Consider the following 72,089-nt stretch of genomic DNA (forward strand, 5'->3'; position numbering starts at 1 on the left):
TACAGTAGGTGGGCTACTAGCCAAATCAGGTTGGTTTGGCTAGTAGGCAGCAAGGAATGGGTGACTGGCTCTTTGCGATCAGGCTGGTGTATCTGCTCTTGCGGTAGCTGATGATTTTGATCGCCGCCATTAGCTGTCAGGTTCCCCCTGGATACATCTATCATCAGACTACCGTTTGAACTACATGCTGATTCCTTACTGTCATCTGGTAAGGAGCTTCTATATTGGGGGTGGCTCATCTTAGGGGTGAGTTTCACTCTCTGTATTCCTCACTGGTTGGAGAGTATCTGGTTCCTTGCTGCACACCTTCCTCTCTTAAGCTGGATGATTACAGTGCACATTCTTTCCCCTTTTTTGGTAAGGAGTATTTACACAGGTTGTGACACAAGCACAGTGGTGTTTTTTTTTTTGAATACAAACGTTTTATTGAGCTTTGTAAACAGAGAAAAGCCAACAAACAACAAAACCAAAGTACGACATATCAGAGCTGTGCAAATACATGTCATTACGAACAAGTGTCTTACATATCACATAGTAATAAAAGGGGGGAAGAAAAAAAAAATAATATAACATATAAAGATATGTAAAGTGGCTGTAAATTACGCTTCATAAACAGTGACGTAGACATGTGTTCGCAGAAAACATAGAAGATGGAAGGACAAGTTATAGTCTCTATTAATGGTATGGGCATAGAGAACATTTTTGCACTGAACACTTCATAGTATATCAGATACCAAAGTCCAACCATACCGATTTCCATGTATGCATACTTCGGAGAAAAAAACAATAATAACAGCAACAAAATGTTCCTGACATAAAAAAAAGAGCATTGATAGGGGTATGACCCCCACGTAGACCACTGGGCGCTGATTCAAGGCAATCCTATAAGGTCCATAACATATCAGACTGTGGACCAGTTCTCCCATTTTTTATGGAATATATGCATAGTGTCGTATAAGGTGTGGTGAACCCTCTCCATGCTCCTAATCGCCTCCATTCTTGATAATACCTGAGTCCAAGGGGCCGTCTCCGACCGCCAGTTAAGGGCCACCGCCCACAGCACCGAGCAACATAGTGTATGGGCCAATCTTTGGGTTGGTGCCGGGGCACTAGGAATTTTAGCAAACAAAAGTCCCATCTGAAGGGTAATGGATATTCTAGAGTTCAACATTTGTGAGATTACTTCTGATACCCTATTCCATACAGCCATCAATCTACCGCACTCCCAAAAGGTGTGAAGTATGGTGCCTGGGGCACCACAGCCTCGAAAGCAACGGTCGGAGACCCCCTGGTAAAATCTATGGACTCTGTCTGGAGTAAAATACCACCTAGTGTGGAGCTTTACTACTGTGTCCTTTACTGACATTGACTTAATGCATTTATGCATATTCTGTAACATGGAGGACCATGATTCAACTGATAATTCCACTCCGAGATCAGCCTCCCACGCCAGCATGGCCCGAGATTTAACTGGGAGGTGAAGTCCATTAAGGTGACTGTATAATCTCGAGACCACTCCTCTATCTCTAGATGAGGTACGGCTGATAAGTTCAAATAAAGAGGATTCAAGGTTGTCCGTTAGAAGGCCCTGAGAGCCGTAAAAGTCTCTAATTTGAAGGAATCTATGGGATTCAGAATCTGGTAATTTGATAATTGTTTTTAAGGCCTTCAAATGAATAGAAGGAGTTGTCTCGGAACAGGGCGTGGAAGGTGACCAAGGAGTGTTGCACCCACCAGCTATAGTCATCAGGAGACCCGAATGCTGGTGTAAAACTTTTATTACCCATAAAGGACATTAATGGAGGTCTAGAGGAGCGTAGCTGGTACCTGTCATGACAGGTAGACCAAAGTTTTAGGGTATGCCACACTATGCCATTAAGCTGCTTGACGTCCCGAGGATGCGACATGGAGGACCAAAGCAGACCCTGAAGGTTGAAGGGGCGAACAGATTCATTTTCGAACCTCAGCCAAGGTGGCTGTGGGGCACCTGCATGCCATTGTGCGGTCTGTGCCAGTCTAGCCGCTAGGTAATAGTGCCACAGGCTAGGGACCCCTAGCCCTCCCTGAGAGAGAGGCCTATACACTGTGGGTTTCCCACACCTGGGCCTCTTACCTTTCCATATGAACCTGTTCACTTCCCTTTGTATGTCCTCCACATCCCCTCTCCGGAGCGATATCGGCAGGGCACGGAAGAGATATAACAATTTCGGCAATATAGACATTTTAATTGCTACTATCCTGCCCATAAACGGGATCTTGAAAGAATGCCAGAGGGACAACCACTGTCTCACTTTAGTGAAAGCCTGAGGGTAGTTATTACTATAAATGGCTGATAGGGATGGAGCCAGTCGCACTCCAAGATACTGTAGTGACTGTCTTGAGACTGGGAAACCAAATCTGGCAGTTACAACATCTATAATTTCCTGAGGTAAGTTCACTGATAGGGCTGAACACTTAGAGAGGTTGACGCTTAATCCTGAGATTCCCTCAAATTCACTCAGTACCTGTACCAGTCTAGGGAGGGAGTCCAGAGGATCCGGTAGGAAAACCAGTACATCGTCAGCGTACAAGCTAATTTTATGTTCCTCTAGGCCCTTCTTATATCCCTTTATCGCTGCATCCTCACAGATAGCCCTGGCCAGGGGCTCTATGGCCAGTGCAAAAAATAGTGGTGATAGGGGGCATCCCTGCCTGGTGCCCCTACCCAGTGTGAAGAGGTCCGAGGAGCAGCCTGGCAGCTTTATTCTAGTCTGAGGATCCCTGTATAACGCCTTAAAGCCATGCAAAAAAGCCCCCCGGAAACCAAATTTCGCTAGAATGACATCTAGATAGGGCCAAAGCACACTATCAAATGCTTTATTGATATCAAGTCCCAATATCAAGGCCTTACGTTGGAATAGATCTGCATCCTGAATGATATTAGAGGCTAATCGGATATTATCCGTTATTTGTCTGGAGGGAATAAAACCAGTCTGTTCTGGAGCAACCAGAGATGAAATAATGGGGGCTAAGCGAGCCGCCAACAGTCTTCCAAAGATCGTGAGATCATTATTAAGGACAGAAATCGGCCTATAATTTTGGGGGAAAGAGTGATCCTTATTGGGTTTGGGAATTAAAGTCATATTGGCATGCAGCATATCTGGGGGAAGAGAGTTGCCCTGTAGAATAAAATTAAAGACCTGTGCCAATTTAGGGGATAAAAAGTCTACAAATTTCTTATAATATGTGGACGTAAAGCCATCAGGGCCTGGGGCTTTGGAAGTTTTAAGGGACTTGATCACGGTCGCAACTTCTGCTTCTGTGCATGGGGCATTCAAACTACCAAGCTGCTCCTCAGTTAGAACAGGTAACTTCAGGCTGTTTAACCATGAGTAAGATATATCCGGATTGTTGATCTCTGGGGGAGAGAGCAACTTCTTATAAAATCGTGAGAAGACATCAAGTACCTCCTTAGGATGTGAGACCAAGTTGTCTCCTTCATCTCTCACCTTATATACATGTGCCGGCTGGAGAGACTGGTGGAGCTTCCTGGTGAACATGGCCGAGGCAGTATTACTGTGCAGAAGGAACCTAGCCTTTGCCCACTTAAGAGATTTTTCCGTGGCCGAGGACAATATGGAGTCTAGAGCAACTCTCTTCTGTGAAATTTGGTGTAGTACATCTGGTGAGTGATTCTGGCTATGCGTATGATATAATTTATGCAGGTCAGATGTCAGTGAGCGGATATCTGCCAGTCGTTTGCGTTTGGCTTGAGTAGCTAGTTCTATTAATTTACCTCTCATCACTGCCTTATGAGCAGCCCAGAGCATAGGGGGTGACACTTCACCATTATCATTAAGGGCGAAGTACTCACGCAGATGGTCAGCTACTGTGGTGAATGTCTCTAAATTAGAGAAGATAGAGTCGTTCATTCTCCAGTTCAACGCAGAGTACGGAAGGCCAACATGATCCGTATTAAAGGATACTACATGATGGTCAGACCATGGACATACATGAATATCCGCCGATGAGGAATTTGCCAATAAAACTGGTGTACTAAATATATAGTCTAACCTAGCATAACTATCATGCGGGTGCGAGTAATGGGTATATTCTCTCACACCAACATTCAATGCCCTCCATGTATCTAATAATTGACAGTTGGTTAATGATTTATGTAAAGTTCGTGGAAAAGCGTTGGCCGTGCTCACTGATCGGCTCTTGTCAAGCATGGGGTGTGCCACCAGATTGAAATCGCCTCCAACCAGGACATGTGCAGAGGAATATCGTTCCAGGATCTGGAAAAAATGTTGAAAAAAAGAACCCTGTGAGACATTCGGGGCATATAGATTTGCAATTGTTATAGATTTACCCTGAATAGTACCCTGTACTATAATGAACCTGCTATCTGGGTCTCTATATACCTTTTGCACATCAAAGAACAGATGACCACGTACCAGGATCATGACACCCCTTGTCTTTGAGATATATGTGGTGAAATAGACTTGTTTATAAGCCTTATCGAAGAATTTGGGGTGGTTTTGGGTAGCAAAATGAGTCTCCTGTAGCATAATAATATCTGCGCCTAAGTGCTTATAAAAGCGGAATGCTTTACGTCTCTTTTGAGGGGTATTAAAACCCCTCACATTATGTGAGATTACCCGCAGCCCCATATCTGGGTATACAAGTGGAGTCTATAACCCTCTTGTCCACAAGGCACTAACATATCCAGCGAGTCATAATAAGGCACTTGATAATTCTTATAAGTAAGGCGTGTATCCACCAGGGGTTTCCGTGGCAACTCCCTGTTTGCGCCCAGTGGTCCACGCATAGTCAGGAACATAGCAAACAAAAATGAGAAACTTATTTTCATATAAAAAACAATGAACAACAAAAAATAAAAATTAACAAAACTTAGAGTTCTTGTCATTGGAGAACTTCGGGGGACAGAACCCCGGTTCCAAGAGAAGAATAACCAAGGACTTAATCGTCCTACACTCTTTGGAATAGGTATCAAACCTACAGCATCAAGCAGTGTACCTTAGCCTTCCCTGCTGCAAATATCGTGCAGGGAATCCTCGGCAACTACAGCAAGTGCTGAAGAGTGGGGGGAGTAAGAGAGTGAGCACCTAGAGCTTTCAGTGTGGCCCCAAGAAATTGCAAGGGGAGAAAAAGAAAAATAACCAACATGAAAAAAAGGTCCAGCAGTAGCTAAAATTAAAAACTGTCAGTGGTGGAAAAGACCAACAACCCCTTAAGGGCGCAAAAATATGACCAAAAAAAAAATAGGAAAAGAAGTCGCTGAGCCTCACGGAGACCCACATCCTCTCCCCATGCCCGATGATATAAGACTCAAATACTCATATCCTAGTAGGATAGAGAATATGGCATGGGAGGGGTGGGGGCCAATCAGTCTGGGTAAGATCCACTCCTGGAAATTTCCTCGTTAGGGATGGTCAAGGAACACGATCCCTAGACCGGGATCCTCCATTATTGGTTCTCTGTGGTGATGGTGTCGCCCAAATGGCAGATGGGCGTGGGGTAGACGGAAGTCTCTGATTATTTTGGGGTGCCAAGAGACCCAGTTTAACCAGGAGCTCCTTACCCTCCATGACATTAAATACTGTATAAGTGGAGCCATTGTGGGGTACTGTGAGTTTAAATGGGAATCCCCATCGATATCTGATCCTGGCCGACTGGAGTACTGATGTGACTTCCTTCATCCTTCTTCTTTTATCTAGTGTCGTTGGGGAGATGTCTGGATAGATTTGAATGGTAACCCCCTCTAGTTGAATATGTTGTGTGGTACGTGCAGCTCTGAGGATATCCTCCTTCACAACATAGTCCTTGAAGCACATTATTATATCCCGAGGGGGTTTATCTGGGGTAGGTTTAGGCCTGAGGGCTCTGTGGAGCCTGTCGCAAGCAAAGGCCGAAGCAGGGTGTTCAGGGAGGAGGGAGCCAAAAAGCTTCTTCATTGCAGCCGCAAAGGTCTGTGGTGGTCTCCGGCACCCCCCGCACCCGGAGGTTATTTCTACGATTGCGGTTGTCCAGATCTTCCAGGTGTGATTGAAGCTGGACAACCGTATCAGAGAGAGTCTCATGATCCTTCCTTAGGTCTGTGTGTGCCAGGGCTAGCTCATCATGCCTGGTCTCCAACATGTCCGTCCTGCCTCCCAAAGCCGCTATCTCCGCGGTGAGGGTGTTCGTGGACTTGTGGAGTTCGGCCTGAAATTTTTGAGCAATGCGATCATACATGATGGCAAGACTGTCCTCCAGATCCACTTTCGTAAGTTGTGGAGTGTACTCACTGCGGTCCACGGAGACAGGAACAGGGGCGGCCTGGTTTGTAGTCTCCGCCGGAGCCTGCGGGCGCCATCTTGGGACATGGTCTTCTCCCTGACTCGGAGAAGATAGGTCGTCAGGGACCGCTGGACGGGCTTCTTCTTGCGTTTCTTGGGGGTAGGCATACACTAGAAGTCCCACGGGGGTGATCGGGTAGGAGAGGAATAGAATCTTCCAGCAGGAAAGCCCCGGGGAGTGATAAAAGGCTCAATCTAGCTCAGAGCGTCTCCTACATGCGACCGTCCGGATCCGCGGCTTGGACACGCCCCCCCAGTGGTGTTTTTTTTTACCTTTTAACATTGTCTGCGAAGGTGTTCCTTCTGTATTTTTTGTGAGTGCATCTTTTTATTTTTTGTTTATTTTACATTTTTTGGGTTTTATGCTATGGCGTTTATTTTTGTTGTTTCATGCTAATCACCATACATGGTGATCACACCTTCATTTGAGTGATTTTGACGTCATCATCACATAATATCAAGTGGTTTATACAAGATTCCTTCCCGGTATTTGGATCTTTCATGGGTTCACCACACTTAGCGGAGAGTGACCATTTTTTATGCACATTATACACCTATTTCTGGTAAGCAGAACATCCATCAGTTGTGGATTCCCCTGCCTAACAACTTGATTGATTTACATTTCACTCATCGGAATTTAAGAACTTATATTCACCTATTGGACATTTTTCATATTAAGTTACACTTTATATATTCCATTTATATATTGTTTATCACATAGCGCGCTGCACAACTTGTTTATATTATTTAAATCGGGTGAAAACCTTAGGGGAAAAAAAAAGCCTAAAAAACAGAAAACAAATGTAGCCACACCATCTAATGATTGGTAAGCTGCAATGCATTTTTGTTTTTTGGGTTTAATACCACAAAAAATATATTTAAAAATGGACATTCTATTTCCTTTTTATAAAACGTATATCCTAATAAATTGGTTAACCACATGCTATAACACATAGCAACTAACCAAGCTGCGTTTCATATATTTTTCATCTTTTATTGTGCAGTTAGCTTTGGACCAATTTAATAAATTCTCTGTTTTCATAGTAGTTATTAAATGAGGAAGGATCAGTTAGATACTTCTATGATGAGAGGCGTGGTATACTCAGAGTGCCTAATGCCCATTGAGAACACAGGTGCTCGTTTTTTGTTGTTTGATGCCTTTTCAGGGCTATAAGCTCCAGGACCTGGGGTAGTAAACTGTGGTTTTGGAACTTGATGTCGTCCAAGCATGGAATAGGCTGGACCTTTCTTCATGTAGGTATTGTTATCTATTAGATGATAGCGAGCTGGACCTGGTGTAACAGCCAAATCTTCAGAATGCCCTCCGTGACGTGTCCGGCCAGACACAGTAAAAGCTGGGGCAGAAGCTTTCCCTGGAACTCTTGGACCCAGAACTGGAGGCAGAGAGTATGTGTTGGGCGCTGGAACCTGATCAACTGTTCTGTAGCGGGTTCTTGAGCCCATGGAGTATGATGGGGGTTTGCGTTGGGTTGGAATGATACATTTCTCAGGCCTATAAACTCCAGGACCAGGTACAGCTTCCTTATTATCTGTGAAAAATAAAGCAGTGATTAGATTGAATGAGTCATACAGACATCTCATAATCATATTTCTTAGAAGCCTAATGTATTATATTTCAGATTTGTGCATGTAAAACAGTAACATTCAAATCTATCAATTGGTAAAGTATTGACTGTCTGCAACATGTTTAAAACTGTGCAACCAGTAGATACCAGTGCTATCTAAAGGACAACCCAGCCGGTCGTGGCCTGGCTGCCTCCTACCTTGGTGCTCTCTAAGGCAGCCTGTACATAAGTAAGGTTTTTCTTTATTCTATTAGTAGGTTAAACTAAATGAAATTGACCCAATTCCCCCATCTACACATTCTGGGGCTAGTGTCGGCAAGATTAATGCTGAGGGACGTAAGCCCCACAATCAGTGGCGGCTGGTGCTCAAAATTTTTTTTTGGGGGGGGGGGGCGCAAACAGAAAAATGTAATAGGCATTGCTTTGCGGCAAAAAACGCTGTAGAAAATTGCGTGACTTTGAGGTCACAAAAGTGTGAAAGGGGCCTTCAGTAATCAAGGTATAGTGTGCCCCTTTCAATGCAGAGAGACGAGCGTGCCCCCATTCAGTACAGAATGACCAGCGTGCCCCCATTCAATGCAGAATGACCAGCGTGCCCCCATTCAATGCAGAATGACCAGCATGCCCCCATTCAATGCAGAATGACCAGTGTGCCCCTATTCAATGCAGAGTGTTCAGCATGCCCCCTTTCAATACAGAATGACCAGCGTGCCCCCTTTCAATGCAGAATGACCAGCGTGCCCCCTTTCAATGCAGAGAGACCAGCCTGCCCCCATTCAATGCAGAGAGATCAGTGTGCCCCCTTTCAATGCAGAGAGACCAGCGTGCCCCCATTCAATGCGGAGAGATCAGTGTGCCCCCTTTCAAAGCAGAATGACCAGCATGCCCCCTTTTAATGCAGAGAGATCACCATGCCCCCATTCAATGCAGAGAGATCAGTGTGCCCCCTTCAATGCAGAGAGATCAGTGTGCCCCCATTCAATGCAGAGAGATCAGTGTGCCCCCATTCAATGCAGAGAGATCAGTGTGCCCCGTTTCAATGCAGAGAAATCAGTGTGCCCCCTTTCAATGCAGAGAGATCAGTGTGCCCCCTTTCAATGCAGAGAGATCAGTGTCCCCCTTCTATGCAGAATGATCAGCGTGCCCCCTTTCAATGCAGAATGACCACCATGCCCCCTTTCAATGCAGAGAGACCAGCCTGCCCCCATTCAATGCAGAGAGATCAGTGTACCCCCTTTTAATGCAGAGAGACCAGCGTGCCCCCATTCAATGCAGAGAGATCAGTGTGCCCCCTTTCAAAGCAGAATGACCAGCATGCCCCCTTTTAATGCAGAGAGATCATCATGCCCCCATTCAATGCAGAGAGATCAGTGTGCCCCCTTCAATGCAGAGAGATCAGTGTTCCCCCATTCAATGCAGAGAGATCAGTGTGCCCCCATTCAATGCAGAGAGATCAGTGTGCCCCCTTTCAATGCAGAGAAATCAGTGTGCCCCCTTTCAATGCAGAGAGATCAGTGTGCCCCCTTTCAATGCAGAGAGATCAGTGTGCCCCCTTCTATGCAGAATGACCAGCGTGCCCCCTTTCAATGCAGAGAGATCAGTGATCCCCCTTCAATGCAGAATGACCAGCGTGCCACCTTTCAATGAGACAGACCAGCGTGCCCCCTTTCAATGCAGAGAGATCATCATGCCCCCATCGTGCCCCCATTCAATGCAGAGTGAACCCCCCCCCCGAGACCAGTGCACTTACCTGCAGCGGCTTCACCTCAGTCCCCCGGTGTCTCCTCTAGTCCTCTCATCTCCTCCTCAGCCAATGGCATGGTTTTGCCTTTCGGCCAATCAGGAAGCGGGTCTCGGACCCGCTTCCTGATTGGTCAGGAGGAGGATCCGTGTAACAATAGCGAATTTTCATTCCCTATTGTCACACAATGGGTGGGCTCGGGGCGCACTGCTCTGCGCCTGGGGTCCACCCTTTTCTGAAGCCTATTAGAGCCTCTGGCTCTAATCAGGTGACTCAGAAAAAAAAAACTCCATTGAACTCCATGAGTCCGGCGCCCCGCATGTAGATTAGGGTGCCCGGACGCATGGATAGGGGGAGCGGCGCCCCCAACGCACCGGCCGCCACTGCCCACAATCCTCTTGTTTGTGCTTGTCTTGGGCAAATGCTTAGAACTTCTACTGTTTTGGATAGCCATAGGGGTGGAGTGCGCCCTATCTCACTTTGGAGCTAGGCTTACAATGCAGGTAGGAACATAGGACAAAGTACTATGTCCCCTGGAGGATAGAACACTGAAATAATTTGACTTGTATGAGGGGCTTATGGTAAATCTTTTTGAGCTTTGCTTTGCTATTTTGGGGAACCCCGTAGTCCATAACCCTCTGTCCCTTGGACATTAAAGTGGACCTTAAAATGGAACTTTATGCTATATAGTTAAAATTGGCGGACAGGCAGGATTTTTAATGCAAAAGAGACACGCTTTATCTCTGCTGCATTAAAGCTACTTACCTGCATGTCCACCCATGTACAGTGAGCTGCGCACACGCAGTTCACTGTACAAATTAGGCAATGGCGAATCCGACTGAACTCCTGCACATGCGCAGGGTTGACGTCATCCCCGCCCTGGCCAATGATAGCCGCTGGCGATTGAGACACGCAAACTGGATGCCCAAAGATGTCAGCGCCTGGGCAACAAGTTCGGGGATGCCACATCACTGGAGTTGAGGTGAGTATAGTTCCACTTTAATCAAATAAAATCCTCATGTAAGAATGGGAGGAGTGGTGATGTGTGACGTCATCGTGTACAGGGACAAGGCAGCCATCTTGTTGGTTGGAAACAATCGGTTTCCCTGTTTTGATGCCTGGATATTTTTTTTACCAAGTAAGTGTTACTCTTTTAAATTGAATAAAAGTTTTTTTGGAATATACTACACTATCATATGCCTTTTTTATCCTTCTACATCTGGTGAGATCTGGCAAAGACACTGTGGGCAGTGGAGCAATATTCTGTTAAGGAGAAGACACAATCCAGTGACACCATCCCAGGATTACTCTGAACAGGCTTGATTGACCTTCCTTGGCAGAGGTATACAGTGAGGGGTAAGAAGCAGTGTGAATGGGTGATGATGACACCTCCACTTGGATTCGTGTTTCATTTTCATATAAAGAAATGTGAAAAATATTGTTATTTTTTCAAAATTTACGCTCTTTTTATGTTTATAGCGCAAAAAGTAAAAATTGCACAGGTGATCAAATACCACCAAAAGAAAGCTCTGTTTGTGGGAAAAAAGGACATCAACTTCATTTGGGTACAGCGTACCGCGCAATTGGCCGTTAAATTCACGCAGTGCCGAATCGCAAAATAGGGCCTGGTCAGGAAGGGGGTAAAATCTTCCGGGGCTTAAGTGGTTAAAGGGGCAGCTACACTGTATATTTTTATGCACTATTATTTATTTAAAGTGTTATTGAAGTGAGTAAGGCTAGGCGCCACCTTTCCTTTATTTTCATTTTAGAGTCATTGTGCTAGGTAATCCACCATGTCTCTCAGGACTCTCTACATTTTACTATTATTACAATAAAAAATGTGAATAATCAAGCATGCAAAACTGTGAAATTCATATAAAGGAGATCCTGTCACCATTTTTTTGATAGCCTCTATAATCTATAAAAGAAGAATGATCATACTTGCATATCTGTTATCCCTTTAACCAATTCCCCCACCTGGCCAATAGCAGATTGATGGCTGGGCAGGGCTTTCATTATCTGAAGTATGAATATGACATTCCTCAGGATGCGCCGCTAGTGTGTGTCCCCAGGGGCACAGCATAGCGATCGGCGATGAGCTGTGTGGCCGGGAAATTCCAAAGATAGAGACTGCACTCAAGGTGTTTAAGATGAAAACAATCAAACTCCTTTATTCTTCATAGATGAAGCAGACAGACAGTACAGTGCACAAACAGACGTGTCGGGTTGACGCGTTTCACGATGTAAATCGCTTACTCATAACCACACACGTGTGTGGTTATGAGTAAGCGATTTACATCGTGAAACGCGTCAACCCGACACGTCTGTTTGTGCACTGTACTGTCTGTCTGCTTCATCTATGAAGAATAAAGGAGTTCGATTGTTTTCATCTTAAACACCTTGAGTGTGGTCTCTATCTTTGGAATTTTCTGTGCTTGGACGGCGGATCCGACCTGCACCAGGCCTTTGAACTTGCACCTGAGAGGCTTTTCCTTTTCGTTTGTTCCTCATCTGTGTGGCCGGGACCCAGCCCATCCCTGATCAGGGTAAAGAGCCAGTGAAATTGGCTTTTTACCATGTAATCGTCTGTGTTCAATCACAGCTGGTCACAAGTGTAAAAATTCAACGGTTACTCGCTGTTCCTGGCTTGTTCTCCTCACACACTGATCCTGTGTGAGGAGAAGACCGGAGTAACTGTGACAATACAGTGCAAAACATGTCCCCCCAACAAAGAGAACCTGTCATACAGCCCCATCAGTGGATCTGTTATACAACCCCATCAGTGGATTTGTCAAACAGCCCTTTAGTGGATCTGTCACACAGCCCATCAGTGGATCTGTCACACAGCCCATCAGTGGATCTGTCATAGAGCCTATCAGTGGATCTGTCAGGACAACCCCTTAGTGCCACCATCATTGGATCTGTCACACAGTTCATTAGTGCCACCATCAGTGAACCTGTCAGGACAACCCCTTAGTGCCACCATCAGTGGATCTGTCATACAGTCCATTAGTGCGGCATTCAGTAGTTCTGTCCTACAGCCCATCAGTGAATCTGTCATACGGCCCATATTTGGATCTGTCATACAGCCCATCAGTGGATCTGTCATACAGCCCATCAGTGGATCTGTCAGCACAGCTCATCAGTGGATCTGTCATAGAGCCCATCAGTGGATCTGTCAGGACAACCCCTTAGTGCCGCCATCAGTAGATCTATTATACAGTCTATTAGTTCCACCATCAATGGATCTGTCAGCGCAGCTGTCAGATCACTGGGTGGAGGCCGAAGTGCTGAGAGGGCTTCCCTTGCAGCTCGGGGCGAATCACCCCTGGAAGTGAGACAGGAGGTGATGCAACCCAAGTAGCACTGGATGCTTGTGGTGGTGCAGGTGGATGGCTGAGAGGGATATCCGGGTCCCTTCTGAGAAGCTCCAGTGAAAGCAAACAGTGCAGTGGTAAATGCCAGGCCGGGGGTCATACACATGTGGTCAGTCCAAGTAACAGCAAGCCGGGGTCGGTACACAGGTTATCAGGCAGAAGCAGGTCCGTGGAGCAAGCCGGGGTAGTTACACAGGTTATCAGGCAGAAGCAGGTCCGTGGAGCAAGCCGGGTTCATTACACAGGTTATCAGGCAGAGACAAGTCCGTGGAGCAAGCCGAGGTCACAACAGGAAACAGGAAACTGGCAACAGGAAACAGGAAGCTGACAATAATCCAGCACTGTATGAGAGGGTGAGTGATCCTTAAGAAGAGGCTGGGTTGGTACAATGTGCGTCATGACGCTCGCACATGCGCACTCGCCTAGATGGATTGTAGGCTGCACAGCGGCGTCTGAGTCCCTGACAGCAGCCCATTAATGGATCTGCCATACAGTTCATTAGTGCCGCCATCAGTGGATCTGTCAGGACAATCCCTTACTGCCGCCATCAGTGTATCTGTCATACAGTACATTAGTGCTGCCATCAGTGGTTCTGTCATACAGCCCATCAGTGAATCTGTCATACAGCCCATAAGTGGATCTGTCATAGAGCTCATCGGTGGATCTGTCAGCGCAGCCCATCAGTGGATCTGTCATACAATTCATTAATGCTGCCATCAGTGGTTCTGTGATACAGTCCATCAGTGGTTCTGTCATACAGTCCAGCAGTGGATCTGTCATACAGCCCATCGGTGGATCTGTCAGGACAACCCCTTAGTGCCGCCATCAGTGGATCTGTCAGTGCGACCCATTAGTGCCACCATCAATTAATCTGTCAGTGCAGCCATCAGTGGATCTATCAGTGCAGCCCATCAGTGGATCTGTCAGTGCAGCCTAATCAGTGTCACCTGTCACAGAGTCAACATCACTGCCGCTCATCAGCAGTGTACCCTTTACCGGCACACATCACCTTCCATGTCCAAAAAACATACTATAAAATCCATAGTATGTTGGATGATGAGAGCAGCAGGGAGCTCTTGCCATCTAATTCTGATTCGGAGTACGAGCCAGTAAAAAAGTAGTGAATCGGGGACCGAGTCAGGGGAGGAAACAGTCACTTCCAAAAGAATAGGATGATCAGAAGACCTGCCTACCACCAGCAGCGCCATACATCTCAACGGCACCAACACCAATGGCACTAGACCCAGGGCCGGCCTTTGGGGTGTGCGAGCTGTGCGGCCGCACAGGGCGCCGTGGGCAACAGGGGCGCCGTGCGGCCATCACAGCTCGCAAATGATGAGGCCGCACAGCGGGAGGTAAGCGGCGACCGCGGCCTGGAGAGGGTTAACACAGGCCGCGGCCGCCACTTACCTCCCGCTGTGCGGCTGTGCCTGACCTGTGTCTCAGAGTCCGGACTGTCTGCGCAGGGCTGAGCTGTGTATCTCACACACAGCTCAGCTTCAGAAACGCGATAGGAGAGAGAGAGAGGGAGATCGTCCTCCTCCACCCTCCCCTCTCCTCCTGGGTCTGCCCACACTCTCCGGGGATGTGTGGGCGGGAATTTTAACACAGAAGAAAAGCTGCAGAGTGCAGAAGGCATGAGCCTTCATCCCAGGGTAAGTAAGCTTACCCTCTCTCCTGCCCAAGTATGTAATAAATGTAAGGGGGGCTCTGAAGTAAGGGGAGTCTGGGGGGCTCTGATGTAAGGGGAGTCTGGGGGGCTCTGATGTAAGGGGGGTCTGTGGGGGACTCTGATGTAAGGGGGGTCTCTGATGTAAGGGGGGCTCTGATGTAAGGGGGGTCTGGGGAGGCTCTGATGTAAGGGGGGTCTGTGGGGGTCTCTGATGTAAGGGGGGTCTGTGGGGGTCTCTGATGTAAGGGGAATTTGGGGGGCTCTGATGTAAGGGGAGTCTGGGGGGCTCTGATGTAAGGGGGGTCTGTGGGGGACTCTGATGTAAGGGGGGGCTCTGATGTAAGGGGGGTCTGGGGGGCTCTGATGTAAGGGGGGTCTGTGGGGGACTCTGATGTAAGGGGGGTCTCTGATGTAAGGGGGGTCTGGGGAGGCTCTGATGTAAGGGGGGCCTGTGGGGGTCTCTGATGTAAGGGGGGTCTGGGGGGCTCTGATGTGAGGGGGGGTCTGTGGGGGTCTCTGATGTAAGGGGGGTCTGGGGGTCTCTGATGTAAGGGGGGTCTGGGGGGCTCTGATGTAAGGGGGGTCTGTGGGGGTCTCTGATGTAAGGGGGGTGTGGGGGGGGTTTCTGATGTAAGGGGGGTGTGGGGGGGGCTCTGATGTAAGGGGGGTGTCTGGGGGGCTCTGATTTAAGGGGGGTCTGGGGGGTCTCTGATGTAAGGTAGGTCTGTGGGGCGGGGGGTCTCTATGGAAGGGGGGTCTGGGGGGTTTCTGATGTAAGGGGGGTCTGGGGGGTCTCTGATGTAAGGTAGGTCTGTGGGGCGGGGGGTTTTTGATGTAAGGGGGATCTGTGGGGGGGTCTCTGATGTAAGTGGGGCTCTGAGGGTCTCTGATGTAAGGAGAGTCTGTGGGGGGTCTATGATGTAAAGGGGGCTCTGTGGGGGGTCTCTGATGTAAGGAGTCAATTAGCAGCAATTACACTCTTAAATTGTTTTTCAATAGATACAGCCATGTTTAGGGGGGGCGAGAGGTGAGGATAGGGGGGGGGGCGCCACAGGATTAGCTCGCACAGGGCGCCTGAACACCTAAGGCCGGCCCTGACTAGACCCCAGGAAGAAAGGCACAGTACCATCACTGGAATATGGCACCAGACCCAAAGAATCTGGGCCCAAACCTATCTTTCAGATACCCTGGCAAACCCATTATGGCTGCTTTCCAGCTCAGAGTCAGCTACAATCCCCTCTTTCACCACACATCCAGATGTGCAGCTCAACATTAAGAATTTTTCTGAAATAGATTTTTTAAACGTGTTTTCCCTGAAGATTTACTACTATACATAGTGGATCAAACTAATATTTTTGCAGAGCAATATATTGCCACCAACCCCAATTCGTCCTATGCCCGCATATTTAATTAGCGGTGTCTGACAATGGAGTTACAGTAAAATAATTTTTGGGCCTTACATATTCCATGGGGTTTACAAGGAAGAATGAATTGCATGCCTACTAGTCCACCAACCCCATCCATCACATTATTTTATTATTTTTATTTTCGGCCCATGTCCAGGACATGCTAGAACATGATCATGAGCTTCCTGCATTTCAATGACAACCCACGGTGCCCTCCCCAAGATCATCCTAACTATGATAAATTATATAAAATGCACCCACTAATCATTTTTTTTTTTTTTTTAAGCGATTTGCAGAAATGTTTGTTCCAGACCAAAAGATTAGAGTGGACGAATCCCTTGTCCACTTCACTGGCCAGCTGCAATCAAATAATACATTCCCAGTAAAAGAGCAAGGTACGGATTGAAACTTAATAAACTTTGCGAAAGAGCGAAAGAGCCACAGGGTATGTGTAAGCTCCAGCCCCCTGAGTGGCCAACATATATCGGGACAAGCGGAAAATTGTCTGGAACCTGGCATACCCACTGTTTAAAAAAAGGCTATCATATCTACCTAGACAATTATTATACCAGTCTGCCTCTTTTCTGCCTCCTGTATCGTGACAAAACCTTGGCCTGAGGTACCACCAGAAAAAAACAGGAAGGGCTTCCCACAAAATTTAGTGACAACAAGGCTACAAAGGGGAATCCGGAAGCCTGAGGAACAAGGAAAGAGAGATGTTTACGTCATATCCACCATCCACAATGGCACGTTGGTGGAGATTCACGGAATAGGCAGTCCCTTTGTAAAGCCTGAATGCATCCACCATTATAATCTATCAACTAGAAAGTCCAGTTTCTGTATAAAAAAAGTTACATTTTCTCTTTTACATTAGGCATAATAATGCGTACATCATCTATCAAAAATCAACAGAAACCAACTGACAAAGAACACCCAGCAATTTACTCAACTTACTACAGAAATTGTCACTGCAACATTTTCCTGAAAACATTTCACCCACAGAATCAGGAAGAAGACCCCTAAAAAAATGTTGTGTATGTAGCAGAGGGGTAGTTAGAAGAGACACCAGTTATTATTTTCCCCATTGTCCCTCCCAACCTGGCCTACGCATTGGAGAATGCTTCAGATGTTATCACACATCCCTAAATATTAGTTCCCCTTATTTTTAAGAGCCTACCATTTCCCCCGTTTCTAATACGTGTGCAGATCATTTGCCTGCCGCTTTGACTGACCATGACTCTACCTCCCACATTAACTGATCCTAGCCTGTTGTTTACGATGCCTCTGCCTGCCGTTTTGATTGTTTCTAAACCACGTTTCTACCTTCCACGTTATAACTGACCCTGGCCTGTTTACCGATGATGCCTTTACCTGCCGTCTGGATTGTTTCTAATCCACATTTATGTCTTCCATGTGCACTGACCTCGGGCCGTTAATCGACCATGTTTTTTGCCTGCCGCTTATTATTTGCCCTGCTACTGTAGTAGTGGGATGCAATATAACACAGAAGTCTCACATATGTGAGGGGATTCAGAATAGTGTTTTGAGATGACAGCAACACCAGTTTTTGGTTTTCTCTGGGTTTTGTAATTCTAAGAACATAGTCTGGAGAAAAGACATTTGCATGGGAAGAAGCCTCTACCCCTGTCCCGATTCTTTCCTGACCAAGACCCTAAGCTTCCTGCCTGCTGCCTGGACCAATACTTTAACTGTGCTGACCATATCTCTGCCTGCTGCCTGTAATGACCTGGGACTTTATGGACCATGTTCCTTCATGCTGCCTGTACTGACAATGGACAGTATTCCTGCCTGCTGCCTGGATGATTCCTTTTGCTGCTGCTGAACATGTCCCTGCCTGCTCCCTGGACCAATGCTTTGGCTGTACTGACAGTATCTCTGCATGCAGCCTGTTCTGACTATGTACAGTATTTCTGCTTGCTGCTTGGACGATTCCTTTTGCCTCTGCTGACCACGCCCCTGCCTGCTACCTGGATCAATGCTTTGGCTGAGCTGACAGTATCTCTGCCTGCTGCCTGTACTGACTTTGGACAGTATCTCGCCTAATGCTGCCTGTACTGACTATGGACAGTATTTCTGCCTGCTGCCTGTATGATTTATTTTGCTGCTGCAGACTAGGTCCCTGCCTGCTACCTGGACAAATGCTTTGGCTGTGCTGACAGCCTGACACCATCTCTCTCTGCTGCCTTTACTGACTTTGGACAGTATCTCCTCATGCTGCCTGTACTGACTATGGGCAGTATTTCTGTCTGATGCCTGGATGATTCCTTTCACTGTCCTGACCACATCCCTGCCTGCTGCCTAGACCAATGCTCTCCTCTGTGGTTCACTGCACTACTAAAACCACAGGTAATGTTTTGTTTACCCATTCCTCAGCAGAATGTATTTTGGGGTGTAATTGGTATGGACATGCTATGTGTTAGAAATATTAAGGGCCCTAAAAAATGCAATAGGTAATCAGGAAATTATATGTGTAATATATGTCCCTAGAACACCTGATGGTGCTCCTTGGATGTTGGGCCTCTCTATGTGGCTAGGCTGTGTAAAAGCCTCACACATGGTATCGCCATACTCAGCACACGTAGCAGAATGTATTTTGTCCATGCTGCGTTTTAGAACTTAAAAATTGACAACTCTGTGTAAAAAAAAAAAATGTGTTTTCATTTTCTTTTCACATTTTCTAAAAACTTGTGGAAAAAGATGACATGTTCAAAAGACTCATTATGCTTCATAGAAAATACTAATTTCTAAAAGTGGGTCCTTTTGTGGGCGTTTCCATTGTTCTGGTGCTCCAGGGCCTTCAAAAGAATAAACAATGGTGAGGAGGTGGATGACTTTTTTGAAATGCTGTTAAAAAATGACATTTCAGAAGTAGCCCTCAAGTGGCCTATGCGCTCATTAATGACTGTGAACCAAGCTGTCATTGGATGGCTTGTTTCACAGACACAATGTACAGTGACTATCCAAGCGCTCTGTATTATGTGATTACTGTAATGACCAATCACAGCAGTCACAAATGTAAACACTGCATTTTTTACATTGCAAAGCCCACCCATTCCCCTTACACCAGAGAATAAGAGGAAGGAGATGTACAGTGTAATGTATATTACCCATTCCCCTCCCTTATCCTGCACATCTAAGCATTAACTTCTTAATCTCTATCCTCCAGTGGCGGCTGGTGAAGTTTTAAGATGGGGGGGCGCAAGACCCCGCCCTTCTATTTTGGCCCCTCCCATTTCTCAGAAGCCACACCCCTTATAGACCCCACCCATTTTGTCCCCTGTATTTTGCTTGCGTGAACCAATTCTCCCAATATATCACATATTAAGGGCTCCATCAGTACTAGTATATCCCATAATAGGGAGCAGGGGCCCTATTATGGCATACACTGACAGAGTGGCACAAACCCCACAGTACAGGCCCCTTGTACAAACCCCACAGTACAGACCCCCTAGCACAGACCACACAGTACATGCCCCCTTTCAATGTAGTGACCAGCGTACATGCCCCCTTTCAATGTAGTGACCAGCGTACATGCCCCCTTTCAATGTAGTGACCAGCGTACAGGCCCCCTTTCAATGTAGTGACCAGCGTACATGCCCCCTTTCAATGTAGTGACCAGCGTACATGCCCCCTTTCAATGTAGTGACCAGCGTACATGCCCCCTTTCAATGTAGTGACCAGCATACATGACCCCTTTCAATGTAGTGACCAGTATACAGGCCCCCTTTCAATGTAGTGACCAGCGTACATGCCCCCTTTCAATGTAGTGACCAGCGTACATGCCCCCTTTCAATGTAGTGACCAGCATACAGGCCCCCTTTCAATGTAGTGACCAGCGTACATGCCCCCTTTCAATGTAGTGACCAGCGTACATGCCCCCTTTCAATGTAGTGACCAGCGTACATGCCCCCTTTCAATGTAGTGACCAGCATACAGGCCCCCTTTCAATGTAGTGACCAGCGTACATGCCCCCTTTCAATGTAGTGACCAGCATACATGCCCCCTTTCAATGTAGTGACCAGCGTACATGCCCCCTTTCAATGTAGTGACCAGCGTACATGCCCCCTTTCAATACAGTGACCAGCGTACATGCCCCCTGCAGAGGTATGGCAGTGGGAGAGATGGGATCAGGCAGAGGGATGGTGGTGGGAGAGATGGGATCAGGCAGAGGGATGGAGGTGGGAGAGATTGGATCAGGCGGTGGGCGGGATGAGATCAGGCAGAGGGATGGAGGTTAGAGAGATGGGATCAGGCAAAGGGATGGCGGTGGGAGGGATGAGGGCATGAGGCAGAGAGGGATGGCAGTGGGAGGGATGGTCATGGGATGAGGCAGAGCAGAGGGGGATGGCAGTGGAAAGGCTGGATGGATGGATGGTCATGGGATGAGGCAGAGCAGAGGGGGATGGCGGTGGAAAGGCTGGATGGATGGATGGTCATGGGATGAGGCAGAGCAGAGGGGGATGGCGGTGGAAAGGCTGGATGGATGGATGGTCATGGGATGAGGCAGAGCAGAGGGGGACGGCGGTGGAAAGGATGGATGGATGGATGGATGGATGGTCATGGGATGAGGCAGAGCAGAGGGGGATGGCGGTGGAAAGGCTGGATGGATGGATGGTCATGGGATGAGGCAGAGCAGAGGGGGATGGCGGTGGAAAGGCTGGATGGATAGATGGTCATGGGATGAGGCAGAGCAGAGGGGGATGGCGGTGGAAAGGCTGGATGGATGGATGGATGGTCATGGGATGAGGCAGAGCAGAGGGGGATGGCGGTGGAAAGGCTGGATGGATGGATGGTCATGGGATGAGGCAGAGCAGAGGGGGATGGCGGTGGAAAGGCTGGATGGATGGTCATGGGATGAGGCAGAGCAGAGGGGGACGGCGGTGGAAAGGATGGATGGATGGATGGTCATGGGATGAGGCAGAGCAGAGGGGGACGGCGGTGGAAAGGATGGATGGATGGATGGTCATGGGATGAGGCAGAGCAGAGGGGGATGGCGGTGGAAAGGCTGGATGGATGGATGGTCATGGGATGAGGCAGAGCAGAGGGGGACGGCGGTGGAAAGGATGGATGGATGGATGGTCATGGGATGAGGCAGAGCAGAGGGGGACGGCGGTGGAAAGGATGGATGGATGGATGGTCATGGGATGAGGCAGAGCAGAGGGGGATGGCGGTGGAAAGGCTGGATGGATGGATGGTCATGGGATGAGGCAGAGCAGAGGGGGACGGCGGTGGAAAGGATGGATGGATGGATGGTCATGGGATGAGGCAGAGCAGAGGGGGATGGCGGTGGAAAGGCTGGATGGATGGATGGTCATGGGATGAGGCAGAGCAGAGGGGGATGGCGGTGGAAAGGCTGGATGGATGGATGGTCATGGGATGAGGCAGAGCAGAGGGGGACGGCGGTGGAAAGGCTGGATGGATGGATGGATGGTCATGGGATGAGGCAGAGCAGAGGGGGTGGCGGTGGAAAGGCTGGATGGATGGTCATGGGATGAGGCAGAGCAGAGGGGGACGGCGGTGGAAAGGATGGATGGATGGATGGTCATGGGATGAGGCAGAGCAGAGGGGGACGGCGGTGGAAAGGCTGGATGGATGGATGGTCATGGGATGAGGCAGAGCAGAGGGGGATGGCGGTGGAAAGGCTGGATGGATGGATGGTCATGGGATGAGGCAGAGCAGAGGGGGACGGCGGTGGAAAGGCTGGATGGATGGATGGATGGTCATGGGATGAGGCAGAGCAGAGGGGGATGGCGGTGGAAAGGCTGGATGGATGGATGGATGGTCATGGGATGAGGCAGAGCAGAGGGGGATGGCGGTGGAAAGGATGGATGGATGGATGGTCATGGGATGAGGCAGAGCAGAGGGGGATGGCGGTGGAAAGGCTGGATGGATGGATGGATGGATGGTCATGGGATGAGGCAGAGCAGAGGGGGATGGCGGTGGAAAGGCTGGATGGATGGATGGTCATGGGATGAGGCAGAGCAGAGGGGGACGGCGGTGGAAAGGCTGGATGGATGGATGGATGGTCATGGGATGAGGCAGAGCAGAGGGGGATGGCGGTGGAAAGGCTGGATGGATGGATGGATGGTCATGGGATGAGGCAGAGCAGAGGGGGATGGCGGTGGAAAGGATGGATGGATGGATGGTCATGGGATGAGGCAGAGCAGAGGGGGATGGCGGTGGAAAGGCTGGATGGATGGATGGTCATGGGATGAGGCAGAGCAGAGGGGGATGGCGGTGGAAAGGCTGGATGGATGGATGGTCATGGGATGAGGCAGAGCAGAGGGGGACGGCGGTGGAAAGGCTGGATGGATGGATGGATGGTCATGGGATGAGGCAGAGCAGAGGGGGACGGCGGTGGAAAGGATGGATGGATGGATGGTCATGGGATGAGGCAGAGCAGAGGGGGACGGCGGTGGAAAGGCTGGATGGATGGATGGTCATGGGATGAGGCAGAGCAGAGGGGGATGGCGGTGGAAAGGCTGGATGGATGGATGGTCATGGGATGAGGCAGAGCAGAGGGGGATGGCGGTGGAAAGGCTGGATGGATGGATGGTCATGGGATGAGGCAGAGCAGAGGGGGATGGCGGTGGAAAGGCTGGATGGATGGATGGATGGTCATGGGATGAGGCAGAGCAGAGGGGGATGGCGGTGGAAAGGCTGGATGGATGGATGGATGGTCATGGGATGAGGCAGAGCAGAGGGGGACGGCGGTGGAAAGGATGGATGGATGGATGGTCATGGGATGAGGCAGAGCAGAGGGGGACGGCGGTGGAAAGGCTGGATGGATGGATGGTCATGGGATGAGGCAGAGCAGAGGGGGATGGCGGTGGAAAGGCTGGATGGATGGATGGTCATGGGATGAGGCAGAGCAGAGGGGGATGGCGGTGGAAAGGCTGGATGGATGGATGGTCATGGGATGAGGCAGAGCAGAGGGGGATGGCGGTGGAAAGGCTGGATGGATGGATGGATGGTCATGGGATGAGGCAGAGCAGAGGGGGATGGCGGTGGAAAGGATGGATGGATGGATGGTCATGGGATGAGGCAGAGCAGAGGGGGATGGCGGTGGAAAGGCTGGCTGGATGGATGGATGGTCATGGCCCATGATGACCATCCATCCAGCCTTTCCACCGCCATCCCCCTCTGCTCTGCCTCATCCCATGACTCATGGGATGAGGCAGAGCAGAGGGGGATGGCGGTGGAAAAGCTGGATGGGTGGTCATGGAGGACTGACAGGACAGGAGGACCACGAGGACTCACCGGTGGTGATGTCTTCTTCCAGCAGATGACCTCCGGTGGTCTGGTCTCCTCTCCGGTGCCGCCGTCACTCCCGTCCGGTGTCCACCCGACTCCATCGCCCGCGGTCCGGTCCACTGCTGCGAGTGACGTCAGCGGGGTCAGCGTTGGATGTCCTGGATGCTGTGATTGGTCCAGGCTGGAGGCTGGACCAATCACAGCCAGGAATCCACGAAGTGGGGGTTTCCAAGGAATCTGCCTTGCGCCCAGGTTACGCCCCCCACGCCCCCCAGAAGGCAGCCAATCGGCGCCTCTTCTGGGTGGTAACCCCACCCCCCCACCCCCTCCACATCGGCTGGCGGCGGCGGCGGCGGCGGCGAACGCAATTTTTTTTTTTTTCAAACTTTATTGCTCGTTTTGCAATCTTTTTTTTTTTTTTTTTATCTTTTTTTTTTTTCTTCCTTTTTTCAGGGGGGGCGGCGCCCTGGCGCCCCCTATGCACCGGCCGCCACTGCTATCCTCCCACTGTATTTAACCTGTACATTAACCTCTTACCCTGCTGTATCAAGTCCATCATTACCAAACTCAGTGTTTTAACCCAGTCAACACTAGTATGTTTCTACATTTCCAAAAAATAGCAAAACATCAGATCACCTCGGGGTGTCTACTTTCCAAAAACGAGTCATTTTAGAGGGTGCTTGCATTTTTATTTGCTATGCTTTATAGTAGAAAGTAAGGAAAACATTGTTTTATTTGTAGTCTTTTTCTATATAAAAGAGTAGTTATTAAATGCCACCAAATGAAATCTTAAAAATTATATAAAATCAATTTGGGTACACTATTGCGTACCCAAGTAATTGTTACTCAAAATATCAAGGCACTAAAAACTTGAACAAAAACTAAAATTACCTGGTTACAAAAGGGTTTATACAGGCTGGTACTTAAGTGGTTAAGATAAACCTAGCAAAAACAACTGAAAATAGGTGCTTACAGTTCTTTCTTTTTAAAATACTGTGGTTTTAGCAGTACTGCGGTATCTTGTCACCATCTAGTGGACACAATACAATTCCCCAAAGCTGCCGAATGCATTGGTAAAATATAGGCCTCATCTGCAGTTTAAGCGCAGCAGTGTTTTAAATGTTTAGGAATTTAAATACATTTCTTGTGTTCTTGTCCAATTGTTGACTTAATTTTGTGTGATATAAAAAAATAAAATAAAACATCAGACTTTGTTCACAAAAGTCTTTTGTTTGCTCAGCTCTGCCATCATGAAAAACCACAAAAAAAACAAACAAAACTAAATAAAACTTTGTGAGGTGGTTAAAAAAAAATGTAGATAAATCTTCAAAGCTTTGCTTTTAGGCCTTATTTATTTGGGCTGTAACAATCAAAACCTTGTCCATCGATTCTCAGCGTTAACTACTGTTTGACAAGCATTAATGGTGCTTCAAAGCCTTTGCAAAACTTTAGAAAGCTTTGCAAGCACCTCTTAGCAGCCTGGGAAGAATTGACTTAGCTCATGCAGGGCATGTAAGTGTTGAAATAAAAGAGGTGTAGCACTGCCCCCCGTAGGGACTGCTGAATATCCACTCTGCGAGTCCCCCTGGTTACCAACACACGGCTATAAGCAAATGCAATTCTTACATTCTTCTTGGCTCTTCACTTCAATAAACAGTCCAGGGGTATTTGGTTTTTTTTGTTTTTTTGTTTATTGTTATAATGGGGATAGGAGAAGGGAATAGTGGGATACTCCATTTTAACTAGTCACAGTATTTGAGACTTCTATCTTCTAGTTCACTTAGATATAAAACAACCAGGCTGTTAATTCATCCTGCCACTTTAGATGAATGGAATTAAGTCTCTTGTTTTCTCTCAAGACGACTTGATCGACAATATACTATATTATCTTCAGGATACTCTCCCTAGCACCCTCTTTCTGCTGACTCCTGTCCACTGACTATCCTACGAGCAGGGGTGGCCTCCACCCCTCAGGTCAGGCCCCTTGACACGAGTCCTTGTACTCACAATACTGCAGCCACAAGGTCTCCAGTGTCTCCCCTCTCATTCAGCTTGCCTGGACCTCTGGATTTCAGCTCCTCTCCACCGCTCCTCTGGCCCTCAGAACGACCTCCTGAGACTGCATTGCACCTCTACAGAGGAGGAGGCAGCCACCCCCTCCCTCCGGGACTCCGCTCCCCAACGAAAGACCCCGAGCACATGTGCTCCTGGCTTTTATACAGTATCCCAGCATGCTCAGAGGTGACCTGCCCTCTGCCAATCATCAGGACTGTATCAAAAGCCTATGCACCCATTCATTAGGTTTCCTCTCACTGTCCAACATGCCTCCCTATTGGACCAGCATGAAACACTCTACAGACTGAATGAATCGCATACTGAGCACAATGAGCAGACCTCACTAACAGATCCTGCTCTCTGGTAGGCAGAGAACAATATAGATTTATCTGCAGCCCCTCTGGTAAGATGACTGAGCTTAAACCATTACTCTCTCACTAGCACCTACCTAGCAGGGTGCTAGAGAGGAATTGTTGATTTCTGTGTTGGACTGTCAATTTTGGGCTTGCTTTGTTTGGTGTGTGGTTACATTTTGCTCTGCACCTTTCTGTAAATCCCTAAAGCTGGTAAGGGTAGAATCCTAACCTTCTGGGTGCAACTTAAAGCGGAGCTCCAGTCCCCCAAACACTTTTTTTTTTCAAAGACTCCTCTGTATTTGTCTAAACAAGTACATTGACATTTGCAAAAAGTCATATGTGTGGTAGTTTTTGTTTATGTAAAAATATTTTATTACTAACCAGATCTTGGAAGCAGGCAGGTTCCATGTTAGCTATGGGCATATGAAGGCCTCCTGTCTTCATTTCTGGGATTTCTGTGCAGCTGGCTACCCAGCATGCACCTCCCGATCTTGATGTCACTGCGCGCCTCTCCCTCTTGCTGACAGGTTGCTATAGCAATGTCAGTGTAAGTTCTCGCCCCATTGCTATAGCAACCTGTCAATCAGAGGACAGGAGAGGAAGTGTCACGGAACCATGAACCAGACGTACAACAACAGATAAGTGAAAATAAGAAAGCTTTATTGAAAAACAAGCTGTAAAGCAAAAGTCCAAACGAATGGCGAAACTGATGCAGAGTCTTTTGCGAAGCCAGGGGTCAGGAACCAGCAGGGTAGTCAGACGAAGCCAGGATCAGGAACCAGCAGGGTAGTCAGACGAAGCCAGGATCAGGAACCAGCAGGGTAGTCAGACGAAGCCAGGAACAGGAACCAGAAGCAGCAGCAGTCTTAGAAGCATGTGAACACAGGAGGACCAAGCAGGGAACTGAAGCCACAGACCTCCTATATATATGAGCTAGGCATCCAGCTCCTCCCAGTGGGAAGGAGGAGCCGCAGGGTGGGAGGCTACAAGAAACCCAGAAACCAAGATGGCCGCCAGCACATGTCAAACGAAGGAGAACAGCAAGAAGGTAAGACCATGACAGTACCTCCCCCTCAAGGGCCCCTCCTCCGCGGAGTAAAGAACGGTTTCTGAGGGAAGCGTGCGTGGAAGGCTCGGAGCAAGGCAGGAGCATGGACATCTGCGGAGGGAACCCAGGAACGCTCCTCTGGACCATAACCACGCCAATGAACCAAAAACTGCACCCGACCGCGGACCAGGCGTGAGTCCAGGATATTGCTCACCTCATACTCCTCACGATTGCCCACTCGGACCGGACGAGGCAGAGGAACCGAGGAAGTGAAACGATTACACACCAGTGGCTTCAACAGGGAGACATGAAACACGTTGGAGATCCGCATGCCAGGAGGAAGCGCAAGGGCATAGGCTACCGGGTTTACCCTGCGAAGCACTCGGAAGGGACCAACAAAGCGAGGCGCCAGCTTGGGAGTGGGCACTCGAAGGTTGAGGTTGCGGGTGGACAACCATACACGGTCTCCGGCCTGGTAGGAAGGAGCAGGCGCTCGTCTGCGATCAGCCTGGAGTCTCTGGCGCTGCGCAGAGACCTCAAGGGACCTCTGGATCTGTACCCAAGAAGCACGTAGGACGGAAAGGTGATCCTCCACAGCCGGAATATCCTGGGGAGAGAATACCTCCGGTAACACGGCAGGTTGGAACCCATAGTTGGCCATGAAGGGAGACGTCCCAGAGGAAGAGTTCACCGCCGTGTTCCTGGCAAACTCAGCCCAAGGCAGGAGGTCAACCCAATTGTCTTGGTGATCGGAGACATAGCAACGAAGGAATTGCTCCAAGGCCTGATTGGATCGTTCTGCGGCCCCATTGGACTGAGGGTGGTAGGCCGAGGAGAAGGAGAGATGAATCCCCAACTGGGAGCAAAAGGCGCGCCAGAACCTGGACACAAACTGACTCCCCCGATCCGACACAATCTCCTTGGGCAAACCGTGCAACCGGAAGACCTCCCTGGCAAAAATCGTGGCCAACTCCTTTGCAGAGGGTAACTTCTTGAGAGGAACACAGTGGCACATTTTGGAAAACCGATCCACAATCATGAGAATGACCGTATGGCCTCGGGATGCAGGGAGGTCCACAATGAAATCCATCCCCAGGTGTGACCATGGGCGCTCCCCGGTGGCTAAGGGTTGCAGAAGGCCCAACGGAAGGTGCCGAGGAGACTTACTCTGGGCACAAACGGAGCATGCCGCTACATATGCGGCGATGTCGGAACGTAGGGAAGGCCACCAGAACAGACGTGAAACAGCCCAGGACAGCTGATTCTTTCCAGGATGCCCCGCGGTCTTGGAGTTATGGTAGGTTCGCAACAACCGAGTGCGCAACTCCTCAGGCACAAAACATCTGCCGTTGGGTCTCCCAGAGGGAGCACCAGATTGAGCCGCCAAAATCTGCTCACCCAGGGGAGAGGTCAGGCTGGTGCGAATGGCGGCCAGGATCTGATTCGGAGGTATGACCGAAGTCGGAATCGACTCCTCCCTGGACAGGTCGGAGTACTGCCGTGATAAGGCATCCGCCCTGATGTTCTTGGAACCAGGTAGGTAGGAGACCACGTAATTAAAACGTGACAAGAACAGAGCCCATCTGGCCTGACGTGGTGTCAATCTCTTGGCCTCAGAGAGGTAGGTCAGATTCTTGTGGTCCGTCAGGATGAGGACCGGAACCACCGAACCCTCGAGCAAGTGCCTCCATTCTTTAAGAGCCTGCACGATGGCCAATAACTCCCTGTCACCAATCTGGTAGTTGCACTCCGCGGAAGACAGTTTCCGGGAGTAAAACCCACAAGGAAGCAGAGGACCCTCTGGTGTTCTACGCTGAGACAGAAGGGCGCCTACTCCCGTCTCCGACGCGTCCACCTCGAGGACAAAGGGCAACCCAGGGTTGGGATGCGACAGAATCGGAGCTGACACAAAGGCGGACTTTAGAGCCTCAAAAGCTCGGATGGCCTCGGGCGGCCAGACCTGGGAATTACTGCCCTTCCTGGTCAGATCCGTGAGAGGCTTGGCTAGCATGGAAAAGTCCCTGATGAACTTCCGATAATAATTGGCGAAGCCCAAAAAGCGCTGCAGGGAGCGAAGACCACTGGGCTGGGGCCACTGTAAGACAGCCGAAACCTTCTCAGGATCCATGGAGAACCACTCAGCGGAAATGATGTAACCTAAGAAGGTTACCTGGGATCGGTGAAATTCGCATTTCTCAAGCTTACCGAAAAGCTTGTTCTCTCGTAACCGTTGCAACACTCGTTTGACATCCAGAATGTGGGTCTCCATGGACTCAGAATATACCAAGATGTCATCCAAATAGACCACCACACACTGCTGCAACAGGTCACGGAAAACATCGTTGATGAATTCCTGAAAGACTGCGGGCGCATTGCACAGCCCAAAGGGCATAACCAAGGATTCATAATGACCGGTCCTGGTGTTAAACGCGGTCTTCCACTCATCGCCCGCCTTGATCCTTACGAGGTTATATGCCGCCCTCAGGTCGAGTTTGGTAAAGACTGTGGCCCCTTTAAGGCGATCGAACAGCTCGGAAATCAAGGGTATCGGGTAAGCGTTCTTGATCGTGATGCGATTGAGACCCCTGTAATCGATGCAAGGCCTCAACTCACCGCCCTTCTTTTTCACAAAGAAAAATCCAGCCCCTGCCGGGGACGAGGATTTGCGAATGTGTCCGTGTGAAAGCGCCTCCCTCACGTACTCCTCCATGGCCTCATTCTCCGCTACCGACAGTGGATAGACTTTGCCACGAGGAGGAACGGCACCAGATTGTAACTCGATGGCACAATCGTATGGGCGGTGCGGAGGTAGGGCAACCGCGCGCACCTTATCGAATACATCCCGGTACTCCTCGTATTCAGGGGGCAACAGAGAGTCCGAGGAAGTACACAGCAACTTGACAGGCCCATGGATGCAACTAGCCCCACACTGCGGTGACCACGAGAGGATCTCGGCCGATCTCCAATCGAAAATCGGATTATGCTTCTGGAGCCAGGGGTACCCCAAGACCACAGAGTAGTGTGGAGACGAAATAACCTGGAAGCAGACCGACTCTCTGTGGACAGCACCAATGGCTAACCCCACTGGAAGGGTCTCATGAGTCACGTGTGGCGGCAGAAGGGGTCTGCCGTCTATCGCCTCAAGAGCCAGAGGAGAACCTCGAGCCTGCAGAGGAATGGAATTGGCGGCAGCGAACACACTATCAATGAACAAACCACCAGCACCAGAGTCCACCAACGCCTGGGTCGTCACCGAGCCCCCGACCCAGGAGAGGACAACAGTGATCAGTGGTTTGTCAACACGGGAAATCGGGGACGAGGAGACTCCACCCAAGATCTGCCCCAGACAGGATCTCAGGTGCGAGCGTTTCCCGGACGGTTCGGACATGCCAACCGAAAATGCCCACCGAGACCACAGTACATGCATCGGCCCTCGCGTCTCCGGAGTACCCTCTCCCCCTCGGACAGGCGAGCAAACCCCAGCTGCATGGGTTCACCCCCAGACAAGTCATCCCCAGGAGGCGTGGGAGGAGAGGGAGGCACGGGTGGGACAACAAAGGTAGGCGCCAATCTGTTAGGAGGCCTCCGCAGACTCTCCTTAAAGGAAGGTCTCTCCCTGAGTCTGGTGTCAATCAAAATCAGGAAAGAAATAAGAGACTCGAGCTCCACTGGTAGGTCCTTAGCTGCAACCTCATCCTTTAAGGCATCCGAGAGACCATGAGAGAAAGCAGCGACCAGAGCCTCATTATTCCAGCCCACCTCTGCTGCCAGGGTACGAAACTCAATGGCGTATTCAGCTACGGATCGTGAACCCTGTCTGATGGACATAAGGAGCTTCGCAGCAGAGGCAGCACGAGCCGGCACATCGAATACCTTCCGAAGAGAAGCAACAAAACCGGAAAACTCGGCAACCACCGGATTGTTGTTCTCCCATAAAGGGCTGGCCCAGGCCAAGGCCTTGTCCGAGAGCAGCGAGATTAAGAAGCCCACCTTTGATCTCTCAGTAGGAAAGGCATGTGGCAGCAACTCGAAATAAATGCCCACCTGGTTAAGGAAACCTCGGCACTGAGTTGGCTCTCCCCCAAAGCGCTGTGGAAGGGGGGCAGAACCGGACATACCCCGAAACACCGCAGGCGCAACAACAGGTGTCGGGGTAGACTCTGGCGCAACAACCGGAGCGGCAGTAGGAGCGGGCCCAGGAGCGACAACCGACCCATCGGCAACGGGAGCGAAATGAGCCGTGCGTTCAAGCAGGGTTTGCAACGCCACGGCAAACTGACCCAACAGGTGATCCTGCTGATCAAGTCTGGCAACCAGCGAGGGTAGTGAGGATGGCCCTGTACTGTCAGAATTCATGGCCTGTGGTACCGTGCGTTCAAGCAGGGTTTGCAACGCCACGGCGAACCGACCCAACAGGTGATCCTGCTGATCAAGTCTGGCAACCAGCGTGGGTAGCGAGGATGGCCCTGTACCGTCAGAATTCATGGCTTGGTCCTAATGTCACGGAACCATGAACCAGACGTACAACAACAGATAAGTGAAAATAAGAAAGCTTTATTGAAAAACAAGCTGTAAAGCAAAAGTCCAAACGAATGGCGAAACTGATGCAGAGTCTTTTGCGAAGCCAGGGGTCAGGAACCAGCAGGGTAGTCAGACAAAGCCAGGATCAGGAACCAGCAGGGTAGTCAGACGAAGCCAGGATCAGGAACCAGCAGGGTAGTCAGACGAAGCCAGGAACAGGAACCAGAAGCAGCAGCAGTCTTAGAAGCATGTGAACACAGGAGGACCAAGCAGGGAACTGAAGCCACAGACCTCCTATATATATGAGCTAGGCATCCAGCTCCTCCCAGTGGGAAGGAGGAGCCGCAGGGTGGGAGGCTACAAGAAACCCAGAAACCAAGATGGCCGCCAGCACATGTCAAACGAAGGAGAACAGCAAGAAGGTAAGACCATGACAGGAAGGTAATGGAAGTCTGTTAACGCAAGATTTCGCCAGTAGGCGATTCGCAAGGGACTCCTGGGATATATGACGCCGCTATCCCAGGAGCCCTTATGAATCGCCTAGAGACGTAATCGCCCAGGTGGCCGCTGTCTGAACTCCAGCTGAAATAAGAAGAAAAAAGGTATTTGCATACCAAAAAAAAAAAAAATGACATTAGGAAAAGCATGCTCAAAGGGGAGAAGACAGATAGTGACTACATAAAATGGGTGGAAATCTGCTTTAAATGCATGTATGAGCTCATTCACATTGAATATATAGCTCACCATTCTGGAAAATGGCAGCTCTTTTACTTCTATTTCCCAACTCAGCCAGGAGAGGGAGCCATTCACTGCTGGATGTAAAACAAACAGAGCCTGCAACCATCTTGAGAGGGAGAGGGTGGAATCGTTAAGATCAGGCCAAAGGGACAAAAACAATAAGTGCAATTTGTCTCAAAGTAAATTTATTCAGTAAATCCTTTCTAAGAAAGTACAGCAGGAGGGACCCGGTGAATGACATTTTCAGAGTTGTCATTCCCAACTTCTCTTTCTTAACACCTTTTATCAGCCTCTGTAACTTCATATTCTCTCCATGAAAAGGACTCAGCTTCACCTATGACTATAGCCCCGTACACACGTACCGATTGTCGGCCGCAAATATTCGGCCGCCGACCGATCGGCCGATTGTAGGCTTGTTAGTATGATGCTTCCGACAGCCAACAGCGCATTTTCGGCCGAACAGAATCTGTCCTGCAGGCATTAAAATGTTTGTATGCCGACACCAGAACGGCCGATTGTTCGCCAGTCAGTACAGATTTCGGCCGACAGACAGCAGATTTGCAAGACTGGGCATGCTCAGAAAAGAAAAAACACAGGGAAAGTTAACCATCACTTCTGCAGTCGGCTGTTGTTGGCAGACAAAATTTGTGTGCAGTCTTTTGCACTTTTCAGCGGACAGGACAGCCCTGGACAAAAGACGGCCGATCGTTCGGCCGACGATCGGTACGTGTGTACGGGGCTTAACCCTCAACAGTTTTGTCTTGATGCAAAGTATGTTAATCAACTCTGAAGAAGTGCAGAGTCCAGGAAATGTGAAAAAATTGGGTTTGTTAATCCATACTTATGCAGCACATCTTGTAAAATATATATTGGTATAAGCTTGGAAAAATCAATCCCAAAGGGGATTGGCAAATGGGGAGAGGGACGTTGCTATACCAAGGAAATGTAATGGAAAATGTAGAAAATATATAAAAATTATCTTTTTATTAAGTCCAAGTAAAAAATGAATATGCTATAGTAGCATCACAAGATCATAAATACAACAAACATTAATATTACAACAATCATTAAAAGTGCACAAGATTCAAAAACAATACAAAGGATCACTCATGTACAGTAAGACATATGGACTCCAAAACACCTCGGTGCTGTACATGTTGTAATATTAATGTTTGTTGTATTTATGATCTTGTGATGCTACTATAGAATATTGATTTTTTACTTGGACTTAATAAAAAGATAATTTTTATATGTTTTTGCATCTACATTTTCCATTACACACCCTTGGTATCGCAACGTCCCTCTTCCCATTTGCCAATCCCATTTGGGATTGATATTTCCATGTTTGACTTTGGGATAGATACCCCTTTTTGTAATTTAGGGTGGAACTAAGTACAGTATTATTTTTTCATAGTTCCAGAGGCACAACAACAACATCCTGTGTATTAATGATTAGCATTGTTAGTAAATGCTAACAATGTCTATCTGTAGGATCCTGTAGGATCCTGGCATTGCACCTACCTTCTCCTGATCGCAGGTGCAATGCCTTACAGGCCGCAGAGTAAAAAAAATAATAATTCACATTTTCTTACCTGCAAAAGATGAAGTTATCCTTTAGAGTCCATTCACACTGCCGCGACTTGTGAGGCGACTTGTGTGCCCTCAAGTCGCCCCAAGTCGCTTGACATAAATCCCATGTAAATCAATGAGAGCCGTGTTAATTGGCACTACTGAAGTCGCTCCGACTTCAGAAAAGGGTCCTGTACTACTTTGAGGCGACTTGTGTCCGACTTGTCCCAATAGACTTCAATGGGAATCGCCTCCAAGTCGGATCCTTATCTTATTTGAAGCGACTTGTGATCCGACTTTGCAGGAAGAAGAAGGAAAATTAGCCAGGCATTCCCCACATTGCAGCCATGCCTACAGTTCCCATATACTATTATCTCTGCCTGGTCTGTGTGAGTGGCACTGGTGGACACTGATTCGTGGCACTGATACGTGGCACTGATATGTGGCACTGGTGGACAATGATACGTGGCACTGATACGTGGCACTGGTGGACACTGATTCGTGTTACTGATAGGTGGCACTGATAGGTGGCACTGGTGGACACTGATTCGTGGCACTGATACATGGCACTGGTGGACACTGATTCGTGGCACTGCTACGTGGCACTGATAAGTGGCACTTGTGGGCACTGATTCGTGACACTTATACGTGGCATTGGTGGACACTGATTTGTGGCACTGATTTGTGGCACTGATACGTGGCACTGATATGTGGCACTGATACGTGGCACTGGTGGACACTGATTCGTGGCACTGCTACGTGGCACTGGTGGACACTGATTCGTGGCACTGCTACGTGGCACTGATACGTGGCACTTGTGGGCACTGATACGGGGCACTGATACGTGGTACTGGTGGACACTGATTCGTGGCACTGATACGTGGCATTGGTGGACACTGATTCGTGGCACTGATACGTGGCACTGATACGTGGAACTGGTGGACACTGATTCGTGGCACTGCTACGTGGCACTGGTGGACACTGATTCGTGGCACTGCTACGTGGCACTGGTGGACACTGATTCGTGGCACTGCTACGTGGCACTGATACGTGGCACTGGTGGACACTGATTCGTGGCACTGATACGTGGCACTGGTGGACACTGATTCGTGGCACTGGTGGACACTGATTCATGGCACTGATACGTGGCACTGATACGTGGCACTGCTGGACACTTAGTGTGAGGAAAGGGATATGCAGTGTAGTTAGGCTACTATATACCACTATAGTTAGATTCAATAATCTAGTTTCTGTAGGGAAAGTGTTAAGTGTGTGGGTGACCGTAGTGTAGTTTAGGGTGAACTGACTCTGACTGCTATGGCAGGGTGACAGAACTCATCCATGTCAGGGTGACCGCCATAAGAAAAAGATAATTTTTCTTAGAATTATTAGTAGAGCAGGGATAGGGCTCCGCTCCTTTTATGCCAGGGTGACAGAACTCATCCATTTCAGGGTGACCGCCATAAGAAAAAGATGATTTTTCTTAGAATTATTAGTAGAGCAGGGATAGGGCTCCGCTCCTTTTATGCCAGGGTGACAGAACTCCTCCATGTCAGGGTGACCGCTATAAGAAAAAGATTGTTTTTCTTAGAATTATTAGTAGAGCAGGGATGGGGCTCCACTCCTTTTACACCTGGGCGTTTTTGTTTCAGGCGTTTATTGGGCTTTTTTGTGGACGTCTTTGGAGGCAGGCATGACATCTGAACTTCTGTGTAGGGGTATATATACACACACACACACATATATGTATATATACACATACACACATATAGGTGTGAAAGGAGCGGAACCCTATCCCTGCGCTACTGAAATTATTTGCAGGGATGGTGTTACCCTCCTTTCACACCTATATATGTGTGTATGTGTATATATACATATATGTGTGTGTGTGTGTATATATACCCCTACACAGAAGTTCAGATGTTATGCCTGCCTCCAAAGACGCCCAAAAAATGCCCAATAAACGCCTGAAAAAAAAACGACCAGGTGTGAAAGGAGCGGAGCCCTATCCCTGTGCTACTAAAAATTCTAAGAAAAAGTATCTTTTTTTTCTGGTTCTGGACATGCTACAGAGCTGAAACTTCACAGGTACACTTTTTAGACCCCCCAGACACTAAATCCAAAGAAATCTCATTTTTTTCAATAATTTTTTCTATAATTGGCTCTCTATCAAAAACGACAATTTTTTAAAACTTTTTTTTGTGTGATTGAGCATGACCCAGAACCATCATATTCTGATTGGCCAAATACAAAGTCGTACAAAGTCATCTATCATACAAGTCGCGCTGAATACGCGCAAAGTTGCGCTGAAGTCGTGCTGAAAGTCGCGCTAACAAGTCGCCCCTTATGAGACGACTTAGAGGTCGCGGTAGTGTGAACAGGCTCATGAAGAGAGTGTACATTACTACTTTTACTTTGCAGAGTAAGTTATTACTGCACAGTTATCCCGGGCCCCAAAGCAGACCAACATTCCAGTTCAATATTTATATTACAGTTAGCTTAGTTATATAAGGAAGAATTAGCTGACGCTCGAATGCCAAAACTTTAAATCCACCTATAAACATTGAACTTGTTGCTGTCTTTGCATTAACCATTTCTCATATTTTTATCAGGCAGTCATCGACAAATAAAGTTCTATCTTTATCTATAGTTGTCGGTTTCACCTTATTACTGGGGAGTTACAAATTTCAAGTTGCATCACATACTTTTCACAGCCAACAGTTACAGATGTACTACAGCAGACATCCCAAGTCTCCCACACCTTTCGTGAGTTTCGGACACCCGCAAGTGCCGTGAAATCTCCCGGCTGCCGCGGGAGACTTAGGATGTCTGCAGTCTTCAGTGACAGAGCCGCTGCTTCCTTTGTAGTTCTGGCTCTGTCACAGGTGAAGTGATATGAAATGCACTCCGCCTGTGACAGGAGCCATACAGTAAGCAGCGGCTCTGCTCTCTACTGCACTGCTTCCTCCAGCAGTACCCGCATGACCAGCAATACTCGCCAGCAGTGCCAACCAGCAATACCCACCAGCATTTCCTGCAAGCATTACCCACCAGTATTACCAGCCAGCAGTAACCACCAGAAGTACACGCCAGCAGTAACCGCCAGCATTACCCACCAACACTACCCACCAGCAGTACCCACCAGCAGTAACTGCCAGCATTACCCACCAGCAGTAACCACCATCACTACCTGCCAGCAGTAACCGCCAGCACTACCCACCAGTGGTAACCGCCAGCATTACTCACCAGCAGCCACCACCAGCATTACCCACCAGCAGTAACCGCCAGCATTACCCAGCAGCAGTAACCGCACCAGCAATAACCGCCAGCAATAACCACACCAGCAGTAACCGCCAGCAGTAACCACATAAGCAGTAACCGCCAGCAGTAACCACACCAGCAGTAACCGCCAGCAGTAACCGCACCAGCAGTAACCGCCAGCAGTAACCACACCAGCAGTAACCACCAGCAATAACCACCAGCAGTAACCAAACCAGCAGTAACCGCCAGCAGTTTTCAAAATAAGTAGAAAAGCTATGTGCATTAGCGTGTGTAAATTGTTGCAATATGTTTTCGTTTTTTTTTGCAAACGTTTTTTTTAATAACTAGTTGTGTTTTTGTCATAATATGTCATGTCCTTGTTCATGAATAAGGACATGACATTTTCTGGCTGCCTAAGTCATATGTACGTGGAGTGCCATCTCGCTTAAATGAGTTTTTGCAGGTTGGAATGCCTGCTACAGTGACTGACAAACTGACTTCACGTATTCTGCCCATAGGTAGGACTAGACATGTAAAAGTGTCATACATCATGGACAAGAGACAACCATAGATACTGGAAGAAATGCAAGACAAAACGGAGGAAAGATCATGCATATACATAATTAGAGCTCCCTGTTTTCACAGCAAGGGACATAATAGGACCAACAGACGAAAATGGATAAATTATCTCACTCTATTTTAACCTTAGACAGAAAAAGTTTATTTCACAAACTGAAATATCATTTAGATGTGGAGTTATTTAGTTCAACACAGTGAGCATTTAATTGTTAAAAGCTTTATTTTATCCTGATTCCCCACTTTTTCTTTCAGGTGTTATTTTATTACCACCTTAAATAGCTTCTCAATAGGCAGCTCATCCACACTCACAGATTTATTAGGGAGTGATAATCTGTGTTATGGAATGATAATCTAAATTTTGAAAGCAAATTAAATCTATTTACAAAATATTAAAATAAAAAAAATTAGTAAAATTACTTTAGTTTTTTGAAAACATTTTTCATTTATAGCGAAAAAGAACATATGGTAGCCAAATACTTTTTTAATTCAGCCAGTGGTGGAACTATTGCCATAGATGCTATGTAGCCTGGGGCAAGGGGAGTGGGTAGCAGAGCCCTGCATAGCTCTCACCTGCAATTCTTCCCTTGGACTCAGCCAATATCTGTTGTTCACTAATAGTGTCTAACGAGTTTGGGCAGAGTAATCTATTCCCAGTGAAGAAGCTTCTCCCTTCTTCTGCTGTCTCAGGTAAGCAACCACTAACACATATGTTATTGCTGAGACTTCATTCCACTGACCAGCAATGTACGAAAAGGCATTCTTCTTCCCACTGACCACAAACATGGGGCATACTCTTCCTTTGCTGACTACCAATAGGGATCATTCTCCCTCCAACTGATAACCACTGTAAAGAGGCATTTTTTCACGCTTGCCACCTTTGTAAGGTGAAATTCTCCCCCGCCCCCCCCAAACGGTCACTAAAGTAGATGGACAAAAGCACATTTTAGGCTGTTTTTGTGTTCCAAGAAAGAACCTTGAGTTTGAAGGCAGGAATACAGAGAAAGCCAATATGTATTTTTTATTTTATTTAGTTATTATCTATTTTTTTGGTTGTTGCAATGGTGTATGATGGAAAATAGTACTCACAATTTGTAGGTAAGGCCTGTGTTACACGACTGTAATAATAAGGGTGTTTTAGCATTTTTTTTCTGCTGGATGAAGTTTTCTATGGGCTCTTTAAATTCTAGTTACATTCATGAACTCAGAATATTGTTTTAAAAAAGCTTTTATTCTACAGATCGATTGTTTAGTGTTGTTTGGACCTACCAGCTGATTTGCCTCGAGCCTGAATGGAATAAGCAGGTCCAGCACTTCTGCCAAAGCGTGTCAAGCATGGTTCCACATAATAGCGAGGTCCCGGGCTGGAATCATTAACATGAGCTATTGGAAAGCAAGGAAGCAACATACAGAAATACATTGGAAGCATATAAGTGAGAAAAACTAAAAATAAAAAGGAGTACTAATTATAGATATTATTTACAGTGCCTTGACAGAGTCAGTGGAGCTTACAATTTAATGTTCCTAAGGTCAAACATTCATGCATATTATTAAAAAAAATCAAAATGAATTATCAAAAAAATATTGTTAAAAAAAATCTAAACTACCCCAACATTATGTTAGAGGGGAAGTACTTTGAAAAATCCATGCAAACACAGTGACATCTATACACGCTATGCAAAGTAAAGCTATGGTTGACTCCAGCAAAAACTGGAGAACTACAAGTCAACAATTTCAAACACTACGCCAAAAACAAAATCGATGTTGTAACCTTCAAGAACATGCATGGAAAAATAAAAAAGTAACTACTTGTAAACATTGATATACTGTAAATTAGTGACATGATTTTTTTTACTTACAAAAATTTAACAGAGATTTCATAAGGATCATACTCACCAGAATGGCTTGGCCGTCCGTGGAAAGAATAAGCTGGGTTGGAATGTTTTGTATAGTCATGACCTACAAACCCTACAGTTGGCGGAAGGTTGTAACGACCAGGACCAGGACCTATTGTAAAAGACGTTGCAAAGAGTTACAGAATGAAGGAGGAACTTAGGAATACCGGATGGAGGAAACAGAATATTTAATATGATTTGGAGGAGAAATTAGATACTTGTATATTTCAGTTTTTTTTCTGGCAACAAATCGATGCAAAACATATTCACTACAGTACTCAATCAGAAAGCAAACTAAATAAGTCAATTTACTGATCAAAGCTCATCTTTGGTCATTGTGTGTTACTATAGTACATTCAAATTTGCTTTATATTACTGAATAAGTTCTAAAAGAGTTTGAGAAGAGAAACAAACAGGGTACATGGTACGTAGTAATATCTAGCAATACATGCTTACCTACCTGTTTCTTTAGCTGCAATCATCGGTGTTTTTCTTTCTGTGTGCTCTCCCATTTTATTCAATGTCAGTTATTTATCTATCTTGTTTATCCTCGTTATTTCCTTTAAAAAGCTCTTGAAAAGGAATAAAATGTACACAGAAAACTTTTAAAATACCATACAGATGTAAAAGTTTATGGGTTGTAGAGAACGTATAAAAAAATAGCAGATAGCTTTTGCTCATTAATTTGATGAACAGGGGTTTCTTGTCAAGGATGCTCTTCAGTTATCTTGTAGGTCACACCATGGTAATGTGACCTGAGGATGTTCTAATATGTGTAAGCTTATCCGTAAGCTATCTCCCAAACACACCCATCAGCCCCTCTCCTACGGGTTCCAAGCCACTGGAGCAAGAACACCTTCATTATGATAGTTCATGAATGTTACTTAACCATTTCTCTGCCCTGTACACCTAGATTTAGGATTATTAGAAGATAATGATGAATGAGCACCTTTACAGAGATCCATTATAGATATTGGTCATCTAATATTTGTAATAAGGAAGTGCTTTGGCTAATAATGGAAACGGATGACACCATTGCTGGACAGTCTTGGCACTTAACATATTTATATATTTTCAGTAGCATCAAATAAAAAAGCACGGTTTAATAATTTAAGATTTGAAGATTTCTCTGCATTCCCATGAGCACTCATCAGCAGCCCACAAATATATTCTTAAGATTTGAAGATTTCTGAATAATGATATCCCACGGACACACACAAAATATTTTTTTGGTTGTTTTATTGGTTTTAAGTAAGCCTTCATATGTTCTTATTCTTTCATAATTTTCTCATAATACAACACTAACATTGTAGCCTGCAATTTGAGTATCAGGTGCCAATATACAGTACATTGTGAGACCTTCTTGTGTATAGGTAAACTTCACTTTTGGAACACTATGCCTGAAATATAGCAATTATCATTTTCATTCTTCCCCAATACTTTTAAACTGTTTAAAGTGGTTCTAAAGGCAGAAAGTTTTTTTTTTTTTTTCTGCTTAATGCATTCTATGCATTAAAATAAAAAACTTTCTGTATGCAGCTCCCTAGTAAATATAAACTGCTAAATACCTTTTCTCATCAGCAGTGTATAGCATTTTTGTGACTTCTATAAGTGTCCAGACGAGCACTGGTTAAAGTGCCGCCTCCAGTGCCGCCCCTCAGTGCCACCTATCAGTGCCCATCGTGCCACCTATTATGCTCATCAGTGCTGCATATTAGTGCCTCCTCATCAGTGCCACCTAATCAGTGCCCTTTAGTGCCACCTCATCAGTGCCCATCAGTGCGCCTATCAGTGCTGTCTCATCAGCGCACATCCGTGAAGGGGAAAAATAGTTTTTTTACAAAATTTACTGACAGAAACTAAGAAAACCTTTTTTTTTCTCAAAATTTGGTATTTTTTCATTTTTTTTTGTAAAAAATAAAAAAAACAGCGGTGATTAAAATACCACCAAAAGAAAGCCCTATTTGTGTGAAAAAAATGATAAAAATGTCATTTGGGTACAGCATTGCATGACTGCGCAATTGTCATTCAAAGTATTGAAAGCTAAAAACTGGCCTAGTCAGGAAGAGGGTGAAAGTGCCCTGTATTGAAGTGGTAAAGTAATTGCAAAGTCTCGTTTTTTGTTTTTTTTTTAAATAACAAACATGTTACACTTACCTGCTCTGTGCAGTGGTTTTGCACAGGGCAACCGGGATCCTCCTCTTCTCAGGTCACTTTATTTGGCTCCTAGCTCCTCCCCCCTGTTGAGTGTCCTCACAGCAAGCAGCTTGCTATGGGGGCACCCAAGCCGAGCTGCAGCTCCGTGTGTCCATTTTGACACGGTGCTGCAGTTCGGCCCTGCCCCTCTCTCTCCTGATTGGGTAACTGACTCTGATTTACAGCAGCCGGTGCCAATGGCGCTGCGGCTGTGTCTCAGCCAATCAGGAGGGAGAGTCCCAGACGGCCGAGGGACAGACATCGCTGGACAGAGATGGGAGCTGGGAAGGCTGCTTCACACAGAAGGCTTTTCATATTAATGGAAAGAATGCATTAAGATAAAAAACCTTCTGACTTTACAACACCTTTAGGTTCCACAGTGAGTATAACAAGCATGCTTTACTGCATATACAGACTGATTTTACTGTTGTGGGTTTGGTAACACTTTAAACCTTTACAATCACAATTTTTCATTTCTGCCTACACTACAGCATATTCTGCAAGAAGGTAGCAAAAATGTTTTTTTTATATTTTGGAACTTTGAGTATAAATGTGTTTTTGTTAAAAAAAAAAATCCTGCTACTATATTCCAGCTCTCGTCAGCATTCCAAACTGTGATTGCTGAGTAACATTTTTGCGCCATTCCAGTGGTACTGTGGAAAACCGGACTGTTCTACTTTTTTTTTTCTCTCTATTCATACTTTGAAAAAACCCCAGAGGTGATCAAATAAAAAAATGACGTCAATTTTTTTTGAGTACAGTGTCGCATGACCATGCAGTTGTCAGTTAAAATAACGCAGTACCGAATCGCAAAAAATGGCCTGGTCATTAAGGGTGCAAATCCTTCCAGTCCAGAACTGGTAATTTACACTATATTCTTGAAGCACCAGGACTACATGTGAATGCTGAGGTTTAACCAAACTGGTTTGTTTCTCAATCATAACGCATTCGTGTGACCATTTCTCAAACTTGAGAATTTTTTTGTTGGGAGTCAACCCTATAAAGGACAGATTTCTGTCCGGTATCACATCCTAAAAAGCTATGTGTACAAAAATTGTTAATAACAAACTAGATAGAGGTCTTTAAAGGTAATTTAAAAGCACATATAGTGCGATTTTATTGTGCAGTAAAGTATTCATTAAAACCATACAGATAAAAGATTTTTAACAGACATTAGACATATACATATAGCTCTATGTAAGAACACTATAATTCCCCAATAGTCACACTTATCTGTCCGTTTGGGGTACTATTGGGGAATTATAGTGTTAATATATAGAGCTATATGTATATGTCTAATGTCTATTAAATTTATTTTATCTGTATGGTTTTAATTAATACTTTTCTTGCACAATACAATCACACTATATGTGCTTTTAAGGTACCTTTAAAGTCCTCTATCTAGTTTGTTAGAAACATTTTTGTACACATTTTTTTAAACTTCTATTAACCATTATGATCTGATATTATACTCATTGTTAAAATGATGCCCCTGTATCCAATAGGGGGGCATGTTGGACAGTGGAGGAAACCCAGCCAGTGACACACAGGCTTTTATGACTATCCCAGTGGGTAGGCACAACATTAGTGCATTCTGTGATATGTTATAAAAGACACGGACACATGTGACAGGGTGTCTTTCAGCAGGAAGCCAGGTCCTAGGAGGAGGGTGATGGCTGTCTCTCCTCCTGTTGCTGAGGAAGGTGGTCACATGCGGTTGGCCTTGTGGACCAGAAGTGTGGTGCTGAGTCAGGAGGTCCAGTGGAATCTGACAAGGGAGTTGGAGGCAGAGCGACGCAGGGAAAAACAGTGTCCGTGAGTACCGGGAAGTTTGCCAGGGTTCTGCCCAGGAAGGGGACCACTCCAGTAGGGTGTCAGTAGGGTGTCAGTGGACAGGAGGTCAGCATACACAGTCAGTGAGAAAGTGGGTGCCATGTTAGACCCTGAAGAGGAACCTAAACGAGAGTACATATTCTTTATCTTCACTTCAGTGGTAAGGTGAAGCAGCGGACTTGCCACATTCTACAGTCAGTTGTCCTCAGGAATTGTGTAGAGTTCAAGATGGAGTATCCCACTCATCCCTTCTCCTATCCAAGTTCCAATAAAAACACACAAAAAAAACAAATCCCCTGGACTGTTCATTGTCTGAGCCAAGAACATTTAATGCAGTGTATCTGCTGTCAGTTGCTAATGGTAACCCAGGGGAACCCAAGAAGTTTAATTCTCAGCAGCTCCCTAGGGGGCAGTGCTACACTTCTATATCATTCTAATACATTCTGTATATTTGAAACTTCATTAAATATTGATCGTACTAAAAAATACTGTAACTGTTCTATCACTTCTGTTTTCCAGTGCACTGTGTTAAATATCTAATTCTATATCTCAGGAGCCATGCACACCATAGAGCCCCAAATCCACATGAAAAACTGTTTCCCCTATAATCTTTGAAAATCTGTTCATTAGTGCTTTGTATTGCAGTACAGTGCATTGTTTTAGAAAAATTCTGCTTTTTGCGTCTTTTGTATGGTTCTTGGGGAAAACACGTTACATTAAAGTCAATAGTAACGCACTTAAAACGCAAAACATTTTTAACTTTTTTGCACTTTTATTTAGACATACATGGTTTCACGTTTTCAGAAGAAACTTTAAACAAAAAGAAGGAAAAGCGCATTTAAAACGCATTTACTATGCATGTAAAATGTGTCTTGCGTTGTGTTAAACTTTAAAGGTTAAAAACGCTTTATGAAAAGCAGATGTTTTCCAATGTGATGGTGTGAAAGGGCCCTTAGCGATTTCTGGGAAGTTAGAATAACACACCATGACATACAAGGCATGTTTCCAGAAACATGAAACATAAAACTGAGTAAATGTTACGCTCACCTTTCAGAGCTTAGTATATCTTTCTGGTACAACTAACCAGAACAGCTGATGCAGAACTTCTACTAGAACTCTATATTCATAGTACTTAGCAATACAAAAAGTATAAGTAGGCAGCTATTAATAGGATACTAAGAATCTTTATCTAACAGTCGAATATCTATATCAAATCCACTCAGAGTTTGTATGGGATCTCACAATGCATATCACATAGACAGATGCAACGCAGTTGTGCTTTTTTTATGCTGTAAGGCAGTGATGGCGAACCTTGGCACCCCAGATGTTTTGGAACTACATTTTCCATGATGCTTATGCACTTGCAGTGTAGTTGAGCATCATGGGAAATGTAGTTCCAAAACATCTGGGGTGTCAATGTTCGCCATCACTGCTGTAAGGTAACTTGTATCCAGTGTGGTCAGCAACTTTATTCACATATTTTAAGGTTTCTTTCTAGTTAGCATGTGATACATAAGCACCAATGCGGTGTTCCGTGAGAATTACCTACCCCGTGAGAATTACCTACCCCACGTCACTTCCGGCCAGAAAGAGCTGAGCAGCGCAGCACTGCGCATGCTCAGAGCCCCGGATACGTGATGGAAGAACAGAGGAGCTTACTAGTGCGCATGCGCACTAGTATGAAACGATCACGGTGTACCGTGAGGAAAACCTACCGACGCGGCGCTTACATAAAACAGCTGTGCGGCAATACGAATCATCTCCGCTCCTGTCCCGGTCACTTCCCTGCTCTCGGCAAGTAAATATAAAAGCGGCTTTCGGCTCCGTGATTTATCTTTTCATACAGCCGCTGCCGCTTTTATATTTACTATCCGAGATCAGGGAAGTGACCGGGACAGGAGCGGAGATGATTTGTATTGCAGCCCAGCTGTTTTAATGTACCCGCTGCATTACATACAGTGCCGAGTACCGGAAGTGACGAGGGGTAGGTTTTTCTCACGGGTAGGTAATTCTCACGGAACAGCGGCTTCACACTCCTCCGCTGTGCTCTTTCTAAAAAAAAAAACAGCCAAGCTGCGGTTTATGGTGCGGGTTAGCTGAGCTTTCTTATAAACTTCTAAGAGATCCTGTGGTTTTGGTACTGTTTTTGAAAATGCATTAAAATTCCTGCATGCTGCATCTTTGCTGCACTTTCTGAAACCGCACCAAAACCGCCAGCATCATAGAAGTGTATGGGAAAGCGCAGCTAATCTGCGGGTTAGCTGCGCTTTCCAATAGATTTCTATGATGTCCTGTGGATTTGATGTGGTTTCAGAAAGCGCACCAAAGATACAGCATGCAGGAATTTTGATGAGCTTTCTGAAACTGCACCAAAACCAAAGGATCTCATAGAAGTCTATAGGAAAGAGGAGCTAACCAGCACCAAAACCGTGGGACGGCAGCGCTGTCAGCTGAATCTGGGTCACAGGAGTGCAGAGCTAAGCGCACTCCTGTGACCCACTGGAGAAGTATGACCAAAAGAGCTTTGCCCATACTTCTACTATAATTACTGTACCACAAGCGAGAGTCTGAAAGACACATACAAACCTCAGTACACTCATTTGTAAAAAATGCAATTCTTCCATTGCATATGCATTTCTGTACACGGCTACCTTGAAGAAAAAAACTTAACTATTTCTGGAGCTGAATTCAGTAAATTTGCTGTCCCCTCAAAATAACTCAACACACAGCCATTAATGTCTGAACCGCTGGCAACAAAAGTGAGTACACCCCTAAGTGAAAATGTCCAAATTGGGCCCAATTAGATATTTTCCCTCCCTGGTGTCATATGACTCGTTAGTGTTACAAGGTCTCAGGTATCAATGGGGAGTAGGTGTGTTAAATTTGGTGTTATCTTTCTCACCTTCTCATACTGGTCACTGAAGTTCAACATGGTACCTCTCTGAGGATCTTAAAAAAAAAAAGAATTGTTGCTCTACATAAAGATGGCCTAGGCTATAAGAAGATTGCCAAGACCCTGAAACTGAGGCGAGCTGCAGTACGGTACGGTGGCCAAGACCATACAGCGGTTTAACAGGACAGGTTCCACTCAGAACAGGCCTCGTTCATGGTCAACAAAAGAGGTTGAGTGCACGTGCTCAGCGTCATATGCCAGAGGTTGTCTTTGGGAAATAGAGGTATGAGTGCTGCCAGCATTGCTGCAGAGATTGAAGGGGTGGGGGGGTCAGCCTGTCAGTGCTCAGACTATACGCCGCACACTGCATCAAATTGGTCTGTATGGCTGTCGTCCCAGAGAAGGAAGCCTCTTCTAAAGATGATGCACAAGAAAGCCCACAAACAGTATGCTGAAGACAAGCAGACTAAAGGGCCATACACACTATAAGATTTTCTGAAGACTTTTTCCTTCAGATTTACCTTTTCTATGTAGTGCAAGGGCCTGCCAGATTGCATAAAAAATTGAAAGTGTTTAGGTTTGACCTCATATTATATGGTTTTGGTAAATCTAAAGGAAAAAGTCTTCAGAAAATCTTATAGTGTGTATGGCCCATAAGGACCTGGATTACTGGAACCATGTCCTGTTGTCTTATGAAACCAAGAAAAAGCGTTTTTGGTTTAGACTGTGTCAAGCGTGTATGGCGGCAACCAGGTGAGGAGTACAAAGACAAGTGTGTCTTGCCTACAGTCAAGCATGGTGGTGGGAGTGTCATGGTCTGGGGCTGCATGAGTGCTGCCAGCACTGGGGAGCTACAGTTCATTGAGGGAACCATGAATGCCAACATGTACTGTGACATACTGAAGCAAAGCACGATTCCCTCCCTTTGGAGACTGGGCCACAGGGTAGTATTCCAACATGATAACGACCCCAAACACACTTCCAAGACGACCACTGCCTTGCTAAAGAAGCTGAAGGCAAAGGTGGTTGACTGGCCAAGCATGTGTACAGACCTAAACCCTATTTAGCATCTGTGGGGCATCCTCAAATGGAAGGTGGAAGAGCGCAAGGTCTCTAACATTCACCAGCTCCGTGATGTCGTCATGGAGGAGTGGAAGAGGACTCCAGTGGCAACCTGTGAAGCTCTGGTGAACTCCATGCCCAAGAGGGATAAGGCAGTACTTGAAAATAATGGTGGCCACACAAAATCTTGACACTTTGGGCCCAATTTGAACATTTTAACTTAGGGGGTGTACTCACAGTCGTTTAGACATTAATGGCTGTGTGTTGAGTTATTTTTAGGGGACAGCAAATTTACACTGTTATACAAGCTGTACACTCACTACTTTACATTGTAGTAAAGTGTAATTTCTTCATTGTTGTCACATGAAAAGATATAATAAAATATTTACAAAAATGTGAGGGGTGTACTCACTTTTGTGAAATACTCCTTAATAAACAATACATAATATTTTACATGATGAATTAATCCACAGTGCCTAAAGCCACAGGGGTTAGTGAAGTCTTGTTTCAAAGCTTATCTGTTGCTTGTTAATGATATGTATATATTTAAATGTCCATAGCTTGCTTACAATTCTATTTATTAATGGAATATAGGTCAATGTTTTCTGGGACCCTACTCCTTCCCCTTTTTCTTTTCATTCTAGATATTTCAATGGGAAACACACATCCACACTTTCAGGATTATATCCCTTAAGCTTTAGAGATCCAAAAGATGCAACTTTTTTCTTTTTTCTTCTATTGCTTACGGATATGTCATTCCTCTGTCTACAACTCACAACCATTTGCATACTATGTCTAGACAAGTGAAGCAGAAAAAAATGCAATTTATGACTGGAACAATATTATTGAATGTCAATGACTCAATCTAACTGTACATAGACTCTGAATGTATAATCTCTGTTCTTGTTTCATTACATTGAGAAACAAAAATACTGCAAACAAAATATTAGTCAATGAAAATGAGGGCTGTATGTGCTGCCCTAGGTCAGGTTCTATGTCGTTTTTATACAATTAAGCCATTTCATATCATATGTTCTTAATATTTTTTATTTAGGTAGATCATTTCTGTATTTTTTAAACTAAAGTATATGAATGAAAAGAACATGAACTGGTGAATCATAGACATAACATTTCTAGTGGAATTGACTTTTTAATGTTATTCAGAGTATTACTGGCAGACTTGGCGATGCAGAGAAAAAAATCAAAATATGTGCTTACAGGATACTTTAGTACAAAAAGTTATCACTATGGCAACCCAGTTGATTAGTAAGACTGGTAAATCCTAAAATGATCCACCAACATAATGATTACTGGAATAAATGGGGATTTGGATGCAAATTATTAATTATGTAGCCTCATAACTCAAAATCAAATTGACCAGATACCTCATTATGCAAATCAAATATATAACACATTTGTGCCTTGGTTTTGTGCCTGTAATAAGTAAGATTTATGAGTAGTTTTATTATGTGATCAAAAGGCAAAAAAATATGTACGGCCGCTGTAAGCAGTGAATTAAATGCCCAGGGACCACCAATGTCATTATAATAATTCAGGTGCTATCAAACAGATGTGACTCTTGTGACAGATGTTCCACCAGATATTTGAGGTTTTCAATGAAAAATAAGTATTACATACTATATATAGTTCTATATAGTTATCTCGAAACAAATCATTTTTTAGAAAGTACATTTTTTATTTGAACAGAGCTATGAAGCATTAATTAAAATATATGTACTAGAAACAAACACAATGTTTTTATTCATAAATCTGCAGGTGTTTTAGTGTTCAGAAGAATTTTTTTTTTTTTTTTTTAGAGAGTTGGTAAGCAGCAATTATTATCATGCACAAACATTATGGGGACACTAACAGAGGGTGACATCTCCAAATAGCTTGATCCCATTTTATATAATGCTATATGTTGGTGCATCATCCATAGGTGCAATGGGGGGGGCCCTTAATCATTGCACAACATGGGGAGACAGAGGTTCTCTGTCTGAGGAAGAAGCCAAGCAAGGCGCACATAACCCTTGCTGTTTCGATCTTTGTTGCAGCTCTATCGCTTGTCATGTGGAGGAGATTGGGCAATGTAAGAGAAGTAAGGGTAAAGGATCGAATGAAACCTCCCTTCCTCTTCTTGCGAGATGACAGCATGCACAAATGTAACCAGGGGACGCTTCAGTAGCGCCCACTGGTTATATAGTTAAGGTGCCCAGAAGCTGCGGCATTTAGTTCTCACTTGGCAGCAAACATGCATGCTGCACTTTATGTGATATACTTCAGACATACATTGTTTTATAATGTGCGGATCCTGAGGAAGCTATTGTACCGAAACGCGTCGATCCGTGAGCGTTTTTTATGTGATATACTTCAGACATACATTGTTTTATGGATATGATTGTTGAAGAAAATATACATGTATACATAATGCATTTGTAATTGTTAATAAATAAATTATATTTCTTTTTATTTCTTCTCTCATTCTGGCTTCTATTTTGTGAAATATAGGCACAATTAAATCCCCATTTCCAGGGTTGGTAGAATTATTTCCCTCTCATTCTCTCCCCCTCCCTCCCCTCCCTCCCCTATAGTCGCCTACCAACCTGCCTGGACACATTTGCTTTCTTACATGCTGCATTTTACCGCAGCTCACCAGGCTAAATTGCATGGCTCCCAACTGTCCCTGATTTCGAGGGACTGTCCCTGATTCAGAACAAAGTCCCTCTGTCCCTTTTTCCTCCTCATTTGTCCCTCACAGTTGAAAATAAAGTGCACTTTTTTATCTTTAGAAAAGTGTTTATCCATGCTAAACCTTTCATCTAATTTCTAAATTGCTGCATTTGTAAATGTGAAAAGCCAATATATAGGAACAGTAGTGGTAAAAAAAAAAAAAAAAACACTTGTGGATTTAACTAATCATTTTTTCCTTTAAGGGGGCATGGTAGGAGGTGTGTCCTCATAGCCTACATATGTTTGCCAATAGGTGTCCTTCGTTCCTATCTCAGAAAGTTGGGAGGTATGAAATTGCACTGCAATGTTAGGCAGCGCAGCGCATCGTGCTGCCCAACATTGCAGTGAATGAAGTGTACATTTTGTACAGTTTAAAAAAAGCTTGTACAAAACGACAAAAAGACAAATGAAAAAACAAAGCAAAAAAAAAAACAGAGCCATGTGATATAATGAAACATGCACCACCCTGCCCCTAGTGCAGTCGGCAAGGCAAATCGGCCAGAGAGGTGAATTGCTTTGGCTGCTCTGCGTTGTTGTGTGAATTCAACCTAAAATGGAACTAAACCCATCAATTTACCTGTTGCATTCAAGGCATTTTACTGTCAAAGGAACTGTCAAGCCATCAAGTGGTTGATGTCACAGGTGAGCGCATTTTATTGCATTAGCAGTGTTGGGGAGTAACTAGCTACATGTAACGAAGCGTAATTTAATTACAAAATAAATTTAACAGTAATTTGTTACAGTTACTGAGAAAAAATGTGTAATTAAATTACTGTTACTTGTGAAAATGTTAAAGATTACAAATAGGGTTACACCTGAATATTTTCTTTAAAAACCTAGGATATGTTGAATATTAACAGAGGATGTGGGGAGAAGGAGAAGAGAGAGGAAGTCATACCCTGTGTGCTCCTCATATGACAAGCCCAGCCTACTCACGGTCAGATGAGAGATGAGATGATAGGGACCACGGGGCAGTACCATAATCACAGAGCCAGATTGGGGGATCAGAGAGACCTTCTACTGCTCTCTTCTACTACCAGTTGACACAAGGACATTAGTCGGCACCAGCGGGGCGTAGCATCATGAACCGCCGGCCTCACACAGGGACGCGCCGCACTCGGAAGTAAGATATCACGTAAGATATACAGAAGTGCCATGGCTAAATGCTCATCTATGTGGAATAAAGCACATAGATCTTCATTGGCCACAGCAGTGATTCAGGAGATTGCCAATATGCATTTTACTGTCCCATCAGTCACAAGATGGAACGCAGAGTTCAGGGCTATCACAAAACTTGCAGGGCTCCCAGAAGAAAAGCTGAGGGAGATCTGTGATAAACTTGATGTGCCAAAACTTCATCCACAAGAGTCTGCATTCCTTAAAGAGTACACCGAGGTTCTGAAGCCTTTAGCTGTTGCCATTGACATTCTCCAGGGTTAAAGCAAATGTTACCTAGGATTTTTAATTCCTACTTTGCTTAGCCTCAAGACAAAGCTATTTGAAAAGATGCCTCATTTGCTCTATAATGCACACACTGTCACTAGTATCAGTGAGGCCATAGAACAGCGCTTTGGATCAGTGTTAGCCAGCCATGAAGCAAAGATGGTGACCACAACCCTGCCAAGGTTCCGCTTAAGCTGGCTTAGCCCTGAGAAGAGAGAAGACATGAGGAGAACCTTACTGAAGGAAGCTATTGCTCTGGAACCACTGCACAGTCCAGCTGAACTGAGAGATGACAACTCTGTGAAATCTGATGAGTCAGAGGAAAACTTTTTTGTCTTTAATAATGCCAAATCAGCATCTGACAGCACAACTCATGATGAAGTCAGAAAGTGCTTAGAAGATTCTGATAACAACCTGACGTCTCTTAAGGCATTTCCCATAGTTACGAGACTTTTTATCAAGTACAACACCACATTGCCTTCCAGTGCTCCAGTGGAGCGTCTTTTTAGTCATGGAGGCAATCTTTTGACGTCATCTCGAAACAGAATGAGTGATGACCACATGGAACAGGTCTTACTGCTCCGTTACAACAAACAGCACTGTCCCGCTACTGACCTAGCCCAAGATGACTAATGTGTGGTGTGGACACTTTATCTGTCGCTCTATTGTCCAGTTTGATTTTTGGAGGATAAAGAGCACACACACACAGACCCCCAGATTTAAATAATTTTTTTCCCTAATTGCATTGATGGCTATGAGACACCAGTGTTTTTTTCTTTTATTAACTGTTTTAATTGCCTATTTGGGTTTATGTATATGCTTTAGGTTTTTTTTTTTCAAGGCATTGTTACTTGCCAGTGTTTCCTGTTATAGCTATGCAAAGATTTGATTCCTCCTAAAACAGTATTATGAACTCTGGTTTTGTGATGGCTGTGCTTTAAAATTAAATTAATATGATCCTTATTCAAGTGAGGAAAGATTTTGAAATTCTAACAGTAAACAGAGTTGAGTACTACTATAACATTAACCCAACCTGTTATAATTGTTTGTAAATAGTTTAGTTGAAAATATCTATTAGAAACTTGAAAGTAATCAAATGTAATCAGTTCCTTTACTTTTATAAAGTAATTGAAAAGTTACACTACTTATTATATTTTAAGTAGGGTAATTTGTAATCTGTAACCTATTACATTTCCAAAGTAACCTTCCCAACACTGTATTAGGGTGTGCAGTGTGCAACCACATGTATTAAAACATGAATGGTGTTAGTGGGGCAGCTGACGGTGTCAGTAGAGTAGTGGACTTGTCAGTAGGGCAGAGGTTGGTGTCAGTAGGGCAGTGGACGGTGTCAGTAAGATTTTATTTTTACTAATTTATTTTTGTATTATTTTTTACAATTTTGTTTAGGAGCCCCATTGGGGGCTTTGATGAAATATCAGCAGGGGGAATCTGCGCCACACGGGGTGATTAGAAGGTGCCCATGCACACCCAGCACACCCCCTGCGCACGCCTTTGGCCGATGTTATAGCTAATCAAATGTGCAGCAACCTTGCATTTGCAGTTCAAACAGAGACCAAGATGGCAGCTTCCTTGGCTGTAAAGGCAATGAGAGTTTGGTTTTGTTTTAACCTCTTGCCGACTGCCGCACGACTATATACGGCGGCAGTCAGCCCCTCACAGGCAAAGTGACGTAGGGGTACGTCACTAGCCTGTGAGGCCCTAGGGGGGCGAGCGCGCGCTGACGAGGGCGTGCTCCTACCCTCGCTCGTTCGCGGACTCCCCCGCGCGTGTGACCGGCAGACCCGATGTCCGCCGGTCACTCGCGATCGTCGGGTGGAGAGGGAGAAAGGCAGGCTGCTAATGTAAACAAAGCCGCCTGTCATTCTCCCTGTTGTAACTGCAGAGATCATACGGTCCTGCTATGTAGGATCGTATTTCTCTGTTGTTACACAAACAGCCACATCCCTTCACAGTTAGAAGCACGCCCCTAGGGACACACTTAACCCCTCCTTCTCCAATAAAGTTAACCCCTTACCTGCCAGTGTCATTTTTACAGTAACAGTGCATATTTTTAGCACTATGGGACGTAGATGAAAAAGGCGCTGGTGATCTTTTATATTTACTGGAATAAAACTTGTTCAGGGTAGCATGTGTATTAAATATATATTAAAAGTGCTTGTTGGTGAATTATTATAATTGAAGGTGATAAATATTTTTTAAAGTGCACAACTCAAAATTAAAAAAATATTTCTGTTACTTATTGATAAATAAATATATAAATAATTATATATAAATAAATAGATATATTGTACATGCAACAAGCAAATCAATTATATAAATATATAATATTCCGTGCAGCAAACAAATAAAAGTGCTTAATAGTGCGTGCATAAAAAAACTCGTCAAATATAAGCAAATAAGTTCATGCTCTCCAGTGAAAAAAATAATAATTATATAGCAAGTGTCTCTGTAATTCGTGCAAAAAATATGCTCCTTAAAGTGCTTCAGGTGGTGGGGTGTGACACACGTGGCCTCTTACCAGCTTCCAATGAGTCACAATGACTCCCAACGCCTGTGATCCCTTTAATTGGGTGGATCAGACCTCTCCTCGATCTCTTTTGGGATGGATATCTGCTCCTACATTAGGCATGTATGGACCATATAGTCCGCATAAAGATAAACAAAAAAAGCCTCCAATAGTGAAATATTGTATGCTTTATTTGAAAATTAATAAAAAAGGTATACAGTTGGTCCCTTACTATTAGTTGTGCCCTCCTGGCACTGGGCAATTCGGCAGTACACAAAATCTTTCAATAGTGGGGAATCGTATCCGAGGATCTGCAGCTTCCTCTTAGTTTTCCTCTCACTGTGCTGTGTGCGGCGGTCGGCGAGCGTCCCTGCCTCTGCTACGAATGCCTGTATGTTTTGCTTCCGGGTTTGTCAGTAACCACAATGCATTTCGCATCTGTGCGTCATCAGGCGGCTACTGTTCCCCGGGATCTCTTTCCTTAAGTGTCACGGACCTTCTTTTGATTGGCTATTACTCAGTATATTATCGGCATCTTATTTACAATTTATTTTCAGCTAACACTTATTGCCAATTATTTCTTTATTTTAATACTGGCAGTCTATATGGGGATTTTGTAAATTTTATTTCAATGTACTCGGATTTATGCTGCATATCCGTCGTATACGTTCCCCTCACTCACATGTATCATACAATTTTCATAACAGTTCATAAAAAGCTATTAAATTTCTCACAATCCATTAACATACAGTATAAAACTTTATTGATTATCAAAATTTATTAAAAATTATTAAAATTATCTTTTTGTTTTTAGCTTTATTTAAAACCATGATATGGACTAGTTTCTTATATTTCTAGCGCCATCTAGTGGAAATTTTTGGGAATCAAGATTAATTAGGTTCTATAATGGGAATCTTTTCCAATATTTATAATAGGACGGCTCTAATCTTATAATTTAAATATTTTTAAAATTATTTTAAAATATATAAATAAATGTAAACATGTTATACAAAGTATTAGATAGTAAAAAATTAAAATTTATTTAAAATAGCTAAAATGTCAAGGGATATATATATAAAAAGAGATGGATTTATTTCTGAATATCTATAAAATTCTATTATTAAAAATTATTAAGAAAACAATTTAGATCTATGTCCGCATTTAGCCCCAAGGGTTTTAATGTTTTTAAACGATGTATCCAGACGGTTTCATTCTGTGATATTTTTTTCCGCATGTCTGCGCCTCTCCAATGATTAAATATTTTATCAATCCCACAAAACCAAAGGAGGGAAGGATCCTGGTTGTGGTATAGTCTGAAATGATTGGATAAGCTGTGCTTTTTGAAACCTTTTTTAATATTATCGACATGTTCTCCTATCCTTGTTGCTAAAGTGCGAGTAGTGCGTCCAATGTATTTAAGTCCACAGGGGCAAATGCACATATATGTAACGAATTTGGTGTCGCAAGTAATAAATTGTTTTATCTCAAACTCTCGGTTGTCTGAAGAGAAAAACTTGTGTTCTATTCTTTTCTTAAATTTGCTTATCCTGCAGGCTTTACATCTTCTGCATCTATAGAAACCATTTTTTGCAAAGAACATTTGTTGTCTTTTAGGTGGATCCGGAACATTTTTTGCTAACATATTGCGTAATCCTGGAGCCCTTTTGTAAATAAATTTAGGGTGTTTAGGGAGTAATGATTTCAACGTGTCATCTCTTAATAATATGTGCCAATTTCTCTTTATACACTTCTCAACTTCTTTATATTGTGTATTAAACCCCGTAATGAAAGCCAGTTCGAAGTTCGATTTTCCTTTTTTCTTCTTTTTCTTCTTCAGAAGGTCTTCTCTCTTTACTTCGGATATTTTCTTCTGGGTTTGTTTCAACTCTTTCTCTTTATAGCCTTTTTCTTTAAATCTTTCTATTAGTTTGTCTGTCTGTATATTGTAGTCTTTCAGATCTGTACAGTTCCTTCTTATCCGGGTGAATTGTCCCTTGGGTATTGCCTGTATCCATGCCGGATGGTGGCAACTCCTTTTGGAGATATATCCATTTGTGTCCACCTTTTTAAAGAAGGTTCTGGTATTTAAAGTGCCGTTGTGCTTGTATATCTCCAGATCTAGAAATTGTATTGTATTCTTATCTGTGTTTCCTGTGAATTTTATCTGGTATTTATTTTTATTCATTTTTTTAAAAAATTGTTCAAGAGACTCTTGGGATCCTTCCCACACAACCAAGATATCATCCAGATACCGACGATAGTACCTCAGTTGTTGTGGGTATTTTGAGTAGATTTCTTCTTCTTCCCATTTGGCTAAGAATATATTCGCTACGGTAGGAGCATAACGTGCTCCCATCGCTACACCTTTTATTTGGTTGTAATACTCATTCTTATACCAAAAATGATGGTTTGACATTGCCATATTTAGGCCTTCCAATAAGAATTCTCTTTGTGTGTCTTTCAAGTTTGTGTAATTTTCTAAAGCCCATTTTGTAGCGTTTAATGCATCCTTCTGTTTAATATTCGTATAAAGTGATTCTACATCAATTGATGCCAGTATCGTTTTTTCGGTGATATTTATACTTTCTAGTGACACTATTGTTTCCTTGGTGTCCTTTAGAAAGGATCTTCCAATCGCTGCTATCGGCTGAAAAAATGTGTCCAAATATTCACCAATCCTGGCGTATAAAGATTCAATGCCACTAATTATTGGCCTTCCCGGTGGCTGTTGTAGATTCTTATGGATCTTCGGGATTTGGTAGATCACCGGCATGCGTGGGGCTTTTATATTCAGATATTTTCCTTCTTTTTTATTAAGGAGGCCTTTTTTTAGGCCTTTATTGATCCACTGTACCATTTTTGCTTTCAATTTGTTAGTTGGGTTTCCTGATCTACCAAATCCCGAAGATCCATAAGAATCTACAACAGCCACCGGGAAGGCCAATAATTAGTGGCATTGAATCTTTATACGCCAGGATTGGTGAATATTTGGACACATTTTTTCAGCCGATAGCAGCGATTGGAAGATCCTTTCTAAAGGACACCAAGGAAACAATAGTGTCACTAGAAAGTATAAATATCACCGAAAAAACGATACTGGCATCAATTGATGTAGAATCACTTTATACGAATATTAAACAGAAGGATGCATTAAACGCTACAAAATGGGCTTTAGAAAATTACACAAACTTGAAAGACACACAAAGAGAATTCTTATTGGAAGGCCTAAATATGGCAATGTCAAACCATCATTTTTGGTATAAGAATGAGTATTACAACCAAATAAAAGGTGTAGCGATGGGAGCACGTTATGCTCCTACCGTAGCGAATATATTCTTAGCCAAATGGGAAGAAGAAGAAATCTACTCAAAATACCCACAACAACTGAGGTACTATCGTCGGTATCTGGATGATATCTTGGTTGTGTGGGAAGGATCCCAAGAGTCTCTTGAACAATTTTTTAAAAAAATGAATAAAAATAAATACCAGATAAAATTCACAGGAAACACAGATAAGAATACAATACAATTTCTAGATCTGGAGATATACAAGCACAACGGCACTTTAAATACCAGAACCTTCTTTAAAAAGGTGGACACAAATGGATATATCTCCAAAAGGAGTTGCCACCATCCGGCATGGATACAGGCAATACCCAAGGGACAATTCACCCGGATAAGAAGGAACTGTACAGATCTGAAAGACTACAATATACAGACAGACAAACTAATAGAAAGATTTAAAGAAAAAGGCTATAAAGAGAAAGAGTTGAAACAAACCCAGAAGAAAATATCCGAAGTAAAGAGAGAAGACCTTCTGAAGAAGAAAAAGAAGAAAAAAGGAAAATCGAACTTCGAACTGGCTTTCATTACGGGGTTTAATACACAATATAAAGAAGTTGAGAAGTGTATAAAGAGAAATTGGCACATATTATTAAGAGATGACACGTTGAAATCATTACTCCCTAAACACCCTAAATTTATTTACAAAAGGGCTCCAGGATTACGCAATATGTTAGCAAAAAATGTTCCGGATCCACCTAAAAGACAACAAATGTTCTTTGCAAAAAATGGTTTCTATAGATGCAGAAGATGTAAAGCCTGCAGGATAAGCAAATTTAAGAAAAGAATAGAACACAAGTTTTTCTCTTCAGACAACCGAGAGTTTGAGATAAAACAATTTATTACTTGCGACACCAAATTCGTTACATATATGTGCATTTGCCCCTGTGGACTTAAATACATTGGACGCACTACTCGCACTTTAGCAACAAGGATAGGAGAACATGTCGATAATATTAAAAAAGGTTTCAAAAAGCACAGCTTATCCAATCATTTCAGACTATACCACAACCAGGATCCTTCCCTCCTTTGGTTTTGTGGGATTGATAAAATATTTAATCATTGGAGAGGCGCAGACATGCGGAAAAAAATATCACAGAATGAAACCGTCTGGATACATCGTTTAAAAACATTAAAACCCTTGGGGCTAAATGCGGACATAGATCTAAATTGTTTTCTTAATAATTTTTAATAATAGAATTTTATAGATATTCAGAAATAAATCCATCTCTTTTTATATATATATCCCTTGACATTTTAGCTATTTTAAATAAATTTTAATTTTTTACTATCTAATACTTTGTATAACATGTTTACATTTATTTATATATTTTAAAATAATTTTAAAAATATTTAAATTATAAGATTAGAGCCGTCCTATTATAAATATTGGAAAAGATTCCCATTATAGAACCTAATTAATCTTGATTCCCAAAAATTTCCACTAGATGGCGCTAGAAATATAAGAAACTAGTCCATATCATGGTTTTAAATAAAGCTAAAAACAAAAAGATAATTTTAATAATTTTTAATAAATTTTGATAATCAATAAAGTTTTATACTGTATGTTAATGGATTGTGAGAAATTTAATAGCTTTTTATGAACTGTTATGAAAATTGTATGATACATGTGAGTGAGGGGAACGTATACGACGGATATGCAGCATAAATCCGAGTACATTGAAATAAAATTTACAAAATCCCCATATAGACTGCCAGTATTAAAATAAAGAAATAATTGGCAATAAGTGTTAGCTGAAAATAAATTGTAAATAAGATGCCGATAATATACTGAGTAATAGCCAATCAAAAGAAGGTCCGTGACACTTAAGGAAAGAGATCCCGGGGAACAGTAGCCGCCTGATGACGCACAGATGCGAAATGCATTGTGGTTACTGACAAACCCGGAAGCAAAACATACAGGCATTCGTAGCAGAGGCAGGGACGCTCGCCGACCGCCGCACACAGCACAGTGAGAGGAAAACTAAGAGGAAGCTGCAGATCCTCGGATACGATTCCCCACTATTGAAAGATTTTGTGTACTGCCGAATTGCCCAGTGCCAGGAGGGCACAACTAATAGTAAGGGACCAACTGTATACCTTTTTTATTAATTTTCAAATAAAGCATACAATATTTCACTATTGGAGGCTTTTTTTGTTTATCTTTATGCGGACTATATGGTCCATACATGCCTAATGTAGGAGCAGATATCCATCCCAAAAGAGATCGAGGAGAGGTCTGATCCACCCAATTAAAGGGATCACAGGCGTTGGGAGTCATTGTGACTCATTGGAAGCTGGTAAGAGGCCACGTGTGTCACACCCCACCACCTGAAGCACTTTAAGGAGCATATTTTTTGCACGAATTACAGAGACACTTGCTATATAATTATTATTTTTTTCACTGGAGAGCATGAACTTATTTGCTTATATTTGACGAGTTTTTTTATGCACGCACTATTAAGCACTTTTATTTGTTTGCTGCACGGAATATTATATATTTATATAATTGATTTGCTTGTTGCATGTACAATATATCTATTTATTTATATATAATTATTTATATATTTATTTATCAATAAGTAACAGAAATATTTTTTTAATTTTGAGTTGTGCACTTTAAAAAATATTTATCACCTTCAATTATAATAATTCACCAACAAGCACTTTTAATATATATTTAATACACATGCTACCCTGAACAAGTTTTATTCCAGTAAATATAAAAGATCACCAGCGCCTTTTTCATCTACGTCCCATATTTTATATTGTTTTTACAATTAAAAGGGCAGCAGGTTCAGACATATCTTTAAAAAGAGCCAGGCGCCTTCCTATAATTTGCTATTGATTTATTGGGTACTTATTAAGCACCCATTGAATGGCAGCCGGCTCAAAATCAACTGGAACAATGGATGTTTTTAATCTATTAAAAGAGAGAACCTACAACTCCAGTGAGATCTTTCAACAAAGATCAATTAATGAAGTAAATATGTCACAACATTTTAAACAACTTCAATATAACCTAGAAAGGCAAATCAGGACCTGGTGGGACATCACCACCTTTGATAGGTATATTGAAGAGGATATCACTCCCAGACGATCAAGATGGGATGTGAATCCTAATGATGGAATAGAGGACAAAACCTCTATGGAGGAATGGTTCAAATTCTTTAATAGCAAAGAAAAGCAACTAATGGAACTCTTAATAAAGAGAAGGAAAACCAAATTAACCATTATAGAATCAAAGATACAGAGTATTAAAGAAAAATTAGCTCCACTTAATGACACACAAGAGTATAAAGATAAAATCACAATGATGCAAAAACATATAGCACAATATGATATTGAAATAAAAAGGAAAAAAATTAAAAAATATCAGCGGGATATTGAGGACTATAAAAAAGGCTCAGTTTATAAATGGCAAGAGATGATCGGCGCCAATTCTAGGGAATCATCTCCAGAAAGAGAACAGACTAACACGGAAGTAAGATATAATCTTATGAAAGATTTTAGGGTAACACCCCATAGCAACTTACGGAGAGAAGAGATGACCCCCACTATTTGTGAGGATGATGAGGGAGACACTACAGTGAACACTATTCTGGTTCCCACCAGTAATAGATTTTCACCTCTAGGAGATAGAGAAGATTTTTCCACTCCCAGATATGTGGACTACCCAAAAGCAAGGGAAAATCATAATTATGAACGGAGAAATCCGAACTCTACACCTTACGCTCCCCAGCATACTTTCCAACCACCTCAATTCAAACCTGTGAGAGGTAGAGGTAGGGGGAGAGGAAGAGGACGCGGAAGAGGGAGAGGATACAGAAAAAATAACAACTACCAATATGACAACTATAATAATTATCAACAATCCAGAGGAGGAGAAAGACCACCATCTTATAGAAATGACCAAGAATACTACAACTACCCTCCAGAGGGATCAAGACAGGAATCTTCAGGAACATATAGAGAAAGAGAACGACTTCCCTCATATCAAGACTACAGGAATAATCAATATAATTATCCACACCCCTCCGATGGCCAAAAACCAGGACCCTCGGGACAGTACATATACCCACACCCTCAAGATGGACAAAAGCCAGGGCCCTCAGGACAACATAAGCAACAGGGGGAAGAGAGATCCTGGAAAGACAACTACTGGGCCAATATGCGGGAAAACGCAAGAAAAGAGGATGTAGAGGAGGGAGAAAGAAAACGAAAAAGGGACGGCTAGAACAAGGGATTTTTAACCTAGCAGGGGTGGAACTGACAACATCTGAAATGAACATACTACAAGAAGGTTTGAAATTTGCCCCTGCCAAATCTTTAGACCATTTTGAAACATTTATAGATCTAGAAAAATTTACACGCAAATTGAACATTAAGAAATTTTTTGCAGAACAACATAAAAAAGGGATAGGAGAAGAAGAAGAACTAGAATACCAACATACCCAACTACGGAACAAATCAATATTCAACCCCAAATCTAGTACTTACCAATATATCCAAGTTTTCAGGAATATTGTCCAAAAAGAAGTACAAATGCTGAAAAGAAAACCTACTAGAAATACGAAAGAAATCTGGGAAGCCATTAGAAGTTTGGAAAAAAGGAAAAATATTATTATCAGATCAGCTGATAAAGGAGGGGGCTTGGTGATCCTCACTAAAGAGGACTATATCAAAGAATTAGACCATATTGTAAATGATCAAGAAACATATGTGAAACTATCTGGAAACCCAACTAACAAATTGAAAGCAAAAATGGTACAGTGGATCAATAAAGGCCTAAAAAAAGGCCTCCTTAATAAAAAAGAAGGAAAATATCTGAATATAAAAGCCCCACGCATGCCGGTGATCTACCAAATCCCGAAGATCCATAAGAATCTACAACAGCCACCGGGAAGGCCAATAATTAGTGGCATTGAATCTTTATACGCCAGGATTGGTGAATATTTGGACACATTTTTTCAGCCGATAGCAGCGATTGGAAGATCCTTTCTAAAGGACACCAAGGAAACAATAGTGTCACTAGAAAGTATAAATATCACCGAAAAAACGATACTGGCATCAATTGATGTAGAATCACTTTATACGAATATTAAACAGAAGGATGCATTAAACGCTACAAAATGGGCTTTAGAAAATTACACAAACTTGAAAGACACACAAAGAGAATTCTTATTGGAAGGCCTAAATATGGCAATGTCAAACCATCATTTTTGGTATAAGAATGAGTATTACAACCAAATAAAAGGTGTAGCGATGGGAGCACGTTATGCTCCTACCGTAGCGAATATATTCTTAGCCAAATGGGAAGAAGAAGAAATCTACTCAAAATACCCACAACAACTGAGGTACTATCGTCGGTATCTGGATGATATCTTGGTTGTGTGGGAAGGATCCCAAGAGTCTCTTGAACAATTTTTTAAAAAAATGAATAAAAATAAATACCAGATAAAATTCACAGGAAACACAGATAAGAATACAATACAATTTCTAGATCTGGAGATATACAAGCACAACGGCACTTTAAATACCAGAACCTTCTTTAAAAAGGTGGACACAAATGGATATATCTCCAAAAGGAGTTGCCACCATCCGGCATGGATACAGGCAATACCCAAGGGACAATTCACCCGGATAAGAAGGAACTGTACAGATCTGAAAGACTACAATATACAGACAGACAAACTAATAGAAAGATTTAAAGAAAAAGGCTATAAAGAGAAAGAGTTGAAACAAACCCAGAAGAAAATATCCGAAGTAAAGAGAGAAGACCTTCTGAAGAAGAAAAAGAAGAAAAAAGGAAAATCGAACTTCGAACTGGCTTTCATTACGGGGTTTAATACACAATATAAAGAAGTTGAGAAGTGTATAAAGAGAAATTGGCACATATTATTAAGAGATGACACGTTGAAATCATTACTCCCTAAACACCCTAAATTTATTTACAAAAGGGCTCCAGGATTACGCAATATGTTAGCAAAAAATGTTCCGGATCCACCTAAAAGACAACAAATGTTCTTTGCAAAAAATGGTTTCTATAGATGCAGAAGATGTAAAGCCTGCAGGATAAGCAAATTTAAGAAAAGAATAGAACACAAGTTTTTCTCTTCAGACAACCGAGAGTTTGAGATAAAACAATTTATTACTTGCGACACCAAATTCGTTACATATATGTGCATTTGCCCCTGTGGACTTAAATACATTGGACGCACTACTCGCACTTTAGCAACAAGGATAGGAGAACATGTCGATAATATTAAAAAAGGTTTCAAAAAGCACAGCTTATCCAATCATTTCAGACTATACCACAACCAGGATCCTTCCCTCCTTTGGTTTTGTGGGATTGATAAAATATTTAATCATTGGAGAGGCGCAGACATGCGGAAAAAAATATCACAGAATGAAACCGTCTGGATACATCGTTTAAAAACATTAAAACCCTTGGGGCTAAATGCGGACATAGATCTAAATTGTTTTCTTAATAATTTTTAATAATAGAATTTTATAGATATTCAGAAATAAATCCATCTCTTTTTATATATATATCCCTTGACATTTTAGCTATTTTAAATAAATTTTAATTTTTTACTATCTAATACTTTGTATAACATGTTTACATTTATTTATATATTTTAAAATAATTTTAAAAATATTTAAATTATAAGATTAGAGCCGTCCTATTATAAATATTGGAAAAGATTCCCATTATAGAACCTAATTAATCTTGATTCCCAAAAATTTCCACTAGATGGCGCTAGAAATATAAGAAACTAGTCCATATCATGGTTTTAAATAAAGCTAAAAACAAAAAGATAATTTTAATAATTTTTAATAAATTTTGATAATCAATAAAGTTTTATACTGTATGTTAATGGATTGTGAGAAATGTAATAGCTTTTTATGAACTGTTATGAAAATTGTATGATACATGTGAGTGAGGGGAACGTATACGACGGATATGCAGCATAAATCCGAGTACATTGAAATAAAATTTACAAAATCCCCATATAGACTGCCAGTATTAAAATAAAGAAATAATTGGCAATAAGTGTTAGCTGAAAATAAATTGTAAATAAGATGCCGATAATATACTGAGTAATAGCCAATCAAAAGAAGGTCCGTGACACTTAAGGAAAGAGATCCCGGGGAACAGTAGCCGCCTGATGACGCACAGATGCGAAATGCATTGTGGTTACTGACAAACCCGGAAGCAAAACATACAGGCATTCGTAGCAGAGGCAGGGACGCTCGCCGACCGCCGCACACAGCACAGTGAGAGGAAAACTAAGAGGAAGCTGCAGATCCTCGGATACGATTCCCCACTATTGAAAGATTTTGTGTACTGCCGAATTGCCCAGTGCCAGGAGGGCACAACTAATAGTAAGGGACCAACTGTATACCTTTTTTATTAATTTTCAAATAAAGCATACAATATTTCACTATTGGAGGCTTTTTTTGTTTATCTTTATGCGGACTATATGGTCCATACATGCCTAATGTAGGAGCAGATATCCATCCCAAAAGAGATCGAGGAGAGGTCTGATCCACCCAATTAAAGGGATCACAGGCGTTGGGAGTCATTGTGACTCATTGGAAGCTGGTAAGAGGCCACGTGTGTCACACCCCACCACCTGAAGCACTTTAAGGAGCATATTTTTTGCACGAATTACAGAGACACTTGCTATATAATTATTATTTTTTTCACTGGAGAGCATGAACTTATTTGCTTATATTTGACGAGTTTTTTTATGCACGCACTATTAAGCACTTTTATTTGTTTGCTGCACGGAATATTATATATTTATATAATTGATTTGCTTGTTGCATGTACAATATATCTATTTATTTATATATAATTATTTATATATTTATTTATCAATAAGTAACAGAAATATTTTTTTAATTTTGAGTTGTGCACTTTAAAAAATATTTATCACCTTCAATTATAATAATTCACCAACAAGCACTTTTAATATATATTTAATACACATGCTACCCTGAACAAGTTTTATTCCAGTAAATATAAAAGATCACCAGCGCCTTTTTCATCTACGTCCCATATTTTATATTGTTTTTACAATTAAAAGGGCAGCAGGTTCAGACATATCTTTAAAAAGAGCCAGGCGCCTTCCTATAATTTGCTATATTTTTAGCACTGATTACTGTAGTAATGTCACTGGTACCCCCAAAAGTGTCAAACATGTCAGTCAAGGGTCCGAATGTGATGCGAATTCAGCCATACAATCTGTATGGCTGAAATTGCATTGCACAGACATCGCATGTGTTTTTCATAGTAGTGCGGTTTGAATCACACGCGATGTCTTGCATAACACCAATGTGAACCCAGCCTAGACATGGCCTTGTTGATAAATAAATATTCTTCAATCTTAAAAATATATCTCCCTGAAATGGGTTTGTTTAACAACAAAGTCATGTGATCACCTTGTCAGTCCTGACATAGTAATCAATAAAAAAAAGAGAAAGTGCAGTGCAAACCAATACTACATATTAAAGTTTATAATGAAAATGTAGCTCCAAAAAAATTATAAATTGTCCATAAATGTATAGATCTGGTGAGAAAGAGCATGACACATATGACATCCAAGTGACAAACGTGTTGGGTCCCACCTACGAGGAGCAAAATGGGCCACTCACCTCAATGTTGTGACCCCTGAGCTAGGATGGTCAAGACAAGCATCAGTGTCACCCGCGGCTATCTGCATGCAAGCTTTAGGACTACTGTGTAACACAATGCGATTTTATACTCACTGAAGACAGTACTCATGAATGTAAGTGGATTTTACCTTTTTAATCATTACATTTTTTTTAAATAGAGAGCACTATATTGTCACTTCTTTTTATTGCATATGTGTTTGACAGATGTGTTTGATGGAGCCCCGCATAGTGAGCAGAGCTATTAGCAGTATCACAACACATGGATGTATCCCCATGAGTGAATGCCTGTTTTGACCATCCTGTTATCTCAGGGGGTCACAACACTGAGGTGAGTGGTCCATTTTGCTCCTTGGTGGTGGGACCCAACACATTTGTCACGTGAATGTCATATGTGTCACGCTCTCATGGGATCTATATATATTTATATATATTATGAACAATTTATGATGTTCTCGGAACTACATCTTCATTATAAACTTTCATATGTAGTATTGGTTTGTGCTGCACTTTCTTTTTTATTTGTTATGTAAAGGTATTTTGAAAATTGCCTTTTGTGTTTAGCTTGCATTCCCTTTTGATTGGTTTATTACACTGCTCAAAAAAATGTAAAAAACACTTTGAAAACACATCAGATCTCAATGGGGAAAAATACCATGCTGGATTTCTATACGAATATGGACTGGGTAATGTGTTAGAAATGAAAGGATGCCACAGTGTTTGATGGAAATGAAAATTATCAACCTACAGAGGGCTGAATTCAAAGACACCCCAAAAATCAAAGTGAAAAAATGATGCAGCAGGCTAGTACTTTTTGCTGAAATTTCATTAAACCTAAAATGGTACTCAGCAGTTTGTATGACCCCCATGTGCGTGTCCTGGGGTATTTCCTCCCAGATCTGGACCAGGGTATCACTAAGTTCCTAAACAGACTGAGGTGCAACCTGGCGCCGTTGGATGGAACGAAACATAATGTCCAAGAGGTGTTCTAGAGGATTTAGGTAGGGCGAGTGTAGGGGCCATTCAATGGTATAATTTCCTTCATCCTCCAGGAACTGGCTTCATACTCCCGCCACATGAGGCTGGGAATTGTCCTGCACCAGGAGGAACCCAGGACCCACTGCACAGCGTAGTGTCTGACAATGGGTCCAAGGATTTCACCATGATACCTAATGGCAGTAAGGGTGCAATTTTTTGGCCTGTAGAGGTCTGTGCGTCCCTCCATCAATATGCTATCCCAGACCACCACTGACCCACCACTAAACCCGACAGGCAGCATAATGTTCTCCACGGCTTCTCCAGACCCTTTGACGTTTGTCACATGTGTTCAGGGTGAACCTGCTCTCATCTGTAAAAAGCACAGGGTGCCAGTGGCGGACCTGCCAATTCTTGTGTTCAATGGCAAATGCCAATCAAGCTCCACGGTGCCGGGCAGTGAGCACAGGGCCCACTAGAGGACATCAGCACTCAGGCCACCCTCATGAATTCTGTTTCTGATTGTTTGGTCAGAGACATTCACACCAGTGACCTGCTGGAGGTCATTTTGGAGACTGCTTGTCTCCTGGAATCTCCTTCATGCTATTGAAACTGTGATTGGGGACACAGCAAATCTTCTGGCAATGGCACGTATTGATGAGCCATCTTGGTGGAGTTGGACTGCCTGTGCAATCTCTATAGGGTTCAGGTATCTCCTCATGCTACCAGTAGTGACACTGAGCCTAGCCAAAACTAGTGAAAAACAGTGAGAAAAGATGAGTAGGGGAACAAAAGTCAGTGGCCTCCACCTGTAAAAACCATTTCTGTGTTTCAGTTTATCTCATTGTTGCCCATCTAGTGCATCTGTTGTTAATTTCTTTAACACCAAAGCAGCTGAAACTGATTAACAACCCCCTCTGCTACTTAACTGACCAGGTTAATATACATATATATTAATTAACTTGATGCTATACTCTGATTAAAAAGCGTTCCTCTAATTTTTTTGAGCAGTGCAGTTTATTGTTTTTTTTTTAAATCTGACATAGTGATCACATAAATTTGTTAGAATAAAGAGTACACACAGGCCAAATATCAGGCGGCATCGGCCGTTTCAATGGAAACCAGCAGACATTTGGCCCGTACTGTAGGTACGGCATTCAGTCTGACAGAAGCCAGCCTTTCGTCCAGCTTTTGTTGAAAGGGTATGACTGAAAAATGTCTGCCAATCAGCACCCGATCAGCACTTCTAGCCAATAGGGTTGAATGAAAAATAGCTACTAGTATGTACCAGGCTTTAGGGTTGGCTTTGCTTTTCAACGTAGCCATGGGACCCCTATGCAAATGCTTGTTGAATTATTAATTTTCCAATTTCAACTAAGACGTGCTGCATTTTTCCGTAGCACAGTGGATGGCACTGTGGCACCGCATGTCATTACACTCCAACAGAATGCACTGTGCCACTGCGCAAAAACTTGTATAAAGTGTCATGTAAGTGACACCCTAAAAAAAGAAAAGAAAAAAGTAAGCAGCACGATGTGCTAAAATGCACTTCATATTGCTCCCTGCCAGACCCCACCTTAACAGCTCTCTGCGTTGTAAGACACTGCGTTTTACAGTATGGGTTAGTTTGACCATGCCTTTAAAAAAATGTAAACCCTAACTGGCTGATGTTTCATTAGCTAAAATTGCGTTGACACAGCTGCTTGCAGGCTCAGCTACAGCTTTGAAATCATGTGACTTCAATTGAAATCACACGATTTCAAAGACGCATGTTGGTGTGACTCCGGGTGCGATTTGGAAGACACGTGTGCAGCTTCATGCACAGATATCTATGCAAGTCACATCTGAAATCACCAAAAGTAATGCAGGAACTACTTTTTCAAATTGATGCAGGACCGCAAAGTTGGCATCGCACTGATTTTAACAGTGCAATTGCCAGCAAAGGATGAGACTTGTTATGCAATTTGACCTGTCAAATCGCATAAGTTACTCCTATGTGAACGAGGGCTTAATTAGGGATTAGTTCAGACATATTCGAATCCTAGACTGAACCCACCTGAGCAAGAAAGCTGTCATCTATACTGTGCCAATCATGTGCAGATGGGGACATTCCTCACGAGTGGAGAATGTCTCAGCTGCTTATGATTGGCACAGTATAGATGACAACTTCCTGGTGGGATCGCTCAGGTGGGTTCAGAATAGAATCCAAACATGCCTGAGCTCAAGGCTGCTGACAAGGTGGTAGCGCCAGCCTTCCTATACTGGATCTGGCCCCACTAATTCAGCAGGATGGACTGGAGGCAGAGAGGGAACGCTCTGTAACATTTAAAAAAACTTCCCCAGGCCCCATTTGTTCAGCAGGGGAGTAGGGGCAAAAAGGAGACGAATTAATGATTTTCAGGCAATCTGCCATGCCGCATTTCCAGACAAATAAATGAAAGCCCTGGCTTCTTCTATATCAATCACCAGGCCATGCTGGGACCTTTTTGGGAAACATGGTGTAGTGCCACACCCAAATTTCACCACTGCACACAGTGCATGCTGACTCCTTCTTCTCCACTAGCAGCGTACGGACTAGGGGGAGGGATGGTCGGGCAAAAGTCCTGGCCCTGTCAGGTGATTTCTAATGGCAACCCTGCCTGAACTCATCCCTAGTCTCAATCAGGAGTGCTTGTGACAAAGTGATTAAGCCTCACTTACATGGGTGTAGTGCTCACACCTGGAGGGGCCGCTGGAAATAATACAGGTCCCCATTACCTGTTCAGAGGTTGCCAGCAGTGCTGTATCTTGGCCTAGGCCAACAAGGCCCAGGCCTAGGGTGGCACTTTGCAGGGGGGGCAGCAAAAAAGCTGCACCCTGCACAAAAAAAAAAAAAAACAACAGCCTCCTCTGGGGTCACGCACGAAAAGGGTCTCCGCCGGCTTGCGCTACACTTTTAATATAGTGCCAGTCTTATGGGGTGAATTGGGCCAGAGGGCAGGGTCCAGGAGGCAAATCGGTCTGGCACCCCCATAAAGCGGTCAGTGATGAGGCGGCACTGATAAGGCTGCACAGATGGGCACTGATGAGGCTGAATGTGTGGGAACTGATGAGGCTACGCTGATGGGCACTGATAGACTTGTGGTCTGTGGTTCACAGATGACAGGGCGGGTCGTAAACAGTAAAGGACGTGGCCTTTACAGGAAGGGGTGGGCCATATGTAAATTAGGGGGTGCACAAGTTTAGTCAGGCCTAGGGCAGCACAAAACCTAAATACACCACTGGTTGCCAGCCCAGGTACCAGTGCCAGAGCACTGACAAAGACAAGGGGTGTCTTTTTGAGGCTGGGTTCACACTAGTGCGAATTGGATGTGGGTGAAAGGAGATTGTGACCTGCTCTTTATGGAGCTGGTTCACACATCTCCGTAGCCGCTGCTGTGCGGATTCCACAGGGGTCCTGTGCGTCTTTGGCTCCATTTCAGGTCTGAATTCAGGCAAAAATTCAGGCCTGATTGGTGATGCCACCTCATCCCTTTAGTCCAGGACACATATTAATTACACAGGTTCTGGGGCTGATATAATGCACATAAGGCACCAAGTGAGTTTCATTACCACCTTAATCAGCCACAGAACCTGTGTAATGAATGTGTGTCCTGGTTTAAAGGGATGAGGTGGTAACCCTAGGCCAGAATCGTCCCTGAAACGGAGAACAGGGATGCCCTGGACCCCGCTGTGAGCTGCACCGGATTTAAGTGTGAACCCAGCCTGAAGATTTATTGCAGTGCAGGTAGAGGTTGAGGATTTAATGGTATGAAGGTGCAGGTACTCCAAAAACACGTGCAGGTATTACAGGACCAATTCTCAAGCAAAGTTATTTTACAGCAGTATTTTGTCCATCAGTTCCCAGTAATGCTGGAAGTAGAGGGGACAGCCAGCTAGTCTGTGTCTCCATGTGAGCAGTCACAATCCTTGCAGCAGCCTTTGGTGTCTAATACTCTAAATAATACTCAAGGTACTTGCATACATGAAGCTCTAGGCAAGGTTCTACTCACAATGCCCGGAGGCAGCTCCCCAACCAGCTTTCCTGAAACACTTTCCAGCAAAAACAGTCCCTCTCCAGCCCCAATCCACAGGTAGTGTCTTCCAGAGAGTTTCAAGTCCAGATTCCTCCAGGCCCTCATCCTTAACACATACTGAGACCCAACAGTAACAGCTTTTCTGTAGCACACAAGCTGCCTCCCAGGGGGGCGACCCCAAGAGAGAGAGAGACCTCTGATCAGATGCTGCCAGACATTTATCTTTTCCCCAGCCACAACTTCTGGGCCTCCCTCCCAGGGACTGTCTAAGGTCAGATAAATGTGCAGTATATAAAACAGTATAAAATATTCAAGTAATCAATTAATCCAGTGAATGAAAATAATAATACTAAAGTGACTTAGTGCAATAAATCTGTGCGCATAATTTCCAACTATTCATTAAATATGCGTGCGCATGTGCAGCAGTGATAGATTGGCCAGATAATACTGGCTGTGGTGTCTAAGATTAGCCGAAAGGAATAATAATTAAAAAAATCATAAGCTGCTAATCAACATCAATAACTAGTGAAATACATCAGATAATAAGTGGTTAACGATATAAAAAACTTTGATAAATAAAAGTGATAAAGTGTTATCCGTGCGAGTGATAGAAATATAATTTAGCTGTGAAAAAAGTAAAATATGTATTTCATATATAATAAAAATAGATCTCTGGCGGTAAAAAGTTCAATCGTTTGGGTGAATAAAAAGCAAGTTCATATGAAGTCCATATAAAAGTGCATATAAGGGTGGGCTGTTGCGGTATTCGGCTCCGTGGGCGTTTTTCGTGGTGCTCCGGGTATAAGAGTGCCGGGTGTGGAAACAGTGCTCCCTTAGTCCCAACTTTGCCCGCACTCACCAGAACACAGCGTCCCGGAAGCCACTGTTAAAGAGGGTCTTGCGGTCCCTATGCTTTTCTATCGCCTACGTTTGTT

At 43.9% G+C, this 72,089-nt stretch overlaps 1 protein-coding gene across 1 annotated transcript; it reads right to left on the minus strand.

Annotated features, from left to right (window-relative positions):
- Positions 1–7,319: 7,319 nt before the first annotated feature.
- Positions 7,320–40,015, minus strand: CIMAP1D (CIMAP1 family member D). Its single transcript, XM_082242686.1, has 4 exons — positions 39,878–40,015; positions 39,419–39,529; positions 38,792–38,905; positions 7,320–7,891 (listed from the first exon to the last, which is right to left on the minus strand). The coding sequence occupies exons 1-4, from the start codon at positions 39,927–39,929 to the stop codon at positions 7,407–7,409; spliced, it is 762 nt and encodes a 253-aa protein (XP_082098812.1). The 5' UTR covers positions 39,930–40,015; the 3' UTR covers positions 7,320–7,406.
- Between the last annotated feature and the right edge of the window lie 32,074 nt (positions 40,016–72,089).

Source organism: Pelophylax lessonae (assembly GCF_965119305.1).
Source record: "Pelophylax lessonae genome assembly, chromosome: 1".
Lineage (NCBI taxonomy): Eukaryota > Metazoa > Chordata > Amphibia > Anura > Ranidae > Pelophylax > Pelophylax lessonae.

Bases quoted from the DNA above. Each gene is read 5' to 3' on its own strand.
- CIMAP1D (XM_082242686.1), bottom strand. From the start codon at position 39,929: ATGGGAGAGCACACAGAAAGAAAAACACCGATGATTGCAGCTAAAGAA. The intron at 38,906-39,418 runs GTGAGTATGATC...GCTTTCCAATAG, and splicing joins CGGACGGCCAAGCCATTCTG to CTCATGTTAATGATTCCAGC. The intron at 7,892-38,791 runs GTAGGTCCAAAC...TATTTTTCACAG, and splicing joins GGCTCGAGGCAAATCAGCTG to ATAATAAGGAAGCTGTACCT.